At 42.7% G+C, this 72,089-nt stretch overlaps 3 protein-coding genes across 3 annotated transcripts in view; 2 read left to right on the top strand and 1 right to left on the bottom strand.

Annotated features, from left to right (window-relative positions):
- rars1 (arginyl-tRNA synthetase 1) overlaps nucleotides 1-58 on the bottom strand; it is a 31,016-nt gene extending 30,958 nt beyond the window's left edge. The window contains exon 1 of the mRNA XM_084074536.1: nucleotides 1-58. This exon is cut by the window's left edge and continues 92 nt beyond it. The gene's annotated coding sequence lies outside the window, so the exon portion shown is untranslated.
- A 13,018-nt stretch (nucleotides 59-13,076) lies between these two features.
- Nucleotides 13,077-23,562, top strand: LOC311057170 (extracellular calcium-sensing receptor-like; the record flags this gene model as incomplete). Its single annotated transcript, XM_084074121.1, has 5 exons — nucleotides 13,077-13,265; nucleotides 17,722-17,964; nucleotides 21,147-21,374; nucleotides 22,453-22,576; nucleotides 22,652-23,562. 5 exons carry the CDS (start codon nucleotides 13,077-13,079, stop codon nucleotides 23,560-23,562), a joined length of 1,695 nt encoding a protein of 564 aa, XP_083930247.1.
- Nucleotides 23,563-31,813: 8,251 nt separating this feature from the next.
- On the top strand, nucleotides 31,814-39,842 carry LOC311057169 (extracellular calcium-sensing receptor-like; the record flags this gene model as incomplete). Its single annotated transcript, XM_084074120.1, has 6 exons — nucleotides 31,814-32,001; nucleotides 32,259-32,433; nucleotides 35,090-35,332; nucleotides 37,428-37,655; nucleotides 38,733-38,856; nucleotides 38,932-39,842. The coding sequence occupies 6 exons, from the start codon at nucleotides 31,814-31,816 to the stop codon at nucleotides 39,840-39,842; spliced, it is 1,869 nt and encodes a 622-aa protein (XP_083930246.1).
- Nucleotides 39,843-72,089: the final 32,247 nt, after the last annotated feature.

Raw genomic sequence — 72,089 nt, 5'->3', positions numbered from 1 at the left:
ACTCTGTGTTGTTGTTCTGCTGCCTCTGAATGAAACGTGTGAGTGAGTGTGGAGTGGACTGACCGACGACCCGGAAGAGAATGGCGCACACCGGCTGGCTGCCAAACTTGCCAAATTTTGCGAGAGAAATAAGCAAAACGGGTCTATGAAAACAAGCCCAAAAGAAGCGACTATATAGGTTCAACGCGCTCATGTTTTAAACCTATGTATTGGTTTTATATATTAAATAAAATAACAGCAGATCTATAAGCTCCCTGTGGTGTATATATATACACATACAGGGAGTGTTGTAGATATATGTGTAGATTTGTAAATATCAGAGAGAGACAGGGAGAGAGAGGGGGGGGGGGGGGCACCTTTTTAATTTCAAGGACCACCATTTTGATATGCATATTAGATACTGTTTTGACAAATTGACTATTTTTACATTTGAACACAAATCTGGTAAGGGGGTCTCAAGCTATTTTCAAACGAATGTTGAAAATAAAAGTGACACATTTTGAATATTTTTTTGGAACATTTTAACAACACAACTCTGGTTCAGGGCTTGCAAAAAGCAATTTCAGATAGGGGTGTTAGGGACAAATACATATTGATCTGGGGGTCCATGACATGAAAATATTTGAGAAACACATGGTTTAAACAACATTAGGAAACAAGCCCAAATAAGCAACTACACTTTAGAAACAAGCCACTGTAGAAACAAGCCCAAAATTAGTAACCTGTAACTACATGTACCAATCTATATATATACAATTTGAATCCTGCGCCATGTCGGTTGTCTGTAACGTTGTATGTAGCCAGTGTGACGTCATATGACATCACGGTCGTGACATCACGATGAGACACGCCAGTGTGACGTAATCTCACGACAGCATGACATCACATCCTACCTAGAAATAAACTGCTAACTTCATCTCCTGCGATTTCAACTATCTTTTCACATTGTACACCACTGCACACTCCCCACAGGTCTGCCAAACCAGGTCTGAGTAATCACAAAGTGGGTTTTGGTCATTGGAGAGGTGATGCACGTCACCTCTTTCTGAAGTGGGTACTTTCAAAGCCTGCCGTGGATTTAGGAGAGCACAAAACTCTCTCTCACACTGTGAGGTGCCTGTAAGGTGGCACTGCAAAGTGAACGACGCGTCACGCTAGACGTTCGGGCCGCGTAGCGGCCCGAACTTCTAGTATTTTACAAGCAACAGAAAAAGAAGCCCACAGTCGCTTTAATAAGCAGACATGGCAACGCTGGCTGGCTACTGATGACGGAGCGGGCCGATACGTCACTTGAACGCGCGAGACACCGCTGTTCATTGGCTGTTGCCACGGAGGGGGTAGGTTAATTAATAATGCTAATAATAATAATAATAATAATAATAATAATAATAATAATTAGGCTATGATTATTATCATTATACACCATCATTTATCACTTCATATTTTGTATTAATAATCTAAAAATAGAAAGTAAACTAGTTACTAAAGCTGCCAAATAATTGAGTAAAAAGTACAATATTTGCATCTGAGATGTAATGCAGTAGAAGTATAAAGTAGTCTAAATACTTGAGTAAAACTGACTCATATATTAGATTTTCATATAGGCTCAGCTTTATTGTTATTATTATTATTATTATTAATTGATCATTAATGAATCAACCAATCAATTCATTCATTTTTATTCCATAATTTATAGAGACAATCTTTACTGAACGTTGTTAGGGCATTTAACTGTAAAAAAAAAAAAAAAAAAAAAAGATTTGCAAAAAGCCTCCTGGTGGTGCTAAGAAGCCCATATTAGTCCAGGGGCCAACACTGATATTTTCACAAATTGGTACCACCTGAGGTGGCCGTAAAGTTTTTGTATTTTTGTATTCCTACATGTCTCTAGTTTATATTTTGGTATGATACATCTTCCAATTCAGTAGCTTAATGGCAGTTATCACTACCTACCAGCTAATGTATCCGGTAGGAGACACAAAGTAGAATCTTTGTGTCTCCTACCGGAAATACACCCGGGCATCAAATTATTGCGACAAAAAACAAAATATATCCATGTATTCAAGGCTTCATGGGTTGTGCAATTGATAACTTCTCAGATTTTTGGTGTTTGCAAAAAGACTGCTTTCCATAAGCTTGTAAAAGTTGACCCTCCTTCGGTCTAGGGTGGTCATAGCTGAATGGGTAGAGAGTCCCCCTGGGAAACTTAAAGGAGGAGTTCACCCAAAAAAATATTATTTTCTGTCAATTGCAGACCCCATGAAGCCTTGAATACATGGATATATTTTGTTTTTTTGTCGGAATAATTTGATGCCCGGGTGTATTTCCGGTAGGAGACACAAAGATTCTACTTTGTGTCTCCTACCGGATACATTAGCCGGTTTAGAGTGATTACTGTCATTAAGCTACTGAATTAGAAGATGTATCATACCAAAATATAAACTAGAGACATGTAGGAATACAAAAATACCAAAAATGTACGGCCACCTTAGGTGGTACCAAAATCTGCCTTGGCCCCTGGACTATATGAAAAAGTTAGCAGCAGAGATTCTGAATTGGCATCCAGGGAGTGTGTGTACCAGGCACGTGCAGAGTGGGGGGGGGGGGGGGGGGGGGGGGGCCTGCCCTTTTGCCCCAAGGTGCCCTTTTTTTTAAAAAGTGTTGTTTTTCTTTTTTTTTGTATGGCCCTCTGCACGGCCCTGATGTGTGCACAGTTTCGTTGCGATCAAGCCAACAGTGCCGGAGATAGCTGATCACAGACAGAGGGGCGACGGACACATGCACGGACACACAGATGGACGGACTGGCGGAGATATAATAAATAAAAGAATAAATAAAAAATATCAACGGCTGCCTTGCTCCGCGATATTATTATAATCATTAGTATCCTTTATTATTTTGATATTAAATAAAGCCACACAACATTACAGTACGAACATTTTCAACCATTTTAATGGATTTAAAAACTATGAAGGGTGCACGTTGTGCGACCAACATGAAAGGTGGAGCATATAATGATCAGTATTGACCATAAGATCGCAGCAGCAGCTACAATGAAGATAACAGCGAGCCAAGCCGCGTCATCTTATGATATAGCCTAGCTGTGTGCAAAATACTATACAGAAAGAAACAACACTGCAAAGCTCATGACCCTGATGCTAGACAGGAAGGTGTGGAGGGCAACGATTCAGGATTCGCGACTCTCGAGTTGGTGTTGGCTAGTCCGCACTCTCGCATCGCATCATCATTTAAAGAGTGTCCAATGACAGAGAATGGTAGGGTGCGGGTTTGGTTCGGGTTTAGTATTGGAAACGTCGGAGCGCTGCGCTGTCGGAGGAATGCGCTGTCGGACTAACGTACTGCACCCGGAGCAAGGGTGGGCAAACTTTTTGGCAACAAGATCTACTTAGTCGTTATCCAAGACCAAGGCTGGTGAGATCAACCATCACTGGAGTGTGAAAACCACCACTGCTGATAATTAGTATAATGCAATCAAGAGTCTCTCTCGCACATGCACACCCACACACACACACACACACATACATACACATATATATATGTCACTGTTGTCATTGTTGCCTATCCCTCTGTATTACGGACAACAATAGACCTACACCAACATCCATGTGTCCTTGTTAATTAATTAATGTTAGCATGTTTTGAAACAATCTCTGGGGCCTTGGAAATTAATTAATTTCCAACATTGCACCTGTCGAGCGACTATTTCATCACCCCTGGGCCAGATGTCATCAGTGGTAAACACACACCTGCCTTTTCTTGCCCAGCTCACGTTTAATTTGTACCCACCTGGGTATAGTCTGGTGTTGCCAGACGATCAGAGATGTCCGCCTACCCGATACGTTTGGGCACTTCTGACTGCAAGGTAGTTGAAAGGACACCTGCGAGAACACAAAGCTACGCCCACTGCTTTAGACACCAATCATATCGCCGCCCCAATGTGAAGGACCACCCTAAAGACTTCGGATGGGTGCTGCATTGCAGCTTTACATTTTTGGACTCTCTAATTGTTTCCACCCAGTTTTAGCAATGAAAGCCGAGAGATTTCATCATTCTCTAGTTGAGTAAAAGACTCACTGGTAATTTTCCATTGTGCTGGAGCCGACAAAACAAACTGTTCCTCTTGGGCACCGTTTCCCAAACAGTGGGTCGGGACCCATGTTTGGGTCGTGGACCAATCTTTATGGGCCACAAGTAAATATCCCCTTTTTTGCTTCCTACATTAAATGTATATATGTATGTATGTATGTATGTATATATATATACAGTATATATATATATATATTTATATATAGACATATAACTTCTCTTTTGGGTCTCGAGCTAAAAGGTTTGGGAACCCCTGCTCTAAGGGACTCTAGGGATGACACCGACTGTTATTTTTCTACCACAAACACAATTGAAATGAGATAAACATGAATAAATATCAAAATCATGTATGCATAGGATGATATATAAAGGGTGCATTTCTCCTTTCCGACATGTCGCCTTTCCGACGTTGACTAACCCTATACCTAACCCTAACCCTAACCTTAACCGCACGCGGAAGCTACTAGTCGGAGTGGTGAGATGTCGGAATGGAAGGAGCACCCCATATATAAAACACATTACAAGGCTGGCGTCACAAATTTCCATCCACTTATTAGGAGGTTGGTCATGAGATAAGTAGTAAGTGGCACTACTTTGCTAGTCAGGTGAAACACATTATTAGACATCATTTGACACTCTTGTTTTCAGAGCACACTTCTTTCAATCAGGCTGTCTGGAAATACTATTCATGAACAACATTATAAGTTCCAGACATGCTTTAATTGTGTCAGCACTTACCAGTACAGCGTACTGGCCCACCTGAGCACATAAGTTCTACTTATAGAGTTAGGATGTCTAAATGCTGCCCACAGTCACCTTGTGCAGGGCAGCTAAAATATGTTTTCACAGACATTTTCAACATCTCTCTCACACAAGCCAGAGTACCTGTCTGTTGGAAGAGCGCCACCATCATACCATCAAACCCAGCCCAGCCTGCATGAACGATTATCGCCCTGTGGCCCTTACCCCAATCGTTATGAAATGCTTCCAGAGGCTTGTCATGGAACGCATAAAAGCAGGCCTCAATGCCGACCTGGATCCATTCCAATTTGCTACTGAGGATGCTATTTCCACCATGCTCCACTTCACTCTGTCGCATCTTGAAAGGACAAACATATGCCAGGATCCTATTCATGGACTTCAGCTCTGCTGCAAACTTTGCAACCTTTGCATGCGTATCAGCAAAGATAAACAGAGACTTGACCTCCAGTATCAACAAAATAGTGCCATTAAATAGCTCATTTCCTATTTTAGGCTTAAAGGCGATGGCTATTTCCCCCCCAAACTTCTTAAGGTGACTCTCCACCAAACAGACTACTTCAGACTACAACAGACTGGCAAAAGTTTGCATTTAGTTCAGCACAAACTGTCGGCCGATGCGCATATTGTCGCATGCAAGATCCTGCCAGTGTTGCCAGGTCTGCTTATTATAAGCGAATTTGGGCTTGTTTTCCTGTAAAGTCGCTTGTAAATATTCATAGCTGCGGGTTGCTTTAGTTCGGGCTTGTTTCTGAAGTGTAGTTGCTTATTTGGGCTTGCTTTCAAGATTGTTTTTGAAAATAGCTGATGTAAAAGGACCATAGACTGTAAAAAAGAATGGACAAAGCCACACCATTGGTTTCTACAGATCGTAAATGAAGCCGATTGTTCAGGAATTTCAAATCCGGCATCTTTCTATATCGCGTCATATCCTGCGCAATGCAACCAGACCAATATTGGTTGGGTAGCTTGTCAATCAAGAGCGGGGTCGGGGAATGAATGCCATTGCTTTTATCTCAACCCGACTCGACTACTGTAATGCACTTTATGTTGGCATTAGCCAAGCCTGCTTGTCACGACTACAGTTAGTCCAAAACACGGCGCTCGCCTCTTAACAGGGGCACGGAAATATCATCACATCTCCCCGATTCTTGCCTCCCTAGTCCCTACACTGGCTCCCTGTTCGTTACAGGATTCAGACTTTAATGTTTATCTTTAAGTCTTTAAATGAGCTGGCACCACTGTACATATCTGAACTTTTACCTCCCAATAACGCTACAAGGGTCTTGAGGTCTACTGACCAGTCACTCCTTAAGGTCCCAGCAACAAAGTTGAAAACACGGGGAAATAGATCATTTTCCTTCATAGCGCCCACACTGTGGAACGAGCTTCCACCCCATGTTAGAGCGTCTCTAACCCTGCCTGTGTTTAAATCACTTTCGAAAACTCACTTGTTCTCCTTGGCGTTTGAAAATTCAAATTGAGAAGCTGCTGATTCCTCCAGGCATTGTGTCAAATGCTGTCCTGTTTTTTTGTGTGTTCTCTTGTTTATTTTAGTATTTTTTACTGAGTGTACAGCACTTTGGTTCAACACTGTCGTTTTAAATGTGCTCTATAAATAAAGTGGATTGGGTTGGATTGGATTGGTTGTGTAGCTTGTCAATCAAATCATCCCGCCCCTCCTAGAGAATCCGACAGACCTTTTCTCCGACTATGTGGCATCCGCGTGCGGTTAGGGTTAGGGTGCGGGTTTGGTTCGGGTTTCGTATTGGAAACGTCGGAGCGCTGCGCTGTCGGAGGAATGCGCTGTCGGACTAACGTACTGCACCCCTCCTAGAGCATACCCTACTACTTTATCGTCAATTTTTAAATAAATTAGACCATAATGTACCTAAACGCATATCATGATTATTGAAAGAAGACTTTAAACTAGCGACTGGAAGCATAGTATTTATTATGTTTATTAACAGGGGTGCACATAACTGGTGCGCTGGTGCGCAGGTGCGCATGCGCACCCAAAATACATAATGCGCACCACATGAGATGACGCGAGGCGCTTTTGCGTACCAACAGCTGGGACAGGAATTTCCAAGCTTTTATTTTTTAGCAAAACTAAAAAATAAAAGCCTGGAGATCGAGGCTAGGAATTTACTTCCTGAAGCCACACTCACACACTCACGGTAAAGCACGCGTCGCCCCCATGTACAGCCATTAGGCGCAGGGGAAGGGGACGCATGCTGCACGTGCTTGTGTGATTGTTGCCTCGCATCGCCTCGCATCGCCTCGCTGCGTGCACGCAGCCAGCAGCGGCTGTTAGAGGCACTCGTCACCGATGATGAACCCACCATAACGGTGCAAAAATATGCCGTGAACGTCCAAATCTGGCGGATAAAAGCAGTGCAGGGGCTTCTCCTAACAGTGTGTGAGAAAAAAAACGGCGAAAATCGGCGGTCATTTTTTCGCGCGCAGCAACTCCCCCCCCCCCCCCCCCCCCCCCCCCTTGACAAAACTGTCCGGCGGGCGCCCCCGCCCCCCGTGGACAAAACGGGGGGGGGCGCATTTGGTGCGCACCAAGTCACATCTCCAGGTGCTCTTCTGAGTACTAGACCTAAAACGTTATGTGCACCCCTGTTTATCAAGGTAAGAAAATCAAGTCTAAAGTTCGTCAAAAACCCACCCACTTGCATTGAGATAAATTCTTTCTGACACCAGCAGGGGTAATACAGCGAAACCACAGGCCATTCATATGAACTGTCACTTGAACTCACTTCCTATATAGACTCAATGTACAACTCTCAAGCTGGCCCCTTGAATAGGAATCAAGTGGTGATACTGGTCGCTTCTTTTGGGCTTGTTTTCATAGACCTGGTCGCTTGTTTCACTCACAGAATCTGACAACATTGGAGCCAGCTCGGACTACAGCTCCGACCAAACCTGTGCCCCCCTCTCTCCCCCCTCTTCACTACCCCACGGCTATCGACGGCTCTGCCGGTCGGCCCAACGACCGAACCTGCTCGGTTGTTCATTGACGGTAATCTTCTAGTCCCGAAACAGTGCTATCTACAACAGGTTGTCGGGAGGTTGTCGGCAGGACACGCTTTCCAACGCCTTCCGCGGCTGAGTCGGGCCGATATCGGTGCGGTGGAGAGCTGCCTTTGTGGTAAAAGAGCCTCCACCCCACCATCCACTGTAGGAATGTGAAGCCGACTGACCGCATTATGTTGCTGTGCCTAATTTGCACATATTGATTGGCCCTGTGTATTGCTGCTTGCAGCTATATTTATTAGTATTACTATTGATGGAGCTGTTATTTTTCCTTATCACCCATATATATATATATCTATGCATGGCGAAACATCACATAAGTATTATATATAATACCAGACATTCATAAAAAGCGATAAAGAAAAAACAGACTCAGAACACAGGCAGCCATGGATGTAGTGAAATATCTTGTATTCAGACAGAGAGAGTAATGGAAGGTTACAGTATCACAGGTATTCACGCATCATCGGTCGTCGCCTCTCTCCCGCTAAACAGAGAAAGCACTGGACTTTAACAGCGTCCGGTAACATAAACATATGACATCATTGAAGATGCATCGAGCATCCAGCCGTCGGAGGTGTAATCCTGCCATTGGTGGATAGTGATGATTACGTCGTCGTCAGATGAGGATGATGATGGTAGATGATGAAGATGATGATGATGGTGTGACAGTTTATCTTTGAACAAACAGCGTCCACATGTCTCGAACAACACGTTGACCTCGGGTCTGACCGGTCACTGGTCAGTGGTGACTTCAGTGGCGCTGAAGGAATTGTTAGCGTAGGGAAGAACACCAAGATATAGTGTTCTCAAAACAACAGATAGTCACAGAACGCCTGTAGCAAGGTCAAACTAGCTACAGGCGTTCTGTGACTAATTATTATTAGTCTCCGCCAGGAGAGTATTGTTTTCACTTTCTAAATATGACACACCGATTGGTCAAGCCTCACGTGACACGTGACAATACGGTGAAATACTGTGATCTGATTGGCTAGTGACGCATAGCGGCCTATAAATACATGGCGTCACTTTGACAGTGTCTGCGCCACTGTCAAAGTGAGGTAAGACAGGAACCATCACGAAATGGCTGAGAAATGGTGGATACTGTAACAATTATAGGATACATAATTGGCAGATAGGACAGATAGGACACTTATATAGACAGGAGGGATATGACACTTACACAGACAGGACGGATAGGACACTTACAGTATACAGACAGGACGGATAGGACACTTACAGTATACAGACAGGACGGATAGGACACTTATACAGACAGGACGGATAGGACACTTATACAGACAGGACGGATAGAACACTTACACAGACAGGACGGATAGGACACTTACATAGACAGGACGGATAGGACACTTATACAGACAGGAGGGATAGGACACTTACACAGACAGGACGGATAGGACACTTACACAGACAGGACGGATAGGACACTTACATAGACAGGACGGATAGCGGCCTATAAATACATGTGTCACTTTGAAAGAGTCATAAGCCAGATTCCAATACCGAAAATCTCGGCCACTCGCTCACTCCCACTCGGTCACTCCGACTTCGAACCGGAAGTAGTCGCGGTCCAATTGTTCATGTGCGTCTTGGAGGAGGCGAGTGGAGTCGAGTGGAGGAGGCGAGGAGGCTCTCCACTTCCGCATTGAGCGAGTGTACATCAAGTGTATCCTCGACCACTCTCAACAGCTCCTCCGCGGCAGACTTCCGCATCACGTGTACACTTATTGTCTCCGCCAGGATACTTTGTTTTCACTTTCTAAATATGACACACCGATTGGTCAAGCCTCACGTGACACGTGACAATACGGTGAAATAGTGTGATCTGATTGGCTAGTGACGTATAGCGGCCTATAAATACATGGCGTCACTTTGAAAGGGTCTGTGCCCTTTCAAAGTGAGGAAAGACAGGAACCATCACGAAATGGCTGAGAAATGGTGGATACTGTAACAATTAGATAGGATACATAATTGGACAGATAGGACAGATAGGACACTTACATAGACAGGAGGGATATGACACTTACACAGACAGGACGGATAGGACACTTATACAGACAGGACGGATAGGACACTTATACAGACAGGACGGATAGGACACTTACATAGACAGGACGGACAGGACACTTACACAGACAGGACGGATAGGACACTTACACAGACAGGACGGATAGGACACTTACATAGACAGGACGGATAGGACACTTATACAGACAGGAGGGATAGGACACTTACACAGACAGGACGGATAGGACACTTACATAGACAGGACGGATAGGACACTCACACAGACAGGACGGATAGGACACTCACACAGACAGGACGGATAGGACACTTACATAGACAGGACGGATAGGACACTCACACAGACAGGACGGACAGGACACTTACACAGACAGGACGGATAGGACACTTACACAGACAGGACGGATAGGACACTTACATAGACAGGACGGATAGGACACTTACACAGACAGGACGGATAGGACACTTACACAGACAGGACGGATAGGACATAATAATTAGAACATAAGAAGTAGAACATTCACAGAAGTAGAACATTCCCAACATTCCCAACACAAGTCTGCTGGCGGAGACTTGTGCTCCGAGGAGCACTTTTTCTAGTTACTCTCCGCCAGGAGAGTATTGTTTTCACTTTCTAAATATGACACACCGATTGGTCAAGCCTCACGTGACACGTGACAATACGGTGAAATACTGTGATCTGATTGGCTAGTGACGCATAGCGGCCTATAAATACATGGCGTCACTTTGACAGTGTCTGTGCCACTGTCAAAGTGAGGTAAGACAGGAACCATCACAAAATGGCTGCATGGCTGATACATAATTGGCAGATAGGACAGATAGGACACTTATATAGACAGGAGGGATATGACACTTACACAGACAGGACGGATAGGACACTTATAGTGTACAGACAGGACGGATAGGACACTTATACAGACAGGACGGATAGGACACTTATACAGACAGGACGGATAGGACACTTATACAGACAGGACGGATAGAACACTTACACAGACAGGACGGATAGGACACTTACATAGACAGGAGGGATATGACACTTACACAGACAGGACGGATAGGACACTTACAGTATGCAGACAGGACGGATAGGACACTTACAGTATACAGACAGGACGGATAGAACACTTATACAGACAGGACGGATAGGACACTTACACAGACAGGAGGGATAGGACACTTACATAGACAGGACGGATAGGACACTTATACAGACAAGACGGATAGGACACTTATACAGACGGATAGGACACCTATACAGACAGGACGGATCGGACACTTATACAGACAGGATGGATAGGACAGTTAGAACATAAGAATTAGAACATTCCCAACATTCCCAACACAAGTCTGGTAAGAGTGAGGTAAGACAGGAACAATCACGAAATGGTTGAGACATGGCGGATACTGTAACAATTGGATAGGACACTTGCACAGACAGGACGGATAGGACACTTACACAGACAGGACGGATAGGACACTTACATAGACAGGACGGATAGGACACTTATACAGACAGGAGGGATAGGACACTTATACAGACAGGACGGATAGGACACTTACACAGACAGGACGGATAGGACACTTACATAGACAGGACGGATAGGACACTTATACAGACAGGAGGGATAGGACACTTATACAGACAGGACGGATAGGACACTTATACAGGTAGAACATTCCCAACATTCCCAACACAAGTCTTCTGGCGGAGAGTTGTGCTCCGAGGAGCACTTTTTCTAGTTATTATTATTATTATCATCATCATACTATAATTCTAGTAACCTCTGTAGTGGTGGTGAGTACGTGAGTGAAGATACCCGGTTCTCCTCACTGGCTGGACCAATTGCTCTGATTTTGCACACAGCCATTGACCATTACCATCTGAACGCAACTGTGAAGCCCGTTTTTCAATTTCATCAAATCTCAGCTTCTTATTAGCGTTTTTGTGTCAAACACTGTCGCCATGGTTACGGGGCTGCCCAGCTATGGGACGAACTGCCTCCCGGGTTGCCAGATCATGTGCGCATATCCCCCCACGGATGCGCTGCGCCGACCGGGTATGGTCTAGTCATACTATAATTCTAGTAACCTCTGTAGTAGTGGTGAGTACGTGAGTGAAGATACCCGGTTCTCCTCACTGGCTGGACCAATTGCTCTGATTTTTCACACAGCCATTGACCATTACCATCTGAACGCAACTGTGAAGCCTGTTTTTCAATTTCATCAAATCTCAGCTTCTTATTAGCGTTTTTGTGTCAAACACTGTCGCCATGGTTACGGGGCTGCCCAGCTATGGGACGAACTGCCTCCCGGGTTGCCAGATCATGTGCGCATATCCCCCCACGGATGCGCTGCGCCGACCGGGTATGGTCTAGTTATTATTATTATTATTATTATTATTGTTGTTGTTGTTAATAATCCATGCATGCATGCATGTGGTCGATGAGTAGCCCTGGTGAGATAGAGTCATTAACATATTACAGGACAAATACAACATTATTATGACTGGATTGCTAATGTATGTTAAGCCCTGCCTCTACTTCTGCCTCTGCCACAGAGGGTTGTTGTGAAAGATTACGTAGTGGCATACTGTATATTGACACAGGGGATGCCATAGCACTGTGTATAAAACGTAGCAACTGGACAAGGGAGTGGTCAGACAGAGGAGGAGAGTCATGAGGGCTTCTCTAGACATACTCCTGCTTTCATACATGTACTTGACCTTGATCATGTTCTCTTCATTCTCTGCTGTGTCTTCCTCACCTTCCTCTTCTTGTGAGTTACAGGCACGGTTTCATCTGAGCAGAATGTATAAGGCCGGAGAAATTGTTCTGGGTGGCATGTTTCCCATCTACTCCCAGCCTGTCTTCCCTGACTTGTCTTTCACCTCCAAGCCACAGCTCCACACTTGCAAAGGGTGAGTATCACAGATACAATAGCAAGCATGAGAACAGGGAGCTTGTTTTGATAGATCGTACCATAAGATTAGTTGATGTTGTGTATTTCTACAAAGAAGTCCTACAAAAAAAAAATGTCAACACAGTAATGATTTGCGTGTTAGTTTTCTCATTCAAGGGTGGTGGTGGTCCCAGACCATGGCTTTTGCCATTACTGAGATCAACAGAAACACCAACCTTCTACCCAATGTGACTCTGGGATATCGTCTCTATGATAGCTGTCCCCCGTTTGGAGGCGTCCCTGCAGTGATGGCATTGGTCAGTGGGAGAGAGAAGGTGTTTCAATTAGATGAGAGCTGTGCTGGGTCCCCTCCAGTGCTGGGAATTGTGAGTGCATCTGCCTCAAGTTCTATTCACATCTCTAGATTATTAGGTTTGTACAGAGTGCCCATGGTAAGTTATACTTGAATCCCCTTTACCATCAGCAATGTATATGTTTAATTTAAGCTATACATTCATAAATGAATGCCCTATCATATTTTCACCATTGTGATTCGCCCCTTTTGAGCTTGTAGATCATCTATTTACACAATGTGTTGTATGTTTATGTTTGAGATTCTTCACCATGTCCAAAAAAGGGAAGCCAGGCGGAAAGTGGTTAAGTCTGTCTGTGGGTTTAATACATATGTAACCAATGAGAAGCATTAACCAGAGCTTGTGACTATATATAACATTTAACACAGGTTATCCCCCCCCCCATTTCCTGAAATGGTTTCCACCGACACCGATATGCCTAATTTTGGTTATTTGACTATTTACAAATCAAAAATATGATAGGCAATGTATATAGTATTTGTACAGCTTGAAAAACATATTATTTTATGCAAAGCATGTGAGCAGAGTGGAGTGGGCAGGTTTTCAACAGGTCTTGTCTGTGTTTTTGATTATTAGGAGGACTAGGTGAATTGTTATTGTCACTGTGTGTTTGCAGGTTTTTTTCCTCCTTCTTTTTCCTCCATGCTCAGCGCTCCTCATATGCTCTGCTTATAGGGAACTGCAGACTCATTCCCAATTTTATAATGTCATCTTAAGACTCACCTCTTCAGACTCCACTTCACCCCCTAGCACTTCACTATCCCTGTACCGCTTCTCGCCAACTTCTCCCTCGATTGATGCCAGTGATTGATGGCTACGATACAGACATATCTTGGTCACTCGTTCTCATCATGTTCTGTTTCTTAGGTTGTTTTTTCTTGACCGCAAATGTTAAGAATGCAATACAGATTTAGATAGATTCTTTACCTTGTATCCTATAGTTTCAGTGTTCATAATGTTATTTAGATAGCTTATTGTTTAGACGCTAGGCTCATGGTTTACCTGGGATCCTAGTTTCTTGAGGCACTACACTGTCTCTCTGCATTCTATGTATGTGATCATTTACCTAGCTTATTGTAAGTCACTCTGGATAATAGTGTCTGCTAAATGCCTCAATTGTAAAGTGTAAGCGACATTTCTCACAACAATGTGGTATATTATCCCATTAAGAAATAAGACCTGAGGCCGTTTCTACAAACGTCTTCTAGACTAAATCCTAACACTATTCTGAAAATCTTATGTTTCTATGTCAGTGGTTCTCAAGCTTTTTCATGTCAAGGACCCCCAAAATGATATGTATTTGAATAGCCAAAGTATAAAATAATGTTTAAATTGGTTAAAATCTAAAGTGTCGCTGTGTCGCTTTGTATCTGTGTTGCTCGACACGTTCGTTGACGTCATCAAACGTGCGTCCATCGGAGCTACAGTTTGGTATCTTTGTATCTGGAAGTTGAACCCGACTCAACTTGAATTTGTAGCTTTGTATCTTTGTCGCTGGAGCTACAGCTACAAACGTCAGATGGAACTTTGTATCTTCAAGCTGGTTTCCATTGAAAATGAATGGTAGCATGTGTATCTTTTTAGCTGCCCGTGTGAATGCACCATTATATTGTAGAACAGATGCTGTGTGTCTTTGACAGGTCAGTATTTTGGCCACCTGCACCTGTCTAACTGAGAGGACCCAGTTCCCGTCTTTCTTCAGAACAATACCAGGTGATTCCTTCCAGGTGAACAGCTCTACAGACAACATGTTGACATCAAGTATAGTTCATGTTCCACACACTTAGCAAATACCTTCATCTAAATGTAATTAATATTACATATCACCATAGTAACATTATTAAGGGGCCAGAGCTCTGCTCTGGACACGTATTGTTATTGGCAGTATTCTTTCACTTCTTCTTCTGCCACTTTTCGCAGTTCTGGCTGAACCGTGCAGTCGCTTTTTACGAAACTCGGCCATATGGTAGATGGTCATGAGAAACGATCAAGAAATAATTCTCACAATCTTTCGTCCAAAGGTGGCGCTATAGCACTCAATTGAAAATGGCAACTTTGAACAGGTACAACTCATGCCCTGTTTGACCTACAGCCATGAAACTTGGACACACATATGCGTCTCCTCATGCTGAACAACTTTCACACTCTGACTTTTGACCTCTGACCTTTAGATCTCCCACCATTTTGAATTATATGAAAAACAGTCATTGGCTCCTAACTTCTGCATTTTTTCACTTATGGAAAATCCGTTGGAAATTTTTGTAGGCAGTGGTCCAAAGTTCAAGTGTTAAATGTTTCGTGCAGATTGCTCAAAAATCCCAGGAGGAGATAGATTTTAACTATTACAGTTTTATGAAAATTATTCATCTGTGCCTAAAACATACATGCAGACTCACATTTCTTTGAAACTTTGCAGAAATGTACAGGGTCATTCCAAATATCACTGAAACCAATCTTACTCCAATTGGCCAAAAGGGGGCGCTATAGCAATTTTTTGAAAAGGCAGACTTTAAACAGGCATAAGTCATGCCTCGTTTGGCCGAAAGTCGTGAAACTTGCTTACACATGTGCCTTGACTCATGAGGAACACATCTATCGCTTTGACCAGTAAGCTCCGCCCGTAGATTGTCCGCAATTTTGAGCAGTTTGAAAAACACTTAAACCCAAGATTTTTCAGCTATTTGCGTGAAACTGTATCATCTGTGTAATCTCCTTTTTCATAGTGCCTTGTCTGTTGGTCCAATGGCGTCTCCCTTAAATGAGTGCCTCACAATCTCAAGGTCGCCAGTTCAAGCCTCACTTGATGCAGACTTAATTTAAGTTGAATTGCAAACAACATGACTGTATCAATGAATACATGTGCAAATGGTAAAGATAACCTGAAATGCTTATTTGAGAGTACGATTTCTCAATGTATGACATACTTCATTCTGAAAATAGCCGATCTACAATCTCTAAACTTTTCAGATAGCAACGTGTTTCTGAGCTTGTAGATCGGCTGCTTTCACTGTTTTCGGTAGCGAGGAGACATACAATTTCTCTATTGGTAAATGGTTTGTGAACGAGTGATCTTAGTGTTGGCTTGGTTCATGACAGAAGGCAAGAGTTTATGATCTTCAACAGACAACATCAGCCTGGACAAAGCTATAGCACTATAGGTAGTGTTGCAGCCTATTAGCCTATCATGGGGCGGCATTAGCTGGGTGGTTAGTGAGCACGCCTAGGGAACCAGAGGCCCTGGTTGCCCCAGGTTCGATTCCAGGCCATCCCAGCATATGCGTCGATGAAATGAAATTTGTCCCTGAGCAAGACTCTTAACCCCTAATTGCTCACAGGTTCTCATTGGAAACAAGACCACAAGGACTTTCATGAACGACCTGTTAAAAGGAATTATCCTTATCCTAGTCCGAAGGTTGAGAGTTCGATTCCTGTTAATGGCAATAGGTTGAGATGTCCAATCTATCCATTCTGTTTCCATCTCTCTCTCTCTCTCATCAATCTATTCCGTTTCCATGTCTCTCTTCAATCTATTCCGTTTCCATGTCTCTCTCTCTCTCTCTCTCTCTCTCTCTCTCTCTCTCTCTCTCTCTCTCCAGTTTCCATCTCTCTCTCTCTCCAGTTTCCATGTCTGTCTGTCTCTCTCTCACTGGCCCCGTATTATCGCTGCTTGCAGCTATATTTATATTTCAAATTCTATATTCTATATTCGATATAGGATATATAGTGATATTGAATTTGTGCATGGCTATTTTACAATTTATTTTTATTGCACAAGCACATAATTCTCAATTATGTTCTTTATTTAAAGAATTACATCAGATGGTTTGAAGTAACTCAGTGCTTCTTTCACAACATACTTTTGTACTCGTACTCAAGTAATTATGTTGATGACTGCTTTTAATTCTACTTGCGTAATTATTATTATATTATAAGTAACACTATACCTTTAATCGAGCACAGTTTTTGACAACTCTACCTCTCTATATTTCGCCTCTATTTGCTTGTGAGCATTAGGCCTATTGATGGAGCTGAAAGTCTTTATTGACAGCATCATCATCACAGAATGATTTAGACCTTTGATTTGCTACGATGAATTGTCTAACCCAGGGGTCCGGGACCCCTTGGGGGTCCTCAGAGTTACTACAGGGGGGCCACAAAAATCATTGAGTGTTTTTGGCGAAGAGGTTGTCAATTTTACTTAGTATTGAGGGTTTAAGGGGTTAAAAGTCTGAAAATACACATGAACATGAATCCAACATATTAATAGAAATGTAAACAGACAAACAAAAAACATGAACACTGATGACAGTGCTGTCAAAGAATTCAATGAAGCTATCTATGACATCTATGAAAAAGTTTAATCTATATTTGAAGACCTCATAGGCCTACTGCTTAGGTTAGACGGACCCCATGTCCAACTAAGCATTAGGCCTAAGCACTTATCAGTCTGCACTCTTTATCAAATCAGGTGCGAGCTGTGCTCCAGATCATAATGCGGTTCAAATGGACCTGGGTAGGATTGCTGTTCGTTGACGATGACTTTAGCAGTGAACCTGCCCAGTCCTTCCAGTCTGAGCTGGCCCAGTCTGGTCTGGGTTGCCTGGCGTATGCCGAGGTTCTGCCATACGACCTGGCACGCAGTGACCCAGCTGTACTGAAGAGGATCGTCACTGTGATGAAGAGATCCACAGCTCGTGTGGTCATTGCGTTTGTATACGGGAAACATATGGTTACGCTCATGCAAGAGGTTGTGATTCATGTTCATTTAGGGATTCATAATAAATGTTTGACGTAAAAAATATATACATTTTGGTTGAAATGTAATAGCAAGCATTTGTTGCAATTATATATATATATATATATATATATATATATATATATATATATATATATATATATATATATATATATATAGTAAAACGTGACGAAAACTAAATTGAATTTTATTCAAAAGAGAAGTCAAAGTGAACACTGATACACACATACATATTACAGGTGGTAAAGCAGAATGTGACAGGTCTACAATGGATAGCCACTTGGCACTGGGCAACCTTACTTACCGCGCTCCAGTCTCCTCACTTCAGTCATTTCATGCCGTACATGCGAGGCACCCTGGGTTTTGCCATCCGTCGTGGCGAGATACCAGGTCTCCATGACTACATGTTAAAAATACACCCTGACAATGACCCTGACTACAGACATGAAAATAGCATGGTATGTACTGTACCTCTTCAGACTCCACCTTAGCCTGTAGCACTTGACCTAGCCGTGACTACCATGCAGTCTTATGCAAAGGTTTAAATGAGATAGCATGTTATTTAGACAGATGCCAGGTCCATTTGTTGACCTGACATCCTATAGTTTGTATAGTTTCAATGTACAGATTATTGTCTCCGCCAGGCCGAAAGGCATGGCGAGAGAGTATGTTTTACCCCCTGTCCGTCCGTCCGTCCGTCCGTCCGTGTGTGTGTGTGTCTGTGAACAGCTAATCTCTGGCACCGTTGGCTTGATCGTAGCGAAACTGTGCACACACACTCCCTGGATGCCAGAGCAGAACCTCTGCCCCAATTTTTTCACATGGGCCTATTATAGCGCCACCAGGAGGCCGATTTGTGCAAAACACATTTTTGGACAGTACTCCTACATATTTTGTCCAAAAATCCTGCAAATCGATACACAATATATCTATAGTCATTAGATAAAACAGGTCTTTCAGATTTTTCATATTCCATCCCGATTGGCTAAAATTGGCTTCCAAAGTTTGCAGGAGTACTCAGTTTTGAACAAAATGCCTCAAATCATAAACACAGCATGCAATTTCCGTGAAATTTTGCACGCACATTCCCATTAGGCCGAGGAAGAAATGCCACTTGAATATTTTAAAATCAGCCTCATGGTGGCGCTATAACAGCCCGATTCGTGTTTTTACCTATAACTGCACCGATCTGTGTAAAACTTTGTATGTGCACTCCCTAAAAGCCAAGGAAAAACCTTTGCCCTGCATTTTTCACATCTGCCCTTTATAGCGCCACCAGGAGGCCGACTTATGTAAAACACATTTTTGGATATTAAGCCTTCAGATTTTATCAATATTTCACGCAAATCGGTACACATGATCTCTATAGTCATGTGATTAAGACAAATCTGTTAGATGTTTCATATTCCATCCTGATTGGCTAAGATTGACATCTAAAGTTTGCAGGAGTGGCCTGTTTTGTACAAAATGCCGCAAATCATGAACGCAGCGTCCGATTGCGGTGAAACTTTGCACGCAAATTCGCACTACGTTGAGGAACAAATGTCACCCTTTTAACATTGCCCTATTATAGCGCCACCAGGAGGCCGAACACTTTTCTTTTATATATTACTCCTACAACTTTTGTCCAAACATCATGCAAATCGGTACACATTATCTCTGTAGTCAAGTGATCAAGTTGGTTCCGTCCTATTTTTCCCATTCCATCCTGATTGGCCAATACCGAACTGACCTGGCGGAGACCTGTGCTCCGTGGAGCACTTTTTCTAGTTTATTTTATCATATTACTTTGCTTAGACTGATGCTAGGTTCTTGGTTTACCCATGATCCTAGATTACTGAGGCACTGCACTGTGCATTTAATAATAATAATAATAATAATAATAATAATAAACTTTATATACATAGCACCGTTCATGTCATGAATGCTGCACTTTATAGAGCAAAAAATAACAATAAAAAATCTAAAAATGTATGATGTATGACCTTGTGTTTACCTGGCTTGCTGTACATCGCTCTGGAATAAGAGTGTCTGCTAAATGCGTACATTTTAATTTGTAAATTGTATTTCTATCTGCAATTTCATGTTTTTTCTTTGTTTTAGTTTTTTTTACCACTTACCCAGGGCGCTATAATAGGGCCCCTCTGTTTTGGCTAAATGTGTTTCTGCCTGTTTTGGCTAAATGTGTTTCTGCCGCGGAAGGCAGAAAAACGTGCGCTCCCCGTTCCGTTTTTCTCACTTGGATTCTCACATGTAGTGTAACATAAACATTGATCTTCTTCAGGTGAGGCAGTTTTGGGAGCACACATTTCAGTGTCAATTTGCACCCCTTCCATCAGAGTGGGTGGATGCTGGTGGACGGGTGTGTACTGGACAAGAGGACCTAAGAACAGTAGAAACTTCCATTTTGGATGAGTCTGACCTCAGAATCGTGTATAATGTGTACAAGGCTGTGTATGCCCTGGCCCATGCCCTCCATGACATGATGCAATGTGTGCCAGGAAGAGGGCCTTTCATTGGGCACAGCTGTGCCAGTTTGCAGACAATACAGCCATGGCAGGTGTGATATTAATTCACAGTTTAGTTTACCTGTTAATGTTTCTAGTTGGATTCAAATTTGGAATAATACGTAAATATGATATTGGTAACAAAAAAACTGGTATTATTAAATTTCATACAGTGATATATAGTAATACTAATTTCCTTATGGGGGGGGGGGGGGGGGGGGCAGGCAGACCAGGTTTTTCATGCTGAAAAAAACATAATACCCACTTTTTCTAATCGTCAGCAGTTATGCCCCCTCTGTTAATGTTATTTATGTTTATTAATTTATTTCACAAATCTTCAAAAAAAAGATCAGATCTACAAACTCACAGCATGTTGCATTTAGACAAGTTGTGAGCTTGTATTTTAAAGCAATATTCCTCAACTTACATTGCATTTTAGAATGGCTGAAAGGCGTAGTGAGGCCTCCGACCAGTGCCATTCCAGAGTAGGTATGCAACATACATTTTATAGAGAAATGTGTGTTACTTTACACTTTTTGTTGTCCATTTTTTTTTATGTGGAATGATCAGCCTATGTGTATATTGTATGCAGTAGTATCTTGTTCTTCATAATTTCCTCACCATTTCTAGCTTGTGTATTACCTGGAAAAGGTCAACTTCACCGCATCATTTGGTGATCATGTAACATTTGATGAGAATGGTGACGCTTTACCAATCTATGATGTTGTGAACTGGGCGTGGCTCCCTGACGGAAGCACAAAGGCTCAGAATGTTGGCGTGTTCAAGAAGTCAGCCTCGGCAGGTGAAGAACTCATCCTTGATGAAGACAGAATCTTCTGGAACTTTGAATCCAAAAAGGTCACTTTCACTTTCTACAGTAGCTAATGTTGAGCTAATGATGTTATTATCATTTATTATCTCCACTAGGCCGCCATATCTGGTGGTGGAGTGTTTTCAATGTTTCCAATTGGCCTCATGGTGGTGCTGTAACATGCCGCCTCATTTTGGCCTATAACTTTTTAACTCTACGCTGTACCATCAAAATGTATTTCCCCTAGATTCCATGGATCATACCGCACACCGCAAATCAGTACACCTTATTCCTGGAGTAATTTAATAAACATGTATCATTCAGATATTTCATATTACATGTCAATTTGCCTTCAACCTTTCTTCAGGATGGGCCTAGTTTACCAAAAATCATGAACGCAGCACACAATCTAACCAAATTTAAATGAGGGACCTCTAAACAACACATACTAAAAAGATTTGCTACAAATGTCACTGATTGTTCCAGAGAGATGGGAGGGGCCTATTTCTTACACACACAAAAAAAAAAGCCTTTTTAAATTAGATTTGCGCTTTATGGGGCCTATAGACGAATCCACAGAGCGCTCCCCTGGCACAATCAAAACTGCGGTGTCAGAATGCATGAGCATTCTGTGGATTTGATAGAGCACACCACCAAAATCATTTTCACTCTTGCCCATAGAGGCGCCAAAATTGCACCAGAGAAAGTGGCACCATATGTTGTGGAAGCGTTATTATGGATCACACCGCAGTTCTAGGCAAAACCTGCTGTGATTGGCCAGTAGTTGCTGTGATTCACAGTTCTTGTTTTAGCAACTATAGCTGAACCTAACTTTAACCTCAGTAAAACGATGCCTAAACTTAACCTTAACCCTAATTTCCGTAAGACTATGCCTAAACCTAACCCTAACCTCAATAAAACTATAACTGCCAGGGAGCCAATCAGACATTGGTGGGATTCATAATCACGTGTTGTGGAAATGCTATTCCCCACAACTTCCTCATGCCCTGATGGTCACAAACCATGACTTAAACAGACTTGGCTAGGCAACCTATGGACATAATGCTCCGAGTAGCACATTTTCTTTTAAAGTTTGAAATTAATCACGGTTGCTTTCTTCTGTAGCCTCCTCGTTCAGTGTGCAGTGAGAGTTGTTCCCCTGGAACCCGTCTGGCCAGAAAGAAAGGGGAACCTGTCTGCTGCTTTGACTGCATTGCTTGTTCTGAGGGAGAGATCAGCAATGAGACAGGTAGGTTTACATTATATAGCTATGTAGGTCATCTTTAGGACAATACTGTCCATTTAACCTCGCTCTCCTTGTTAGACTCTACAGAGTGCACCAGCTGTCCAGAGGACTTCTGGTCCAATCCCCAGCATGACCATTGTATCCATAAGAACATGGAGTTCCTCTCCTTCTATGAGGCCCTGGGTATCTCCTTGACAACCATGGCATTGCTAGGCACAGTTATGTGTGCTATTGTCCTGGGAATTTTCATCTATCATCGAGACACACCCATGGTACGCGCCAACAACTCAGAACTCAGCTTCCAGCTTTTATTGTCACTCAAACTATGTTTCATGTGTTCACTTCTGTTCATTGGCCGTCCCAGGCTGTGGACCTGTCAGCTGAGGCATGCAATATTTGGGATCAGCTTTGTGCTGTGTGTCTCCTGTATCCTGGTAAAGACTATGGTGGTGTTGGTCGTGTTCAAGGCCTCTAAGCCTGGGGCTGCAGACATGTTGAAGTTCTTTGGTGCTATGCAGCAGAGAGGAACAGTTCTGGTTCTTACTTTCATCCAGGCAATAATCTGCATAGCCTGGCTTGTGTCTGCCTCACCAACTCCTCATAAAAACACACAATACCGCAGTGATAAGATCATCTATGAATGTAATGTGGGATCGACAGTTGGTTTTGCAGTGTTACTAGGTTATATTGGTTTACTGGCACTCCTCAGCTTCCTCCTAGCGTTCATGGCAAGGAATCTCCCAGACAACTTCAATGAAGCCAAGTTAATCACTTTCAGCATGTTGATCTTCTGTGCCGTGTGGATAGCCTTCATCCCAGCATATATCAGCTCTCCAGGCAAATATGCAGATGTGGTGGAGGTATTTGCTATTTTAGCATCTAGTTTTGGTCTATTGTTGGCATTGTTTGGCCCAAAGTGTTATACCATTCTGCTGAGACCTGAGAGAAACACTAAGAAGTCCATCATGGGTCGAGGTTCCACCAAGTAGCAGCAGTATACTAACACCTATTCATTTAAAAAATTAATAAAACGTTTAATGTAATAAACACAGAATCAAACTTGCATGTGTGCGTACCTGCGTGCGCGCGCGTGTGTGTGTGTATGTGTGTGTGCCACTGTGCCAGTGTAAGTGTGTAACATGCAGTGTGTAATAGTGTGTAACATGCAGTGTGTAACAGTGTGTAACAAGAAAGCTTATCCTCATCGGGATTTGGAATGGACACAAAATGTCATCCAGACTGCATCTTCATCAGATGATAAGGCTTGTCTGCTACTTGTAGACAACCATACGGAGGGACCTGAATAATTATATTCAGCTCTAAATGTGTCAATTAAAAAAAAAATGATAGAAATAAGTTTGAATTTGCATCATTGTCTAAAAGCCCATTTATCATATACATAGAACATTTAACATGCATGTTTTTTTCTTTTCTTCACAATCTTTGGTTTTGCATGGAGTGAGAACTTTTGGAGGACAGATTGATTGATTGATTGATTGATGTACTTTATTTAGTAAGACATGAGAATAACAGTACATGGAAGTACAAATTCACAATACAAGGTCCACTAAACTGGAAGACTCATTAAGCACAGAGCTTAATTCGTTAAGCTCTGAGCGGCTACACCGCTCAGAAACAAATGGCTAATCTAAATTTAGAAGAAAGGAAAAAAAGATAGATAGACAGTATTCAGTATTTTCCAACTCTTACTATAGCCACGCACCGCACAGTTATGTCCTGACCCTGACATCACACAAATCGGTACACAGTATCTCTATAGTCATTAAACAAAACAGGTCTTTCAGATTTTTCATATTCCATGCTGATTGGCTAAGATTTGCTTCCAAAGTTTGCATAAATGCTCCATTTTGAACAAAATGCCTCAATTCATGAACACAGCGTGTGATTTCTGTGAAACTTTGCACGCACATTCCCACTAGGCCGAGGAAGAAATGCCACTTTAGGCGGCTGAATATGAAAAAAAAGCACCTTACCCCAAAAAAAATTGAACAAAAGGTTTTTCAACTGTTTTTTGTTGTATGTGGTGTCCTGAATAACATACTAAAAGTTTACCAAAGTTTGCCCACTGGAAAGGTGTTATTTTCATGATGGCGTCCAAGATGCCCCAAAAATCATTAAAACAGCCTAACTCCTTCATTATTTATCCTAGACAAGTACGTTTTGTGTCTAACCCCATGTTCTGGGGGCCTGGGAATCCATTGGACGTGTCCAAATTGCAGAGATACAATTAGATCATTGTGAAATCCAATATTTTGTTTGTGACCATATTAAAACCCTCTGAAATGGTCACCCGTTTCAACTTAACTAATTATATAATAAATGTTCAACTACTTATATTTCTTTTTTTACTGGAACAAGGCTTCAAGATATCCTCAAAACACAACAAAACTAGTAGTCACAATTTGCAGTAATTCAGAAGGTGGTGGCAGAGAATATTGTCAGTTGATAGATACTATTGTTTTTAATATTGCAAGGTTTTGGATAGCTCTGTGGATCAAATTTAGCCCAAACTAAATTCATCTTTGATATACACCCCAACCCCAAAAAAATTCTTTCATTATGAACCAATATCTCTGCACCCCTCCCCTTACTCACCCCACAGGAACTTCATAACTCCTCCCCTACATACACAAGAATATTTATTTTACTCGTGGACGCGCAGTGTCATCTTGTAGACACAAGATTTTGAAAAATCATTAAATAATAATAATGTTTATTGTCCCCAAGGGGAAAATTGTCTTCACAAGGTCTGTTCACAACAAAAACAACATAACAACATGACAACAAAAACAACATATCACAAGACAAAGACATGAGGTCCCCACTGTACACAGAAAACCCTCCTATGGACGGGGCAGTTGGTTTAATGCCGCGATGGCTGAGGGGACAAAACTCCTGCTAAAACGAACCTTTTTCCACTTTAGGGTTCTGTATCTCCGACCAGATGGCATGAGGTCAAAGTAGCGATACAGGGGATGATCAGTGTCATAAATAGATGTTCATAGAACTTTTTAACACATTAGGCCTCCACGTGGTGGTGCATGACTGTGTGTCAGGCAGACAAGGGTGTCTATAATGTCGGACTGGCTCACAGGAGAGTCGGTGGTGGCTGACCATTAATATTCCCAGGGGCCCCTGTGACTTATCATTATGGCTCAGAGCGTTCTCTCCCCTCTCCAGAACAGCTCCAGAACAAAAAATTGGTGTATGCCGAAAGCAATGCTTGTTTGTTGGCCCCTTATGGGCGTGGAGGTCGGTTAGATTGGGATTCTATGGGGAGACTGGAGCCAAGGGCGTCATGGGCTGTCCCCTATACGTACCTTCTTGCTCTTAAAATTATCCAGAAAAAAATATCAGGGTTCAAGCTTATTGCCAGCAGTACCAATCACAAAATAAGGACATGGGAAAATAATTTTGCACTAAAACCTCACACAACTACTAGTCTCAGGTTTGTGACAAGCAAATCTGAACCTTATCCACGCCACACTCCTCCACCACCCCTGCCTAGACACCCAGTAGAAGACACTATATTCATGTTGTTATAGCTCTGTGATGACTTGTACACCCTCTCTTTGCCCATAAGGGGCCATTTCTCTCCACTGTATACCCACTGAGGAGTCCATCTTCCCCATAGACCAGACAAGTGGCCATTTTTTTCCTACTGAGTGTAGTGTTCTGAGCTTGTACTATTTTCACAATGTTTGCCTCTTTCCTACCTAATATTTGAGATAATATTGAGTCTTAAGAGTATTTAAATTGTAACTTTATAAATGTGCAGATACCCTGTATACACTTATACTGTATGTTGGTTTGTTTACTGTTGAATGAGAAAACAATGTTGCACATAAAGCTAACCATCTGGGGACCCCCAAAATCATTTGGGGGACCCCCAGTTTGGGAACGGGACACCTTTACAAACAAAATTGGTGAAGGCATTTCTCTGTAAGGAATTTCTTCCAAGAGTTGTGTAATATTCCCAGTCTATCACTTGGCAGCCATGTTTTTACAAATGTCACAGTACCACCCAGTAATAATTAATTTATTTCTTATTGGTATCCAAATACATTTTTAAAGTTTCAACAGAATGTGAATTACATGTATAGGTGATTAATTCACCAATCCTGGTCATTATGGCGTGTAGAAAAGGGAGAAATGTCCAATTACATTGTTAAATATGCTTATAACCAATTGCTTTAATATATAATTGTACTTATAATCACTTGCCTATAATTTATATATGCTAATTGGATTCCTAGATAAATAAAACATGGGGTTAGGCACCAAAATGACTTGTGTAGGGCAAATACTGAAGGAGTAATGGTCTTAAGGAACTGGTGGCGGCCATCTTGGAAATTTGACATTTCTAATGATCAGATTTCGGTAAACTTTTGATATGTTATTAAGTGCACCTGATACTACAATAAACCATTGAGAAACCTTTTGTTCAAATTATTTTTGGGTCAAACCATATTTTCAGCCGCCTACTTGAACATTTTCAAGTGGCAGTTTTTACCTACAACTTTGTATGCACACTCTCTTAAGGCCAAGGAAAAACCTTTTTCCCTGCATTTTTCACTTTTATAGCGAAACCAGACCTAAATAAAATATATTTTTTTATATTACTACGTAAGACTAAATTCAAATTTCATGCAAATTGGTACACATGATCTATATAGTCATGTGATCAAGACGTTCTGTTTAATTTTCGATATTCCATCCTGTTATGGCCTGGCACTAGGCCACAACAAATAAAGGGGAAACGAGAGAGAGTTTTAACAAAGAAATAGTGATTTAATTTGCATACATAATACTGATAACAAAAATACAAACAATGCAAATAATGCAAACATAAGTGAAACACAAATGCTCTCTGTTGGGCCATGCTCTGGTGTGGCCCAGGTGGAAGAAGAGAAAGAATTGTGGAAGGGCAGGTGTTTATACTCTGTGGGAGACAGTGGCCAGGTGTCTCCCCTTCCCCTGATTACCCCCGACTCCAACCTCCAATCAGCACTGCAACAGAGAACAGTTAATACTGAATAGACCTGGCAAAGCCCCCAGGAGGCCGTCACACATCCTGATTGGCTAAGATTGACATCTAAAGTTTGCAGGAGTGGCCCGTTTTGAGCAAAATGCAGCAAATCATGAACGCAGCGTCCGAATGCGGTGAAACTCTGCACACACATTTGCACTATGTTGAGGAACTAGCGGTGTGCCGATATATCGTCCCACGATATATCGCGATACGTTTTTGTGACGATATGTATCGTTTTGGGAAAAAAAAATATCGTTTTGATTTTTTTCATCATTATAATCAGGCATGCAAACAGCCCCGAGGTGAAAAGGGTGACAACATGTTGTTGTTTTTTCGGGTCAGGTGTCACACTATTGCCCTATTTGGATTGAAAACGGCTATTATAGCTGAAAAGCTACAAGTTTGCATGTCTGAATAATGCAAAAACAGAATTATTTGTTTGCATTTACTTTTTTCCTCCCCCATATATTTTAATAATAAAAAAAGTGCGTATCGTATCGATATCGTATCGAAGTCGTGAGCCAAATATCGTATCGTATCGTTTGGTGAAATTAGTGTATCGGCACACCCCTATGAGGAACAAATGCCAGCCTTTTAACATTGCCTTATTATAGCGCCAAAAGGAGGCGGATTTTTGTAAAACCATTTATATTTGAGTGGTGCCAACCACTCCTACACCTGTGTGTATGTCCGTCCGTCCGTCCGTCCGTACGTTTGAGCACAGCCTCAACACAAAGATGCAACCAGTTACACTTATTCAACACAAACGTGCAACAAATGCGCCACTTAAAGACATGCACGCACACACACAAACACGCACGCACGCACGCACGCACGCACACACACACACACACACACACACACACACACATGCGTAACATGCGGACCTGTGAGGCACACACACGATAACCTGACTCTGCCAGATGGGGGCGGTAAGCTGTGAAACAAATGTGTGAAACAAGCTTTTTGGATCTGGCAGCGTCAGGTTACACACACGAGCCAGCACTGCACACGTGCGAGCCAGCAACGAAGAGTATACCTAGCGCTAAGGTAAAAGTGCATTCTTAAACAGATGAGACAAATAGGAAAATCAAATGAGCAAGAGCTAAAACAAAATAAGTGTATTGAATAAACAAGATCCAATTTAAAGGTTAAGACCACTTTGGTAGAGGTTTGGGTTGTGTTGTTACCTTGCCATGATCTAACTCCAAAGGTGGGCAAGAAATAAAAAATAATTGCTCCATTGATTAGAAATTGATAATTCAAAATATGCTCCTCATTGACTTACACTGTACGGTAAAACAGCTCTCAAAGTCACTCTTTTAGCACATAAATGAACCCAAACATAGCTGATTCAGACAATATAGAACATCACCAAACCCAGTACTGTTTGTTTTTTTAATAAAAATGTCAACTTCCTGTTGATTTTACTATTTGAAGATCTGGATCCGGATCCGCCGATCCAGTCCGGGTTTTCTACTTAAATGGCAAAATCAACAGGAAGTTGACATTTTTATTAAAAAAAAAAAAACAGTACTGGGTTTGGTAATGTTCTATATTGTCTGAATCAACTTTGTTTGCGTTCGTTTTTGTACTAAAAGAGTGACTTTGAGAGCAGTTTTACTCTACAATGTAAGTCAATGAGGAGCATATTTTGAATTATCAATTTCTAATCAATGGAACAATTATTTTGTATTTCTTGCCCACCTTTGGAGTTACATCATGGCAAGGTAACTACACAACCCAAACCTCTACCAAAGTGGTCTTGCCCTTTAAAACAACAAAACAAGAGCTCGTACAACTAGTTAACAACAAGTAGGTAAGGCAAAGAGGAAGGGTAGTGTTTCCTGAAGAGGTGGGTGTTTCCTGAAAGCTGTGACCGTGTAGATCGGCCAGAAGGACCACTGAGCGACGAGGCAGGGGTGTAAGCCTCGACCATAGCCTGGAGGTGAGAAGGAGCTGTTCCTTTCACTGCCCTGTATATAGGCTAGTACCAGGGTTTTAAACTGAATGCGAGCTGCTACGGGGAGCCAGTGTAGAGAACGGAGAAGGATAGTTGTGTGGGAGAACTTGGGGAGGTTGAACACCAGACGAGCCGCAGCTTTCTGAACAAGCTCCAGAGGTCTGATGGCAGACGCCGGGGCACCAGCAAGGAGGGAGTTGCAGTAGTCCAGGCGGGAGATGACAAGAGCCTGGATGAGCACCTGGGCTGACTTCTCCGTGAGGAAGGGGCGAATCCTCCTGATGTTGTAGAGGAGGAATCTGCAGGACCGTGTTACTGACCCGATGTTTGCCGAAAACGACAGGTCGTCCAGGATCACACCTAGATTCCTCGCAGTCCGAGTTGACGTCACCACAGCATTATCAATGGTGATGGCCATTTCTCTGTGCGGACAGCCCTTTCCCGGGAGGAACATCAGCTCGATCTTGTCCAGGTTGAGCTTCACACTCAACCTGTGAGCTTCACACACGCACACGCACACGCACACGCACACGCACACACATGCACATGCACATGCACACACACACACACACACACACACACACACGCACACGCACGTAACATGCAGACCTGCAAGGCGCACTGTGCGCACACACAAGCCAGCACTGCACACGTGTGCGCGCGCACACACACACACACACACAGGCATGCACGCACGCACGCACGCACTCACGCACGCACGCACGCACGCACACACACACATAACATGCAGACCTGTGAGGTGCACCGTTGCTCCGATCTGCACCAAACTTGCCACCAACACTGGTCAGAGGTCTGCATCACAATAGTCACACCTGGGACCACGTGTGTCATCGCTCCACCCCCTCTGTGTTCCTATTGGCTGGGCTTTAAACAGCCATAACTCCAGTTCCCAGCATCGAAAACCTACAAAACCTCCTAGGTGCACTTACACGGCCAATAAGGACATGCTGAAATTGCTTAAGCCCCGCCCCCTATGTGTTCCTATCGGCTGGGCTTTAAACAGCCTTAACTCCAGTTCCCAGCATCGAAAACCTTCAAAACTTCCAAGGGGCACTTAGACGGCCAAAAGGGACAGGCTGAAATGTATTAAGCCACGCCCCCTTTGTGTTACTATTGGGTAGGCTTTAAACAGCCATAACTCCAGTTCCCAGCATCGAAAACCTACGAAACTTGCTAGTTGCACTAAGCCAGCCAATAGGGACGGGCTATAATTGTTTAAGCCCTGTCCCCTCTGTGTTCCTATTGGCTGGGCTTTAAATAGCCATAACTATTAGGTGCACTAAGGTGGCCAGTAGGGACATGCTGTAATTATTAAGTCCCACCCCCTTTCTTTTCCTATTGGCTGGGCTCCCAGCATCGCAACCTGCTAGGTGCACTTAGACGACCAGTAGGGACATGCTGTAATTGTTAAGTCCCACCCCCTTTCTGTTCCTATTGGCTGGGCATTAAACAGCCATAACTCCAGTTCCCAGCATGCAAAACGTCCGAAACTTGCTAGGTGCACTTAGACGGCCGATATGGACAGGCTGTAATTGCCTAAGCCCCGCCTCCTCTGTGTTCCTGTTGAACAGCTTTGATATACGGACAGGGATTTAACATTGTTCCTCTACTTCATATAGGCACTATATGAAGTACAGGCAAAGGCACCACTCTCTTCACATTGGGTGTGCTTTTTATATTACTCCTACAAATATTGTCCAAACATCACGTAAATCGGTACACCTTATCTCTATAGTTACGTGAACAAGATGGACAATTTCTCTAAATCTGTACGATTTTACATATTCCATCCTGATTGGCAAATTCCAAACATTGCTGGCCCGCAATAACCTACCGGACCTAGCGGAGACTTTTTTTTGCAATGGCAGATTCGTCTGGAACCAGGCTTGCGCAGACTTATGCTCCGAGGAGCACTTTTTCTAGTTATATTAATACCCCTGGTGAGATAGTGTCATTAACATATTACACGGAAAAAAACAACAGTATTTTCATATGACTAATGCTAATGTATGTTAAGCCCTGCCTCTGCCACAGAGGGTTGTTGTGAAAGATTACGTAGTGGCATATTTTGACACAGGGGATGCCATAGCACTGTGTATAAAACGTAGCAACTGTGGACAAGGGAGTGGTCAGACAGAGGAGGAGAGTCATGAGGGCTTCTCTAGACATACTCCTGCTTTCATACATGTACTTGACCTTGATAATGTTCTCTTCGTTCTCTGCTGTGTCCTCCTCACCTTCCTCTTCTTGTGAGTTACAGGCACGGTTTAATCTCAGCAGAATGTATAAGGCCGGAGACATTGTTCTGGGTGGCATGTTTCCCATCTACTACCAGCCTGTCTTCCCTGACTTGTCTTTCACCTCCAAGCCACAGCTCCACACTTGCAAAGGGTGAGTATCACAGATATAATAGCAATCATGAGAACAGGAAGCTTGTTTTGATAGATCGTACCATAAGATTAGTTGATGTTGTGTATTTCTTCAAAGAAGTCCTACAAAAAAAAATGTCAACACAGTAATGATTTGCGTGTTAGTTTTGTCATTCAAGGGTGGTGGTGGTCCCAGACCATGGCTTTTGCCATTACTGAGATCAACAGAAACAGCAACCTTCTACCCAATGTGACTCTGGGATATCGTCTCTATGATAGCTGTGTCCCGTTTGGAGGCGTCCCTGCAGTGATGGCATTGGTCAGTGGGAGAGAGAAGGTGTTTCAATTAGATGAGAGCTGTGCTGGGTCCCCTCCAGTGCTGGGAATTGTGGGTGCAGCCACCTCAAGTTCTATTCACATCTCTAGATTTTTAGGTTTGTACAGAGTGCCCATGGTAAGTTATACTTGAATCCCCTTTACCATCACCAATGTATATGTTTAATTTAAGCTATACATTCATAAATGAACGCCCTATCATATTTTCACCATTGTGATTCGCCCCTTTTGAGCTTGTAGATCATCTATTTACACAATGTGTTGTATGTTTATGTTTGAGATTCTTCACCATGTCCAAAAAAGGGAAGCCAGGCGGAAAGTGGTTAAGTCTCTCTGTGGGTTTAATACATATGTAACTAATGAGAAGCATTAACCAGAGCTTGTGACTATATATGTAACATTTAACACAGGTTATCCCCCCCCCATTTCCTGAAATGGTTTCCACCGACACCGATATGCCTAATTTTGTTTTTTTGACTATTTACAAATCAAAAATATGATAGGCAATGTATATAGTATTTTTACAGCTTGAAAAACATATTATTTTATGCAAAGCATGTGAGCAGAGTAGAGTGGGCAGGGTTTCAACAGGTCTTGTCTGTGTTTTTGATTATTAGGAGGACTAGGTGAATTGTTATTGTCACTGTGTGTTTGCAGGTTTTTTTCATCCTTCTTTTTCCTCCATGCTCAGCGCTCCTCATATGCTATGCTTATAGGGAACTGCAGACTCATTCCCAATTTTATATTGTCATCTTAAGACTCACCTCTTCAGACTCCACTTCACCCCCTAGCACTTCACTATCCCTGTACCGCTTCTCGCCAACTTCTCCCTCGATTGATGCCAGTGATTGATGGCTACGATACAGACATATCTTGGTCACTCGTTCTCATCATGTTCTGTTTCTTAGGTTGTTTTTTCTTGACCACAAATGTTAAGAATGCAATACAGATTTAGATAGATTCTTTACCTTGTATCCTATAGTTTCAGTGTTCATAATGTTATTTAGATAGCTTATTGTTTAGACAGATGCTAGGCTCATGGTTTACCTGGGATCCTAGTTTCTTGAGGCACTACACTGTCTCTCTGCATTCTATGTATGTGATCATTTACCTAGCTTATTGTAAGTCACTCTGGATAATAGTGTATGCTAAATGCCTCAATTGTAAAGTGTAAGGGACATTTCTCACAACAATGTGGTATATTATCCCATTAAGACCTGAGGCCGTTTCTACAAACGTCTTCTAAATCCTAACAGTATTCTGAAAATCGTGTTTCTACGTCAGTGGTTCTGAATAGCCAAAGTATAAAATAATGTTTAAATTGGTTAAAATCTAAAGTGTCGCTGTGTCGCTTTGTATCTGTGTTGCTCGACGCGATCGTTGACGTCCTCAAACGTGCGTCCATCGGAGCTACAGTTTGGTATCTTTGTATCTGGAGGTTGAACCCGGCTCAACTTGAATTTGTATTTTGCTTTATATCTTTGTCGCTAGTGCTACAGCTACAAATGTCGGATGTATCTTTGTATCTTCATGTTGCTGGTTTCCATTGAAAATGAATGGTAGCATGTGTATCTTTTTAGCTGCCCGTGTGAATGCACCATTATATTGTAGAACAGATGCTGTGTGTCTTTGACAGGTCAGTATTATGGCCACCTGCACCTGTCTGACTGAGAGGACCCAGTTCCCGTCTTTCTTCAGAACAATACCAAGTGATTCCTTCCAGGTGAACAGCTCTACAGACAACATATGTTGACATCAAGTGTAGTTCATGCTCCACACACTTAGCAAATACCTTAATAAGTGTAATCAATATAGAATCAATGTTTCATTGATACTCCCACACTGCAGATATTTGTGTATTTATATTTCAAATTCTATATTCTATATTCGATATAGGATATATAGTGATATTGAATTTGTGCATGGCTATTTTACTTTTTTTTTTATTGCACAAGCACATAATTCTCAATTATGTTCTTTATTTAAAGAATTACATCAGATGGTTTGAAGTAACTCAGTGCTTCTTTCACAACATACTTTTGTACTCGTACTCAAGTAATTATTTTGATGACTGCTTTTAATTCTACTTGCGTAATTATTATTTTAAAGTAACACTACCTTTACTCGAGCACAGTTTTTTACAACTCTACCTCTCTATATTTCGCCTCTATTTGCTTGTGAGCATTAGGCCTATTGATGGAGCTGAAAGTCTTTATTGACAGCATCATCATTACAGAATGATTTAGACCTTTGATTTGCTACGATGAATTGTCTAACCCAGGGGTCTTCAACAGGGGGTCCGGGACCCCTTGGGGGTCCTCAGAGTTACTACAGGGGGGCCACAAAAATCATTGAGTGATTTTTCTTTCTTTTTTTACATTAACCACTTGAACCCTAGAATCCCTATTCTGAGGGGAACATTAGCCGAAAATAGCAGATCTACAAGCTTGAGGGCCTGAGGTTGTAGATCTGCTATTTTTGGCGAAGAGGTTGTCAATTTTACTTAGTATTGAGGGGTTAAGGGGTTAAAAGTCTGAAAATACACATGAACATGAATCCAACATATTAATAGAAATGTAAACAGACAAACAAAAAACATGAACACTGATGACAGTGCTGTCAAAGAATTCAATGAAGCTATCTATGACATCTATGAAAAAGTTTAATCTCTATTTGAAGACCCCATAGGCCTACTGCTTAGGTTAGACGGACCCCATGTCTAACCTGAGCAGTAGGCCTAAGCACTTATCAGTCTGCACTCTTTATCAAATCAGGTGCAAGCTGTGCTCCAGATCATAAGGCGGTTCAAATGGACCTGGGTAGGATTGCTGTTCGTTGACGATGACTTTAGCAGTGAACCTGCCCAGTCCTTCCAGTCTGAGCTGGCCCAGTCTGGTCTGGGTTGCCTGGCGTATGCCGAGGTTCTGCCATACGACCTGGGACGCAGTGACCCAGCTGTACTGAGGAGGATCGTCACTGTGATGAAGAGATCCACAGCTTGTGTGGTCATTGCGTTTGTATACGGGAGCCATATGGTTACGCTCATGCAAGAGGTTGTGATTCATGTTCATTTAGGGATTCATAATAAATGCTTGACTATATATATATATATATATATATATATATGTATATATATATATACAATATATATATATATATATATATATATATATATATATATATATATATATATATATATATATATATATATATATATATATATATATATTAAAACGTGACGAAAACTAAATTGAATTTTATTCAAAAGAGAAGTCAAAATGAACACTGATACACACATACATATTACAGGTGGTAAAGCAGAATGTGACAGGTCTGCAATGGATAGCCACTTGGCACTGGGCAACCTTACTTACCATGCTCCAGTCTCCTCACTTCAGTCACTTGATGCCGTACGTGCGAGGCACCCTGGGTTTTGCCATCCGTCGTGGAGAGATACCAGGTCTCCATGACTACATGTTAAAAATATACCCTGATAATGACCCTGACTACAGACATGAAAATAGCATGGTATGTATTATACCTCTTCAGACTCCACCTTAGCCTGTAGCACTTGACCTAGCCGTGACTACCATGCAGTCCTGTGCAAAGGTTTAAAAGTAATTTAGATAGCATGTTATTTAGACAGATGCCAAGTCCATTTGTTGACTTGACATCCTATAGTTTGTATAGTTTCAATGTACAGATTATTTATTTTATTATATTATACTGCTTAGACTGATGCTAGGTTCTTGGTTTACCCATGATCCTAGATTACTGAGGCACTGCACTGTGCATTTAATAATAATGATAATAATAATAATAAACTTTATATACATAGCACCGTTCATGTCATGAATGCTGCACTTTATAGAGCAAAAAATAACAATACAAAATCTTAAATAAAGCAGAAGTGCTTTACAATTTGATGTATGACCTTGTGTTTACCTTGCTTGCTGTAAATCGCTCTGGAATAAGAGTGTCTGCTATATGCGTACATTTTAATTTGTAAATTGTATTTCTATCTGAAATGTCATGTTTTTTCTTTGTTTTAGTTTTTTCTTTACCACTTACCCAGGGCGCTATAATAGGGCCCCTCTGTTTTGGCTAAATGTGTTTCTGCCTGTTTTGGCTAAATGTGTTTCTGCCGCGGAAGGCCGCGGAGAAAAACGTGCGCTCCCCGTTCCGTTTTTCTCACTTGGATTCTCACATGTAGTGTAACATAAACATTGATCTTCAGTCTTGATGGTGTTTCTTCAGGTGAGGCAGTTTTGGGAGCACACATTTCAGTGTCAATTTGCACCCCTTCCATCAGAGTGGGTGGATGCTGGTGGACGGGTGTGTACTGGACAAGAGGACCTAAGAACAGTAGAAACTTCTGTTTTGGATGAGTCTGACCTCAGAATCGTGTATAATGTGTACAAGGCTGTGTATGTCCTGGCCCATGCCCTCCATGACATGATGCAATGTGTGCCAGGAAGAGGGCCTTTCATTGGGCACAGCTGTGCCAGTTTGCAGACAATACAGCCATGGCAGGTGTGATATTAATTCACAGTTTAGTTTACCTGTTAATGCTTCTAGTTGGATTCAAATTTGGAATAATACGTACATATGATATTGGTAACAAAAAAACTGGTATTATTAAATTTCATACAGTGATATATAGTAATACTAATTTCCTTATTGGGGTACATAATACCCATGTGGTACTGTATCTTAAATATACAACACCCACTTTTTCTAATCGTCAGCATTTAAGCCCCCTCTGTTAATGTTATTTATGTTTATTAATGTATTAATTTATTTCACAAATCTTCAAAAAAGATCAGATCTACAAACTCACAGCATGTTGCATTTAGACAAGTTGTGAGCTTGTATTTTAAAGCAATATTCCTTAAGAGGTCGCAACTTACATTGCATTTTAGAATGGCTGAAAGGCGCAGTGAGGCCTCCGACCAGTGCCATTCCAGAGTAGGAATGCAACATGCATTTTATAGAGAAATGTGTGTTACTTACACTTTTTGTTGTCCATTTTTTTTTATGTGGAATGATCAGCCTATGTGTATATTGTATGCAGTAGTATCTTGTTCTTCATAATTTCCTCACCATTTCTAGCTTGTGTATTACCTGGAAAAGGTCAACTTCACCACATCATTTGGTGATCATGTAACATTTGATGAGAATGGTGATGCTTTACCAATCTTTGATGTCGTGAACTGGGCGTGGCTCCCTGACGGAAGCACAAAGGCTCAAAATGTAGGCGTGTTCAAGAAGTCAGCCTCGGCAGGTGAAGAACTCATCCTTGATGAAGACAGAATCTTCTGGAACTTTGAATCCAAAAAGGTCGCTTTCACTTTCTACAGTTGCTAATGTTGAGCTAATGATGTTAATATCATTTATTATCTCCACTAGGCCGCCATATCAAGAGGTGTAGTGTTTTCAATTTTTCCAATTGGCCTCATGGTGGCGCTGTAACATGCCGCCTCATTTTGGCCTATAACTTTTTCATGTATTTCCCCTAGATTCCATGGATCATATTGCACCTCCCCATATAGGCTAAACTAGATTTTCCGACATTTAGCTTTTTCTACAAAACACACAAATCAGTACACCTTCCTGGAGTAATTTAATAAACATGTATCATTCAGATATTTCATATTACATGTCAATTTGCCTTCAACATTTCTTCAGGATGGGCCTAGTTTACCAAAAATCATGAACGCAGCACACAATCTACCCCAAATTTAAATGAGGGGCCTCTAAACAACACATACTAAAAAGATTTGCTACAAATGTCACTGATTGTTCCAGAGAGATGGGAGGGGCCTATTTCTTACAGAAAAAAATAAATGCCTTTTTAAATTGGATTTGCGTTTTATGGGGCCTCTATAGACGAATCCACAGAGCGCTCCCCTGACGCATTCTGTGGATTTGTTTATAGAGCACACCACCAAAATCATTTTCACTCTTGCCCATAGAGGCGCCAAAATTGCACCAGTGAAAGTGGCACCATATGTTGTGGAAGCGTTATTTTGGATCACACCGCAGTTCTAGGCAAAACCTGCTGTGATTGGCAAGTAGTTGCTGTGATTCACAATTCTCGTTTTAGCAACTATAGCTGAACCTAACTTTAACCTCAGTAAAACGATGCCTAAACTTAACCTTAACCCTAACTTCCGTGAGACTATGCCTAAACCTAACCCTAACCTCAATAAAACTATAACTGCCAGGGAGCCAATCAGACATTGGTGGGACATAATCACGTGTTGTGGAAATGCTATTCCCCACAGCTTCCTCATGCCCTGATGGTCACAAACCATGACTTAAACAGACTTGGCTAGGCACCTGGTGGACATAATGCTCCGAGCAGCACATTTTTTTTCTAAGTCTGATATTGATCACGGTTGCTTTCTTCTGTAGCCTCCTCGTTCAGTGTGCAGTGAGAGTTGTTCCCCTGGAACCCGTCTGGCCAGAAGGAAAGGGGAACCTGTTTGCTGCTTTGACTGCATTGCTTGTTCTGAGGGAGAGATCAGCAATGAGACGGGTAGGTTTACATTATATAGCTATGTAGGTCATCTTTAGGACAATACTGTCCATTTAACCTCGCTCTCCTTGTTAGACTCTACAGAGTGCACCAGCTGTCCAGAGGACTTCTGGTCCAATCCCCAGCATGACCATTGTATCCATAAGAACATGGAGTTCCTCTCCTTCTATGAGGCCCTGGGTATCTCCTTGACAACCATGGCATTGCTAGGCACAGTTATGTGTGCCATTGTCCTGGGAATTTTCATCTATCATCGAGACACACCCATGGTACGCGCCAACAACTCAGAACTCAGCTTCCAGCTTTTATTGTCACTCAAACTATGTTTCATGTGTTCACTTCTGTTCATTGGCCGTCCCAGGCTGTGGACCTGTCAGCTGAGGCATGCAATATTTGGGATCAGCTTTGTGCTGTGTGTCTCCTGTATCCTGGTAAAGACTATGGTGGTGTTAGTCGTGTTCAAGGCCTCTAAGCCTGGGGCTGCAGACATGTTGAAGTTTTTTGGTGCTATGCAGCAGAGAGGAACAGTTCTGGTTCTTACTTTCATCCAGGCAATAATCTGCATAGCCTGGCTTGTGTCTGCCTCACCAACTCCTCATAAAAACACACAATACCGCAGTGATAAGATCATCTATGAATGTAATGTGGGATCAACAGTTGGTTTTGCAGTGTTACTAGGTTATATTGGTTTACTGGCACTCCTCAGCTTCCTCCTAGCGTTCATGGCAAGGAATCTCCCAGACAACTTCAATGAAGCCAAGTTAATCACTTTCAGCATGTTGATCTTCTGTGCCGTGTGGATAGCCTTCATCCCAGCATATATCAGCTCTCCAGGCAAATATGCAGATGTGGTGGAGGTATTTGCTATTTTAGCATCTAGTTTTGGTCTATTGTTGGCATTGTTTGGCCCAAAGTGTTATACCATCCTGCTGAGACCTGAGAGAAACACTAAGAAGTCCATCATGGGTCGAGGCTCCACAAAGTAGCAGCAGTATACAACACCTATTCATAAAAACAAAACAAAAAAACATAATATTTTAATTTAATAAACACAGAATCAAAATTTCACGTGTGTGTGTGTGTGTGTGTGTGTGTGTGTGTGTGTGTGTGTGTGTGTGTGTGTGTGTGTGTGTGTGTGTGTGTGTGTGTGTGTGTGTGTGTGTGTGTGCATGCCTGCATCTGTGCATGTGTGTGCCAGTATAACATCCCGTGTGTAACATGCAGTCTATAACCGTGTGTAACCGTGTTTAACATGCAGTTTGTTACAGTATGTAACAAGAAAGCTCATCTTCATCGGGATTTGGAATGGATACAAATTTCATCAGATGATAAGACTTGTCTGCTACTTGTAGACAAACTGCTGAGGGACATGAATAGTAAATGTGTCAATTAAAAAAAAAAGAAAAATAAGTTTGAATTTGCATCATTGTCTATAAGCCCATATATCAACATCAAAACATTTAACTTACATCGTTTTTACTTTTCTTCACAATCTTCCTTTGGTTTTGTGTGGAGTGAGAACAGGACAGGAACATTCTTGTTTGGTCGCGGGCAGATAGATCACACACTGGTGGCTAAATTGGGGAGAAAAAGGGGGTACAAAACTATTATCTAAATTTAGAAGAAAAAGAAAGATAGATCAAACACTGTCTATCGAGCCACTCTTTCATTATTCCAACTAATATGTCCTGACCCTGACATCACACAAATCGGAACACAATTATATTCACAATTTCTATCTATTTTGGGACCGTTCATTATTTTATGCTGCCAATGGCCTTCATCCGAGCAAGCTAAGATGCCAAATGCTTGCTAATAATTTACATCACTACCGGGCACTACCAAAACATTGACTGCTTACTACTACAGCTGGCCCGTCTGACCCCACTTCCACATCGGCCACTTCCACTTCCGGTCTCCTCCAAACTAGTTCATACAGCCACTACATCGCCCCCTTGTGGTCGGGCGGGTTATCTCCCTCTATTGGGCATGGACCCTTGACTTTTGATTCAAATATTATAGATCTAGTCACTGACTATGAAGCCTACCCAACTCTCATTCCAACTATAATAGGAAGTATTGTTCGAACAGGAATGGCCTAAATGTACACAATCTTCATCCTGTTAAGACTGTGTTACACAGAACAAACAACTTTAATCAGTTTAAAATTGGTTTTCTAAATATAAGGTCACTACATTTAAAATCCTCCTTAATTTATGATTATATAGTCAACCATAACCTGGACATGATGAGACTCTGTGAAACTTGGCGTGCAGCTAATGATGATGCACAGCTCCATCCATCACCACATTTTGTGTTTTCCCAAGTAACCCGCACCACTAAAAGGGGTGGGGGTGTAGCACTGATCCATAATTCAAAGTACCCACTAAATCAAAAATTCAATGTTTGTTTTTCATCCTTTGAGCTATACTCAGCCAGAATGCTCTGCCTTTCTACATATCCATCCTATACCACCCCCCCTTGTGCTTACACCCTTTTTCTGGAAGAACTCTCCCAGTTCCTGTCAGATCTAGCTACTTGTGTCGACCATCTGATCATTATAGGCGATTTTAACATTCACTTTAATGACACATCCAATTCACTCAATAACGTTTTTACGTCTCTTATCGAAACCCTGGATTTGACCCAAATCATTACAGAACCTACACACCGCAATGGCAATACCATTGTCCTGGCTCGTGGCATCTCGATCCAGGATGTATCAGTGTCTCCATCTGCTCCATCAGTATCCGACCACTGCTTCATTGAGCTTAAGGCCCTGATCCCCTTACATTCCATTAACCACTGCCCTTCCAAAAGCCGCTGCATCAACAATACAGCTAACATGGCCATCAACCCCTTTAATAACTACACTGGATCTCTCGACAGCTTCACCAATGGCTTTAACGATGTCCTACTTGGTGTAATAGACTCCATCACACCCTTTAAAACCAGAATGCGCACATATAATTATCACACCATGGTTCAATGACAACACTAGGGCCCTCAAGCAAACATGTCAAAACATTGAGCAAAAATGGCGCAAAACCAAGCTTGAGGTCTTCCGTATGGTATGGGATGAGTCCTTACAGCTTACACAATTACAAACAAGCTGTCAAACAGGCAAAACATGCATACTACTCCACATTAATAGCCAATAATAAGAACAACCCCAAATTCCTATTCGACACAATCACCAACCTTACCAAAATAACCCACAAGCCAACAGTCAGAAGTCTAGGAGTATTTTTTGATCCATCCTTATCCTTCATACACCATATTAAAAGCATCACAAAAAACCCTGGTCCATGCATTCATCACCTCAAGAATAGACTACTGTAATGCCCTCTTCTCCGGTTTACCATCAACAGCAACAAATGGCCTTAGACTAATCCAAAATGCAGCAGCTAGAGTACTAACTAGAAAAAGAAAATTTGATCACATCACACCAACACTCATAGCACTACACTGGCTGCCGATACAGGCCAGAGCCAACTACAAGGTGCTACTCCTGACCTATAAAGCCTTAAATGCACTTGCTCCATCATACATGTCCAGTTTAATAGAACCCTATACATTCCTGGACGACCACTACGCTCCCAGTATGCTGGTCTCCCCACAGTCACAAACTATAATACAATAACAGTTGGGGGCAGAGCATTCACACATCGTGCCCCCTATCTCTGGAATGCTCTCCCTCCAGCTGTTAGAGATGCCGACTCCTTGGACATTTTTAAATCAAGGCTAAAAACCCATTTTCCCCCTTGCATTATGGGTCCCCCTAGTTTTATTCATTGCTATGACCACCTCTTCTTGTCCTGTGTTTTTTAACATTGTTCAAATTTTCCTTTGTTTTTTGCTGATCTGTATTTCTTTTCAGCTGTGATCACCTGCATGGTAATTGTTTGACCAGCCAATTATTATAATTGCGTGCAGGCAAATTTTACTATGTTTCTTTGCCACTGTGTTTTTGTTGTATGATGTTTTTGCTGTATGCCTTGTTGTGAACAACAACAACAACAACAACAACAACAACAACAACAATTATTGTTATTGTCAATTATTATCACTATTATTTTAATTATTGTTGTTGTTGCTGTTGATGATGTTGTTGTTGTTGTTGTTGTTGTTGTTGTTGTTGTTGTTGTTGTTGTTGTTGTTGTTGTTGTTGGTGGTGTTGTTGTTAATAATCCATGCATGCAGGTTGATGAGTAGCCCTGGTGAGATAGTGTCATTAACATATTACAGGACAAATACAACATTATTTTCATATGACTGGATTGCTAATGTATGTTAAGCCCTGCCTCTACTTCTGCCTCTGCCAAAGAGGGTTGTTGTGAAAGATTACGTAGTGGCATATTTTGACACAGGGGATGCCATAGCACTGTGTATAAAACGTAGCCACTGGACAAGGGAGTGGTCAGACAGAGGAGGAGAGTCATGAGGGCTTCTCTAGACAAACTCCTGCTTTCATACATGTACTTGACCTTGATAATGTTCTCTTCATTCTCGGCTGTGTCTTCCTCACCTTCCTCTTCTTGTGAGTTACAGGCACGGTTTAATCTCAGCAGAATGTATAAGGCTGGAGACATTGTTCTGGGTGGCATGTTTCCGATCTACTTCGAGCCTGTCTTGTTTCCTGACTTGTCTTTCATCTCCAAGCCACAGCTCCACACTTGCAAAAGGTGAGTATCACAAGTAGGCCTGTTACAATTTTTACATAACTGTCTAATAGCAATTATTTGAAGATAATCGCAATTATTTTTGCATAATCGTTTCCATGTAGAAACATTTTCACACATTTCCGAATATTAAAAAAAGGAGAAAAACAACGCTTCACGGTTGTAAGCTTGTAGATCAGCTATTTCTGCTATTTTTACATGTATAAAATTATTAAATATGTCAATAATTTCTTTGTATATTTAAGTTATTTGTCATAATGTGCCCTGTGGAGTTTTTTTTATTTAGAAGCCTAAATTGCAAAGACAAAAATTTATTCGTATGTTCCAATGTTCAATGCCAAACGCACAATGAAATTGTTAATTGCAATTATTTGACAATTAATCGTCAACTTAAATATGAAATCGTGACAGCCCTAATCACAAATACAATAGCAAGCATGAGAACAGGGAGCTTGTTTTGATAGATCGTACCATAAGATTAGTTGATGTTGTGTATTTCTACTAAGATAAAACATGTTCAATACAGTAATGATTTGCGTGTTAGCTTTCTCATTCAAGGGTGGTGGTGGGCCCAGACCATGGCTTTTGCCATTACTGAGATCAACAGAAACAACAACCTTCTTCTACCCAATGTGACTCTGGGATATCGTCTCTATGATAGCTGTGTCCCGTTAAGAGGCTTCCCTGCAGCGATGGCATTGGTCAGTGGAAGAGAGAAGGTGTTTCAATTAGATGACAGCTGTGCTGGGTCCCCTCCAGTGCTGGGAATTGTGAGTGCATCTGCCTCAAGTTCTATTCACATCTCTAGATTATTAGGTTTGTACAGAGTGCCCATGGTAAGTTATACTTGAATCCCCTTTTACCATCAAGTCTGTCTGTGTTTACCACACATATATCCTGGTCACTCTTTCTCATGTTTTGTTTCTTAGGTTGTTTTTTCTTGACCACAAATGTTAAGAATGCAATATAGATTTAGATTGATTGTTTACCTGGTATCCTATAGTTTCAGTGTTCATAATGTTATTTAGATAGCTTATTGTTCAGACTGATGGTAGGTACATGGTTTACCTGGGATCCTAGTTTCTTGAGACACTACACTGTCTCTCTGCATTCTATGTACAGTATGTGATCATTTACCTGGCTTATTGTAAGTCACTCTGGGTAATAGCCGGGTATGCTAAATGCCGCAAAAGTGGACATTTCTCAAAACAATGCGGTATATTATCCCATTAAGACCTGAGGCCGTTTCTACAAAATATTTTGTTCCAGGGACCCCCAGAAGCAAAGATTTGAGTTAAAAATGTTCACTTTAAACAATTTATATATATTCAAAGATCTACAAGCTCACAGCGCGGCACAAAGTGACGTGCTGTGAGCTTGTATATCTGCTATTTTTGAACAGCCAAAGTATAAAATAATGTTTAAAGTGGTTAAAATCTAAAGTGACACAGATGCTTTCCCGGTCTTAATGGGTTTTTACTGTAGAACAGATGCTGTGTGTCTTTTGTAGGTCAGTATTATGGCCCCCTACACCTGTCTGACTGAGAGGACCCAGTTCCCGTCTTTCTTTAGAACAATGCCAAGTGATTCCTTCCAGGTAAACAGCTCTACAGACAATATATATATATATATATATATATATATATGTATATATGTATATATGTATATATATATATATATATATATATATATATATATATATATATATATATATATATATATATATATATATATATATATATATATATATATATATATATATAACACAATTATATACATACATACATATATATATATATATATATATATATATATATATATATATATATATATATTATTAAATGCACATAAATGCACATCCTGTTTGATGAATTCTCCCACACTGCAGATATTTGTGTATTGTTTTAATTTGAATTATATATTCTATCACAAATATAGGATATAGTGATATTGAATTTGTGTATGGCTATTTTATGTATTGTTTATTTCTATTGCACAATCACATATCATTTTCAATTATGTTCTTTATTTAAACAATACATCAGATGATTGTTTGAAGTAACTCAGTGCTTCTTTTCACTACATACTGTAACGTTTCGCGCACCGTGCTGGAGTTGAATCCCAGCTCGGCAGACCGGCAGTTAACAAGCAACGCCAAGAGAGCTTTTGGCTCAAAAAACGTTGAAGACCTCTGGCCTAACCTAAGCAGTATATGCACTTATCAGTCATTTCTGCATTCTTTATCAAATCAGGTGCGAGCTGTGCTTCAGATCATAAAGCGGTTCAAATGGACCTGGGTAGGATTGCTGTTCATTGACGATGACTTTAGCAGCGAACTTGCCCAGTCCTTCCAGTCTGAGCTGGCCAGGTCTGGTCTGGGTTGCCTGGCGTATGCCAAGGTTCTGCCATACGACCTGGGACGCATTGACCCAGCTGAACTGAGGAGGATCGTCACTGTGATGAAGAGATCCACAGCTTGTGTGGTCATTGCGTTTGTATATTCGCACCATATGGTTATGCTCATGGAAGAGGTTGGTGTCATGATTCATGTTCATTTAGGGATTCATAATTAAAGAATATATAGAATGTGGTTGGAATGTAATTTCAAGCATTTGTTTTTTATTGCAAAGTAATTGATTTAATCAATGTAAATGGACAGCAATAATAATAATAATAATTGATAAATCATATTTTAAAATATTATTATTATTTATTTTTTTGTAGGGGCACGGTGGCGCAGGGGGGTTTGCTATCAAAATGAACACTGATACACACACATACATTTTACAGGTGGTAAAGCAGAATGCGACAGGTCTACAATGGATAGCCACTTGGCACTGGGCAAACTTAATTACCGTGCTCCAGTCTCCTCACTTCATGCCGTACCTGCGAGGCACCCTGGGTTTTGCCATCCGTCGTGGAGAGATACCAGGTCTCCATGACTACATGTTAAAAATACACCCTGACAAAAACCCTGACTACAGACATGAAAATAGCATGGTATGTACTCTTTAGACTCCACCTTAGCCCGTAGCACTTGACCTAGCCTTGACTACCATGCAGTCTTATACAAAGGTTTAAAAGCAATTTAGTTTCAATGTACAGACTATTTATTTTATTATATTATACTATACTGTTTAGAGTCTAAACTTTAGACTGATGCTACTGTAGTTTCTTGGTTTACCTATGATCCCAGATTACTGAGGCACTACACTGTGCATTTGTGTTTACCTTGCTTGCTGTAAATCACTCTGGATTAAGAGTATATGCTAAATGCTTAAATTGTAATTTGTAAATTGTATTTAAACTGTAATTTCAAACTGATGTTTTTTCTTTGTTTTAGTTTTTTTCACCAGTGCCAGACTTATTTCTGGCTGTGTTTGCCCAGTGCCAGAGATTTTTAGATTTTTCTTACTTTTTCAAGTAGTCACAGAATATTTATCTCCTGTATGATCGATCCCCTGATGGATGCTAATCACTGAGGGCTTCACAAATGTCAACAAGGTCATCCCGACCTCATTGACATTAATTGTCTGCCTTTGAAAATAACATGTCTGGGCCAAAAATACATTGTAAAGAAAAAAGTACACAGGAGCCGAGATACAGCCTTTATAACTAATACGTTAACCAAGAAGTGAATGGAGCAGCAAATCTTCGGATCATGATATCTTGGGTTCTGAACGTTTTTCCCCAAACCAGTTTTTCTTTCAAAAACACGTCAAACACGTCATTGGCACGTTGCGCCATTGCGGTAGAACACGTCAAACACGTCAATGGCACTATATGAGTTAAGCCCTATAGTTAAATGGTGTCCCCCCAGGGCACTATAATAGTGACCCTATGTTTTGGCTCGACACTAAATGTGTTTGCTGAAAATAGCAGATCTACAACCTCACAATGAGACGCGGCACGTTATGAGCTCACTATTTTTGGTAAAAGTTTCGGCCTCCCGCGGCAGAAAAACAGGTCTTTCCCGTTCCGTTTTTCTCACTTGTACTGGATTCTCACATGTACTGTAACATAAACATTGATCTTCAGTCTTGATGGTGTTTCTTCAGGTGAGGCAGTTTTGGGAGCACACATTTCAGTGCAAATTTGCACCCCTTCCATCAGAGTGGTTGGATGCTGGTGGACGGGTGTGTACTGGACAAGAGGACCTAAGAACAGTAGAAACTTCCATTTTGGATGTGTCTGACCTCAGAATCGTGTATAATGTGTACAAGGCTGTGTATGCCCTGGCCCATGCCCTCCATGACATGTTGCAATGTGTGCCAGGAAGAGGGCCTTTCATTGGGCACAGCTGTGCCATGTTGCAGACAATACAGCCATGGCAGGTGTGATATTAATTCACAGTTCACCTGTTAATGTCTGTAGTTGGATTCAAATTTAGAATAACAATGAATAAGTAAATATGACATTGGTATCAAAAGAACAGGTATTATTACATGCAGGCAGACCAGGTTTTTCGTGCTAAAAAAACAGCATTTTTATCGTTGATTAGTCACCTTTACAACGAGGTACAGCTTGTAAGGATCGGGCATTAGTGGAATGAGCAACACAATTAAACGTGTGGGTAGCACCCCCAAAATATTTGCCAAAACACTTTGCCAATACTCTTCTGTTGGTAATCACTCTCGATTTGAGCAACCTGCCAGCACACACTAGCTGAGAGGTGTGTGCCAGTCAGAGGTGTGTGACTGACACCTGCATGAGTATATATATATATATATATAAATATATATATATATACTGTACATACATACATACATACGTATACGCACGCACGCACGCACGCACGCGCACACACACACACACACACACACACACACACACACACACACACACACACACACACACACACACACACACACACAGTAGGTATGCATTATACATTTATTCTTTTTTTATGTGGAATGATCATACTACAGTATGTGTATATTGTATGCAGTAGTATCTTGTTCTTCATAATTTCCTCACCATTTCTAGCTTGTGTATTACCTGGAAAAGGTCAACTTCACCACATCATTTGGTGATCATGTAACATTTGATGAGAATGGTGATGCTTTACCAATCTATGATGTCGTGAACTGGGCGTGGCTCCCTGACGGAAGCACAAAGGCTCAGAATGTTGGCGTGTTCAAGAAGTCAGCCTCCGCAGGTGAAGAACTCATTCTTGAGGAAGACAGAATCTTCTGGAACTTTGAATCCAAACAGGTCACTTTCACTTTCTACAATAGCTAATGTTGAGTTAATGATGTGAATATCATTTATTATTTCCACTGGGCCGCCAGATCTGAAGGTCTAGTGTTTTCAATGTTTCCAATTGGCCTCATGGTGGCGCTGTAACATGCCGCTTCATTTTGGCCTATAACGTTTTAACTGTACGTTGTACAACCAAAATGTCCCCTAGATTCCATGGATCATATCGCACCTCCCCATATAGGCTATACTAGATATTCCAACATTTTGCATTTTCTTCAATACGCACACACAAATCGGTACACCTTATACCTGGAGTAATTTAATAAACATGTATCATTCAGATGTTTCATATTACATGCCAAATTGCTATGATTGCCTTCAACATTTCTTCATGGTGGATCTATTTTACAAAAAAAATCAAGAACGCAGCACCCGATCTACCCCAAATTTTAATGAGGGGCCTCCAAATGAACACAGCTAATAGAGATTTGCTACAAATGTCACTGATTGATCGAGAAAGATGGGAGAGGCCTATTTCTTACACCAAAAAATAATAAATGCCGTTTTTAATTGGATTAGCATTTCTCTATAGAGCACACCTATTTTAACCATAGGCGGCGCCACAATTCACCAGAGAAAGTGGCACCATATGTTGTGGAAATGCTATTCCCCACAGCTTCCTCATCCCCTGATGGTCGCAAACCATGACTTAAACAGCCTTGGCTAGGCAACCTAGCCTGGTGGAGATAAGTGTGAGGAACACACTTTTTCCCTAGGTTTAGACTGAAATGCACTGTTGCTTTCCTCTATAGCCTCCTCGTTCAGTGTGCAGTGAGAGTTGTTCCCCTGGAACCCGTCTGGCCAGAAGGAAAGGGGAACCTGTCTGCTGCTTTGACTGCATTGCTTGTTCTGAGGGAGAGATCAGCAATGAGACAGGTAGGTTTACATTATGTAGCTATAGTAGGTTATCTTTAGGACGATACTGTCCATTTAACCTCGCCCTCCTTGTTAGACTCTACAGAGTGCACCAGTTGTCCAGAGGACTTCTGGTCCAATCCCCAGCATGACCATTGTATCCATAAGAGCAAGGAGTTCCTCTCCTTCCATGAGGCCCTGGGTATCTCATTGACAACCATCACATTGCTAGGCACACTTATGTGTGCCATTGTCCTGGGAATTTTCATCTATTATCGAGATACACCCATGGTACGCGCCAACAACTCAGAACTAAGCTTCCAACTTTTATTGTCACTCAAACTATGTTTCATGTGTTCACTTCTGTTCATTGGCCGTCCCAGGCCCTGGACCTGTCAGCTGAGGCATGCAATATTTGGGATCAGCTTTGTGCTGTGTCTCTCGTGTATCCTGGTAAAGACTATGGTGGTGTTGGTCGTGTTCAAGGCCTCCAAGCCTGGGTCTGGAGACATCCTGAAGTTCTTTGGTGCTATGCAGCAGAGAGGAACAGTTCTGGTTCTTACTTGCATCCAAGCAATAATCTGCATAGCCTGGCTTGTGTCTGCCTCACCAACTCCTCATAAAAACACACAATACCTCAGTGATAAGATCATCTATGAATGTAATGTGGGATCAACAGTTGGTTTTGCAGTGTTACTAGGTTATATTGGTTTACTGGCACTCCTCAGTTTCCTCCTAGCATTCATGGCAAGGAATCTCCCAGACAACTTCAATGAAGCCAAGTTAATCACTTTCAGCATGTTGATCTTCTGTGCCGTGTGGATAGCCTTCATCCCAGCATATATCAGCTCTCCAGGCAAATATGCAGATGTAGTGGAGGTATTTGCTATTTTAGCATCTAGTTTTGGTCTATTGTTGGCATTGTTTGGCCCAAAGTGTTATACCATCCTGCTGAGACCTGAGAGAAACACTAAGAAGTCCATCATGGGTCGAGGTTCCACCAAGTAGCAGCTGTATACTAATACCTATTCATTAAAAAAATATATTAAAACGTTTAATGTAATAAACACAGAATCAAACTTGCATGTGTGCGTACCTGCGTGCGCGCGTGTGTGTGTATATGTGTGCCACTGTGCCAGTGTAACATCCTGTGTGTAACATGCAGTGTGTAACAGTGTGTAACATGCAGTGTGTAACAGTGTGTAACATGCAGTGTGTAACAGTGTGTAACAAGAAAGCTTATCCTCATCGGGATTTGGAATGGACACAAAATGTCATCCAGACTGCATCTTCATCAGATGATAAGGCTTGTCTGCTACTTGTAGACAACCATACGGAGGGACCTGAATAATTATATTCAGGTCTAAATGTGTCAATTAAAAAAAAATATGATAGAAATAAGTTTGAATTTGCATCATTGTCTAAAAGCCCATTTATCTATATATATATATATATACATAGAACATTTAACATGCATGTTTTTTTCTTTTCTTCACAATCTTTGGTTTTGCATGGAGTGAGAACTTTTGGAGGACAGATTGATTGATTGATTGATCGATGTACTTTATTTAGTAAGACATGAGAATAACAGTACATGGATGTACAAATTCACAATTTTAAGGTCCACTAAACTGGAAGACTCATTAAGCACAGAGCTTAATTTGTTAAACTCAGTTTCTGAGCGGCTACACCGCTCAGAAACAAATGGCTAATCTAAATTTAGAAGAAAGGAAAAAAAGATAGATAGACAGTATTCAGTATTTTCCTACTCTTACTATAGCCACGCACCGCACAGTTATGTCCTGACCCTGACATCACACAAATCGGTACACAGTATCTCTATAGTCATTAAACAAAACAGGTCTTTCAGATTTTTCATATTCCATCCTGATTGGCTAAGATTGCCTTCCAAAGTTTGCATAAATGCTCCGTTTTGAACAAAATGCCTCAAATCATGAACACAGCGTCACAGTGTGATTTCTGTGAAACTTTGCACGCACATTCCCACTAGGCCGAGGAAGAAATGTCACTTTAAGTGGCAGTTTTTACCTATAACTTTGTATGCACACTCTCTTAACACATTCCCTGCCAGAGTTTATTCATAAGGTACTCACCCACTGCCAGCGTTTTTGAGTTTTATAGCCTTTTGAACCGTTCACAAAAAAATTATATCCATTAAAATCCGCGATCGGATGGTGTTTATAAACAGCAACGACGGACGTACGAGCCCTCATAATGTTTACACTTTTCTTTCTTTTTCTTCTTCTGTGGTATCAGCGGCTAAAAGAGGCTGCAAACGTCATATCCGTTTGGCTGTGACGTGGCTGTGACGTTTCCCCACCGGCCATCTTAGATTAGCTTAGCCTCCGATCGGCTATCAGATCGTTTTTAAACACAAAGAGGATAACCGTTCGTCGATCAAAGAAAAGAAAATACAACCGGAGCTTACCATTCGTTTTTTAAACCGTGTGAAAACCATGATCTTTAGCCAAAACCAGGGAAAAACTGTTTTTTCCCTTTTTTTTCAAGATAAAAAACGAACCGGAAACGGTTGTCGGAAATTTTCTCATAGGATGGATCGGAAGCGTCATGGGGAAAAAAAAAAATCAAGGATGGTACCAAAACATTTTTTTTTCGTTATCAAACCACATAAAAAGACGATCCCGAGATATCTCGGTATCCGCAGGTAACGGGTGGATTTAATGTCCCGAGATATCTCGGGATTGGCAGTATATGTGTTAAGGCCAAGGAAAAACCTTTTTCCCTGCATTTTTCACATCTGCCTTTTATAGCAAAACCAGACCTAGGTAAAATAAATATTTTTTTATTACTACGTAAGACTAAACCCAAATTTCATCTAAATTGGTACACATGATCTCTATAGTCATGTGATCAAGACGCTCTGTTTAATTTTCTATATTCCATCCTGTTATGGCCTGGCACTAGGCCACAACAAATAAAGGGGAAACGAGAGAGAGTTTTAACAAAGAAATAGTGATTTAATTTGCATACATAATACTGATAACAAAAATACAAACAATGCAAATAATGCAAACATAAGTGAAACACAAATGCTCTCTGTTGGGCCATGCTCTGGTGTGGCCCAGGTGGAAGAAGAGAAAGAATTGTGGAAGGGCAGGTGTTTTATACTCTGTGGGAGACAGTGGCCAGGTGTCTCCCCTTCCCCTGATTACCCCCGACTCCAACCTCCAATCAGCACTGCAACAGAGAACAGTTAATACTGAATAGACCTGGCAAAGGCCCCAGGAGGCCGTCACACATCCTGATTGGCTAAGATTGACATCTAAAGTTTGCAGGAGTGGCCCGTTTTGAACAAAATGCAGCAAATCATGAACGCAGCGTCCGAATGCGGTGAAACTCTGCACACACATTTGCACTATGTTGAGGAACAAATGCCACCCTTTTAACATTGCCTTATTATAGCGCCAAAAGGAGGCGGATTTTTGGTGCCAAACACTCCTACACCTGTGTGTATGTCCGTCCGTATGTTTGAGCACAGCCTCAACACAAAGATGCAACCAGTTACACTGATTCAACACAAACGTGCAACAAATGCGCCACTTAAAGACATGCACGCACACACACACACACACACACACACACACACACACACACACACACACACACACACACACACACACACACACACACACACACACACACACACACACACACACACACGTAACATGTGGACCTGTGAGGCACACACACGATAACCTGACTCTGCCAGATGGGGCGGTAAGCTGTGAAACAAATGTGTGAAACAAGCTTTTTGGATCTGGCAGCGTCAGGTTACACACACAAGCCAGCACTGCACACGTGCGACCCAATAACTAAGAGTATACCTAGCGCTAAGGTAAAAGTGCATTCTTAAACAGATGAGACAAATAGGAAAATCAAATGAGCAAGAGCTAAAACAAAATGGGAGGCATGCGTAAATCCGACAGACCTTTTCTCCGATGTGGCATCCGCGTGCGGTTAGGGTTAGGGTCGGAGGAATGCGCTGTCGGACTAACGTACTGCACCCAAACAAAATAAGTGTATTGAATAAACAAGATCCAATAAAACAACAAAACAAGAGCTCGTACAACTAGTTAACAACAAGTAGGTAAGGCAAAGAGGAAGGGTAGTGTTTCCTGAAGAGGTGGGTGTTTCCTGAAAGCTGTGACCGTGTAGATCGGCCAGAAGGACCACTGAGCGATGAGGCAGGGGTGTAAGCCTCGACCATAGCCTGGAGGTGAGAAGGAGCTGTTCCTTTCACTGCCCTATATAGTCTAGCACCAGGGTTTTAAACTGAATGCGAGGTGCTACGGGGAGCCAATGTAGAGAACGGAGAAGGATAGTTGTGTGGGAGAACTTGGGGCGGTTGAACACCAGACGAGCCACAGCTTTCTGAACAAGCTCCAGAGGTCTGATGGCAGACGCCGGGGCACCAGCAAGGCGGGAGTTGCAATAGTCCAGGCGGGAGATGACAAGAGCCTGGATGAGCACCTGGGCTGCCTTCTCCATGAGGAAGGGGCGAATCCTCCTGATGTTGTAGAGGAGGAATCTGCAGGACCGTGTTACTGACCCGATGTTTGCCGAGAACGACAGTTGGTCGTCCAGGGTCACACCTAGATTCCGCGCAGTCCGAGTTGATGTCACCACAGCATTATCAATGGTGATGGCCATTTCTCTGTGCGGACAGCCCTTTCCCGGGAGGAACATCAGCTCGATCTTGTCCAGGTTGAGCTTCACACGCAACCTGTGAGCTTCACACACGCACACGCACACGCACACGCACACGCACACGCACACGCACATGCACACGCACATGCACACGCACATGCACACGCACATGCACATGCACATGCACATGCACATGCACATGCACATGCACATGCACACACGCACGTAACATGCAGACCTGCAAGGCGCACTGTGTGCACACACAAGCCAGCACTGCACACGTGTGAGCCAGCACTGCACACGTGTGCGCGCACACACACACGCACGCACGCACGCACGCACGCACGCACACATAACATGCAGACCTGCGAGGTGCACCGTTGTCATCGCTCCACCCCCTCTGTGTTCCTATTGGCTGGGCTTTAAACAGCCATAACTCCAGTTCCCAGCATCGAAAACCTACGAAACCTCCTAGGTGCACTTACACGGCCAATAAGGACATGCTGAAATTGCTTAAGCCCCGCCCCCTCTGTGTTCCTATTGGCTGGGCTTTAAACAGCCATAACTCCAGTTCCCAGCATCGAAAACCTTCAAAACTTCCAAGGGGCACTTAGACGGCCAAAAGGGACAGGCTGAAATGTATTAAGCCACGCCCCCTCTGTGTTACTATTGGGTAGGCTTTAAACAGCCATAACTCCAGTTCCCAGCATCGAAAACCTACGAAACTTGATAGTTGCACTAAGCCAGCCAATAGGGACGGGCTGTAATTGTTTAAGCCCTGTCCCCTCTGTGTTCCTATTGGCTGGGCTTTAAATAGCCATAACTCCAGTTCCCAGCATCGAAAACCTACAAAACTTGCTAGGTGCACTAAGGTGGCCAGTAGGGACATGCTGTAATTATTAAGTCCCACCCCCTTTCTGTTCCTATTGGCTGGGCATTAAACAGCCATAACTCCAGTTCCCAGCATGCAAAACGTCCGAAACTTGCTAGGTGCACTTAGACGGCCGATAGGGACAGGCTGTAATTGCCTAAGCCCCGCCTCCTCTGTGTTCCTGTTGAGCAGCTTTGATATACAGACAGGGATTTAACATTGTTCCTCTACTTCATATAGGCACTATATGAAGTACAGGCAAAGGCACCACTCTCTTCACATTGGGTGTGCTTTTTATATTACTCCTACAAATATTGTCCAAACATCACGTAAATCGGTACACCTTATCTCTATAGTTACGTGAACAAGACGGACGATTTCTGTAAATCTGTACGATTTTACATATTCCATCCTGATTGGCAAATTCCAAACATTGCTGGCCCGCAATAACCTAGCGGAGACTTTTTTTTGCAATGGCAGATTCGTCTGGAACCAGGCTAGCGGAGACTTATGCTCAGAGGAGCACTTTTTCTAGTTATAATAATAATAGTAATAATAATTAATATTATTAGGCGTAATAATAATAGTAATAATAATTATTAATATTATTATTACACATAATAATTTTAATAATAATAATGTTGTTGTTGTTATTGTTGTTGTTAATAATCCATGCATGCATGTGGATGATTTGTTGCCAGAGTACCCCTGGTGAGATAGTGTCATTAACATATTACAGGGAAAAAAACAACATTATTTTCATATGACTAATGCTAATGTATGTTAAGCCCTGCCTCTACTTCTGCCTCTGCCACAGAGGGTTGTTGTGAAAGATTACGTAGTGGCATATTTTTACACAGGGGATGCCATAGCACTGTGTATAAAACGTAACAACTGGACAAGGGAGTGGTCAGACAGAGGAGGAGAGTCATGAGGGCTTCTCTAGACATACTCCTGCTTTCATACATGTACTTGACCTTGATAATGTTCTCTTCGTTCTCTGCTGTGTCCTCCTCACCTTCCTCTTCTTGTGAGTTACAGGCACGGTTTAATCTCAGCAGAATGTATAAGGCCGGAGACATCGTTCTGGGTGGCATGTTTCCCATCTACTACCAGCCTGTCTTCCCTGACTTGTCTTTCACCTCCAAGCCACAGCTCCACACTTGCAAAGGGTGAGTATCACATATACAATAGCAAGCATGAGAACAGGGAGCTTGTTTTGACAGATCGTACCATAAGATTAGTTGATGTTGTGCATTTCTACAAAGATAAAACATGTTCAATAAAGTAATAATTTGCGTGTTAGCTTTCTCATTCAAGGGTGGTGGTGGTCCCAGACCATGGCTTTTGCCATTACTGAGATCAACAGAAACACCAACCTTCTACCCAATGTGACTCTGGGATATCGACTCTATGATGGCTGTGTCCCGTTTGGAGGCGTCCCTGCAGCGATGGCATTGGTCAGTGGGAGAGAAAAGGTGTTTCAATTAGATGAGAGCTGTGCTGGGTCCCCTCCAGTGCTGGGAATTGTGAGTGCATCTGCCTCAAGTTCTATTCACATCTCTAGATTTTTAGGTTTGTACAGAGTGCCCATGGTAAGTTTATACTTGAATCCCACTTTAACATCACCAATGTATATGTTTTTCTTTTTTTTTACCATGTCCAAAAAAGGGAAGCCAGGTTGAAAGTGGTTAAGTCTGTCTGTGGGTTTTATACATATTTAACCAATGAGAAGTATTAACAAGAGCTTGTGACTGTATAACTAGGACTAGGTGAATTGTTATTGTTACTGTGTGTTTACAGGTTTTTTTCCCCCCTTCTTTTTCCTCCCTGCTCTACGCTGCTCACATGCTCTGCTTATAGGCAGACTCATTCAATGCAATTTCATGCAATTTTCTGCAGTAATCTGAAGACTAAAAGTATAAAATAATGGTTACAGTTGCAAAGATTTTAGTATTTTCTTTCCGCTTTAAACAATGTATTTTCAAAGATTTGCACACATTTTCACGATTTTTCTAAAATAGCAGATATACAAGCTCGCAGCGTGGTTGCTTTTGCATAGCCAAAGTATAAAATAATGGTTAAAGTGGTTAAGATATAAAGTGACATATGCTCACAAGATTATAGAACAGATGCTGTGTGTCTTTTATAGGTCAGTATTATGGCCACCTGCACCTGTCTGAATGAGAGGACCCAGTTCCCGTCTTTCTTCAGAATATTGCCAAGTGATTCCTTCCAGGTGAACAGCTCACAATATGTTGACATCAAGTAGTTCATGTTCCACACACTTAGCAAATACCTTCATCTATTAAGTGTAATCAATATTACATAATTTTTACCATAGTAACTGTTTGAATAAATTGTACTTGCAAGCTTGTTCCATTTATGTATATATATATATATATGCTTGTGACTGCATTAGGCCTACTGCTGGATCTTTATTAACAGCATCAAAAGAGAATGATTTAGACCAGTGGTTTTCAACCTTTTTCATGCCAAGGACCCCTAAATTGATATACATTTGGCCGCGGACCCCCATTTGAAAATGTTTCGTGCCAGGGACCCCCCAGAAGCAAAGACATCAGTTAATTTTCGCTTTAAAAAATATAAATGATCAAAGATATGCACAGTTTTTCAAGGTTTTTCAAAAATAGCAGATCTACAAGCTCATAGCGCGGCACTCGGTGCCGCGCTTTGAGCTTGTATCTGCTATTTTTGAATAGCCTAAGCTAAGTGGTTAAAAATGATTGTGATGCTATGAACTAATTTTGCTGGGGACCCCCTGGTACTCTCTCAAGGACCACTGGTGGTCCCCGGACCACTGGTTGAAAACCACTGATTTAGACCTTTGATTTGCTACGATGAATAGTCTAACCCAAGGGTCTTCAAAAGGGGGTCCGGGACCCCTTCCTCAGAAGGGCTCCTCAGAGTTACTACAGGGGGGCCGACGTGTGATAGGAACTTTTTTCTTTCTTTTTTTACATTGACCCCTTGGACCCTAGCATCCCTATTCTGAGGGGAACATTCGCCAAAAAATAGCAGATCTACAAGCTCACAACGCCTTAGGTTGTAGATCTGCTATTTTTGGCGAAGAGGTTTGGATTACAGGGTAAAATAGAGCAGATCAAGTACAGAGCCAATAGAGCACCGAAGTCCTGACTTCACTGCCAGAAGAGGGCGCTCTTCAGCTGGTTTGTGGCTTTACTTTTTGTGTTGATATCCTCATTGGAGAATCTTAGATCGCCTCATATAAGAACTGTGTTACAAAGATAAACACACCACCCTGGCATTTTACTCATATGGATATGAAGCATCGACTGAAGGTGTAAATGTACACATTTACCCAAAGAGTACCACAATATAAACACTAGAAACGAGTCAAACAACCCAAAGACTCCATTTCCCATGAATGTGGCTGCTGTAGGGACAGTGGCCCTCATTTATCAACGCGGTGCAGCCCAAATAATGGGCGTACGGCGAGATCACCGCACCTTTCGGCATTTATCAATATATCCTGACGAGGGCTTTATCCTACGGTACGCTGAAATCTCACGTCTGGTCGGGACCAGTTGTTGACGTTGGCTGCACCCGTTTATTCCATCCTAAACCTGCGGAGCAGCATTGTTTGACTGTCTGAGAGGCATCTGGACACATAATCCACTCATAAATGTATATCTACACTAATAAATAATCCCTGTGAAAATATAACATTTTATAAAGTAATTTAAACAAACTTGCTTTAACAGTCATTAAGATAAGATTGTAGATCTGGCTGCATTGAAAATAGCAGATCTACAAGCTCACAAGCCAGCGACGCGTTGCCAGCTTGTAGATCTGCTATTTTCAAAATATATGAGCGCTTCTGCGAGAGCACTCTTTTGTGAGAGCTGCTGTTATATTTTCATGGCCACCGGGAGATCAGACATTTAACCCATGGTCCAACACACACCAGCTTTCATTCATTAATGTTCTCTCCAGGCTATCTCTCATTAATGCGGAGTGGGCCCGCCCGACGGTCCGAGTCTCACTGGGAAATGGGAATAGCCTACATGATGGCTTTATTTTAGTGTAACTCGAACGCGCACTGCTCGGTATGGGTTAAATAAATCAATATACAAACGTATTCCATTCATGGCGATGTGATTGGTATCATAATAGTCATGTCGTGCGTGTGTGGCGAGCGAGGGAAACTCTTTCTTATTGGCTTTTCATGATGTCTTCTTTGGTCGTATTCTGGTTCTTCAATCTTCATGTCGTAAAATCGGGGCGTTTTGAGAATATTTAAGGGCGTGTTATTTAAATGACGCTCGGTTTCAGCCGTGACATTTATGAAGGCTGGGACCAAATGTACGCTCGGATCAGCTGTGTATGCGTTGATAAATGTGACTTCGACGTTGGTGTACGGCCGAATATATGGAAAAATATACGCCGGTTTATACACTGCGTTGATAAATGAGGGCCAGTGATTTCAGACTCAGAAGAAGTAGTTCTTAAGACTTTTAAGGCAGAATCAATTCCATTTTTGCCAGAAACAGGCTAGGTATCAAATATGAATGAATATCATAAACTATGCAGAGCCAACTCCCTGACAGAAACGCCAGGGTGGTGTGTTTATGTTTGGAACACAGTTCTTATATGACGTGATTTAAGTAATATTTGTAGTATTGAGGGTTTAAGAAGTTAAAAGTCTGAAAATACACATTAACATGAATCCAACAACAAAAAAGATGAACACTGATGACAGTGGTGTCAAAGAATTCTATGAAGCTATCTATGAAATCTATGAAAAAGTTTAATCTGCGGCACAATGTTATACAATATGTAGTGGGGGTCCCTGCTTCTCTCTTTTGACCCCTGGTCTAACCTAAGCAGTATATGCACTTATCAGTCATTTCTGTGTTCTTTATCAAATCAGGTGCGAGCTGTGCTCCAGATCATAAAGCGGTTCAAATGGACCTGGGTAGGATTGCTGTTCGTTGACGATGACTTTAGCAGCGAACCTGCCCAGACCTTCCAGTCTGAGCTGGCCCAGTCTGGTCTGGGTTGCGTGGCGTATGCCGAGGTTCTGCCATTGGAACTGGGACGCAGTGACCCAGCTGTACTGAGGAGGATCGTCACTGTGATGAAGAGATCCACAGCTCGTGTGGTCATTGCGTTTGTATACGGGGCCCATATGGTTACGTTCATGGAAGAGGTTGGTGTCATGATTATTGTTCATTTAGGGATTCATAATTACATTTTGACTTGAAGAATACTTCAAATTCAGTTGAAATGTAATTGCAAGCATTTGTTTTTAATTGCAAAGTATTTGAATTACTTTCTTATGTTCATCAATGTAAATGGACAGCAATAAAGATTAAAAAAAATATATTATATATATTATATATATATATCAATGGTAAATGGTGCAAACTTAGTTGACTAAATTAACTGCAGTTTTAGTCAACTAAAATCTTCAGATGACTAAAATCTGACTAAAACTATATTGAATTTTCTAATTGAACTTTTCTTCAAAGTTTGCTGTCAAAATTAACACACACACACACACACACGCACGCACGCACACAAACACACACATCCATTTTACAGGTGGTAAAGCAGAATGTGACAGGTCTGCAATGGATAGCCACTTGGCACTGGGCAACCATAATTAACGTGCTCCAGTCTCATCACTTCAGTCACTTCATGCCGTACATGCGAGGCACCCTGGGTTTAACCATCCGTCGTGGAGAGATACCAGGTCTCCATGACTACATGTTAAAAATACACCCTGACAATGACCCTGACTACAGACATGAAAATAGCATGGTATGTATTATACCTCTTCAAACTCCATCTTAGCCCGTAGCACTTGACCTAGGCTTGACTACCATGCAGTTTTATGCAAAGGTTTAAATGAGATAGCATGTTATTTAGACAGATGCCAAGTCCATTTGTTGACCTGACATCCTATAGTTTGTATAGTTTCAATGTACAGATTATTTATTGTATTATATTATACTGTTTAGACTGATGCTAGGTTCTTGGTTTTGATTGATTCATTGATTGATGTACTTTATTTAGTAAGACATGAGAATAACAGTACATGGAAGTACAAATTCACAATACAAGGTCTACTAAACTGGGAGACTCATTAAGCACTGAGCTTGTTTAAGATGAGATCCCCATGCACACAAATCATGATGATCCTAGATCATCAGGTAATAACCTTGTGTTTACCTTGCCTGCTGTAAATCACAATTTCAAACTGATGTTTTGTATTTGTTTGCGGCAGAAAAACGGGTGATCCCTGTTTCTTTTTTCTCACTTGTACTGGATTCTCACATGTACAGTAACATAAACATTGATCTTCAGTCTTGATGGTGTTTCTTCAGGTGAGGCAGTTTTGGGAGCACACATTTCAGTGCAAATTTGCACCCCTTCCATCAGAGTGGGTGGATGCTGGTGGACGGGTGTGTACTGGAGAAGAGGACCTAAGAACGGTAGAAGCTTCCATTTTGGATGTCTCTGACCTCAGAATCGTGTATAATGTGTACAAGGCTGTGTATGCCCTGGCCCATGCCCTCCATGACATGATGCAATGTGTGCCAGGAAGAGGGCCTTTCATTGGGCACAGCTGTGCCAGTTTGCAGACAATACAGCCATGGCAGGTGTGATATTAATTCACAGTTTACCTGTTAATGTTTCTAGTTGGAATAACAATGAATAAGTAAATATGACATTGGTATAAAAAAAACAGGTATTATTACATGCAGGCAGACTATTTCTTTCATGCTGAAAAAAACATAATGCCCACATTTTCTAATGGTCAGATTGTATGCCCCTCTAAATGACCAGAACGTTATTTATGTATTCATTTGTTTGCTTTCTTTTTTTTATTCATTCATTCATTTCTTTCACAAATGTTCAAAAAAGCGAAAAGATCATATCTACAAGCTCACAACACGTTGCATTATAACAAGTTGTGAGCTTGTATTTCAGCTATTTTGCAATGGATTAAAGTGTGCCTTGATATTTTCACTTGGCCATTGGTATGCCTTGTGGGCACAACACGTTTGAAACCCTCTGGTGCAGTTAATACAACAACAGATTAATTATTTTATTGGTCAGTCTGTTTTTAACACATTGACCGGAATCAAACTGGGTTCAATTAAAAGGATCCCTGGTTAATAAGCCTTGGAATACACTACAAATGCCCTCTCCTACTAAGATATAACGTACAAAACTGAATGAAACATTTTAGTTATTTAAAGAATAGTTCATCTTTTTGCCGTTTGGGGGTAAAGGAAGAAAAGTGTGTAAAGCCTGCTGCAGTGGTCTAGCCTTGTATATCTCTATGGGATGTACAATATGCTAAGTGCTAAAAGAGCATATAAATATATATATATATATATATATATATATATATATATATATATATATATATATATATATATATATATATATATATATATATGTACAGATGTGCCACTTCAAAACTTCACATGTCCTGCCATCGCCAAGACAGTAAATTTTCAGGGGATTCCCAGGGCAATAAGAGGGACAAAGAAGGGCATTTAAAATGCTGAATTATTTTGATGATCACTGCTTTTATGATGCTAATTAATTTGAGCAACTGGTCAAATCACCTTTCGCCTCATAATGAGTCTGACACCTTATTCAACACACATTCTTTTGTTCTCATGTATATGGATGTCTGTTGAAGGGAAAAACGGGGGTGTGTAGTGACAACTTCTTTTCAGGGGCAAAACAGTGCATTTTAAGGGCAGAAAAGTTTTGAAGTGGCACATCTGTATATATATATATATATATATATATATATATATATATATATATATATATATATATATATATACGTGTGCACACACACACACACACACACACACACACACACACACACACACACACACATGCGCGCACACACACAGACACGCACATTGCAGCCATTTCCGGAGTAGGTATGCAATAGACATTTACACTTTTTGTTGTCCATTCTTTTATGTGGAAAGATCAGACCATGTGTATATTGTATGCAGTAGTATCTTGTTCTTCATAATTTTATTCATCACCATTTCTAGCTTGTGTATTACCTGGAAAAGGTCAACTTCACCACATCATTTGGTGATCATGTAACATTTGATGAGAGTGGTGATGCTTTACCAATCTATGATGTCATAAACTGGGCGTGGCTTCCTGACGGAAGCACAAAGGCTCAGAATGTAGGCGTGTTCAAGAAGTCAGCCTACGCAGGTGAAGAACTCATCCTTGATGATGACAGAATCTTCTGGAACTTTGAATCCAAAAAGGTCACTCTCACTTTCTACAATAGCTAATGTTGAGCTAATGATGTGAATATCATTTATTATTTCCACTAGGCTGCCAGATCTGGAAGTGGAGACTATGTGTTTTCCATCTTTTCAATTGGCCTCATGGTGGCGCATAATTTTGGCCTTTAACTTTTTAACTGTACGTTGTACAATAAAAATGTATTTCCCCTAGATTTCTTTGATCATATAGGCTAAACTCGATTTTTCAACATTTTGCATTATCTTCAGTACCTGTACCCACACAAATCGGTACACCTTATTGCTGGAGTTATTTCATCAGTGTTGTGCCTGAACGCGTTCAATGAACGATCGTTCATGAACTAGTTCATGTTTTGGGGCGAACGTGAACTGAACGTACTGTATTTCCGCTAGATTAACGTTATTGTAAACGCGCTCATTCCGGTGTTTGTGAACCGCGCTCTCTCACAAATGCAAAATATAAGGTGCTTACCCGCTTGCCCCAAATGTTAATTAGGTGTCCGGAGTATTTGTGCAACGTACTGTATTAGTCCCAGTTTTTCAATAAAGAAGTGTTTTAATCCCTGTGGTCGAACGCCATTTTCCCCCCTTGTTTATTTCCTCTTTACATTGAGTGTAATTCCGGCTTTCACCGGATAGGCCCCATCACTACCGCTCATTGGGAACTTCCGACAGAATCGGCCACAGACGGGATTAAAACACTTCTGAATTGAAAAATATAGACTAATACTAATACTAATTGCACAAATAAGCTGGACACCAAGTTAACATTTTGGGCATGCGGGTAAGCACCTTATATTTTGCATTTGTATATGTTTGGAGTTATACAGGCTTTACTGGTGAAATTCCATGGCAAACTTGGCGGGTGATCGCTAAGCCTCTTGTATATATAAAAATGTTAAATCGATAAAATACATCTACGATAGTCTTGATCTAAGGCTAACGGCGAAGATGAATCTGACACATAGTTTCAGTGTTAAAACGGATAAATGAATTGCTGTCTGTGGTTCTATATGGGCTGTGACAATATTTTTTGAGAAATAATAGCTTGCAGTAACGTATTGAATAAAAAAGAAAGAACTATAAACTAGTTCATTTTTGGAACCATGAACTTTTGTTCTACCCCAAATTGGAATGAGGGGCCTCCAAATGAACACAGCTAAAGGAGATTTGCTACAAATGTCTGGATACACATCGGGAATGATTGATCCAGAAAGATGGGAGAAGCCTATTTCTCTCACCAAAAAATAAATGCCTTTTTAAATTGGATCGCCATTTTAAGGTGCCTCTAAGGAGCACACCTCGAAAAACATTTTCATTTTTGCCCATAGGGGGCAGCCACAATTGCACCAGAGAAAGTGGCACCATATGTTGTGGAAATGCTATTCCCTACAGCTTTCTCATGCCCTGATGGTCGCAAACCATGACTTAAACAGACTTGGCTAGGCAACCTATCTGGTGGAGATATGTGCTCCGAGGAGCACACTTTTTTTCCTAGGTTTAGACTGAAATTGATCACTGTTGCTTTCCTCTGTAGCCTCCTCGTTCAGTGTGCAGTGAGAGTTGTTCCCCTGGAACCCGTCTGGCTAGAAGGAAAGGGGAACCTGTCTGCTGCTTTGACTGCATTGCTTGTTCTGAGGGAGAGATAAGCAATGAGACAGGTAGGTTTACATTATGTAGTAGGTTATCTTTAGGACGATACTGTCCATTTAACCTCGCCCTCCTTGTTAGACTCTACAGAGTGCACCAGCTGTCCAGAGGACTTCTGGTCCAATCCCCAGCATGACCATTGTATCCATAAGAGCGTGGAGTTCCTCTCCTTCCATGAGGCCCTGGGTATCTCCTTGACAACCATCGCATTGCTAGGCACACTTATGTCTGCCATAGTCCTGGGAATTTTCATCTATCATCGAGACACACCCATGGTACGCGCCAACAACTCAGAACTCAGCTTCCAACTTTTATTATCACTCAAACTATGTTTCATGTGTTCACTTCTGTTCATTGGCCGTCCCAGGCCCTGGACCTGTCAGCTGAGGCATGCAATATTTGGGATCAGCTTCGTGCTGTGTGTCTCGTGTATCCTGGTAAAGACTATGGTGGTCTTAGTCGTGTTCAAGGCCTCTAAGCCTGGGGCTGCAGACATGCTGAAGTTCTTTGGTGCTATGCAGCAGAGAGGAACAGTTCTGGTTCTTACTTTCATCCAGGCAATAATCTGCATAGCCTGGCTTGAGTCTGCCTCACCGACTCCTCATAAAAACACACAATACCGCAGTGATAAGATCATCTATGAATGTAATGTGGGATCAACAGTTGGTTTTGCAGTGTTACTAGGTTATATTGGTTTACTGGCACTCCTCAGTTTCCTCCTAGCATTCATGGCAAGGAATCTCCCAGACAACTTCAATGAAGCCAAGTTAATCACTTTCAGCATGTTGATCTTCTGTGCCGTGTGGATAGCCTTCATCCCAGCATATATCAGCTCTCCAGGCAAATATGCAGATGTGGTGGAGGTATTTGCTATTTTAGCATCTAGTTTTGGTCTATTGTTGGCATTGTTTGGCCCAAAGTGTTATACCATCCTGCTGAGACCAGAGCGAAACACTAAGAAGTCCATCATGGGTCGAGGCTCCACCAAGTAGCAGCTGTATACTAATACCTATTCATAAAAAATAAAAATAAAACATAATATTGTAATAAACAGAATCAAACATGCATGTGTGTGTGTGTGTGTGTGTGTGTGTGTGTGTGTGTGTGTGTGTGTGTGTGTGTGTGTGTGTGTGTGTGTGTGTGTGTGTGTGTGTGTGAATATATTGAAGTCAATGGAGTGACATTCCATAAATAGACTATCATGGGGATGTCTGCCTTGCAGCCACAGGTATTGACACCTGGGTCTGGTGCTCTTGAACATAGGGATATGAGAACCAAGACAGTGAGTGGTTCCTGAGCCGAGTTATAGGAGACGGAAGTCCCCCAAAATATAATGCTCCATATACTTAAAGAGATGTTTCACTTTAAAACACTTCTGGGGTAATTTTCACGTCTACTCCAACTTGTGTTAGCTTGATTCAATATTTAGATATTTGATATTAATTTGATTGTAGGTGCAGGTGTTCATGGTGACACACACACGCACGCACGCACGCACGCACGCACGCACGCGCGCACACACACACACACACACACACACACACACACACACACACACACTTCATTCATTCATTAGAAGGACATTAGAAGCAGGCTGTGTTTTCAATGAGTCTAACGCAGTTAACGTGAAGTTGGAAGGTGAATGGCCTCATATAGGAGGGGGGCGTGTCTGATCAAATTAATATCAAATATCTAAATAAAATATATAGGAAGGCTCTCTGCAATGCCAGAGCCACCTATTATTCTTCTCTAATAGAGGAAAACAAAAACAACCATAGGTTCCTTTTTGACACTCTAGCCAAATTGACAAAAAGTCATGACTCTACTGATCCGCGTATTCCTATATCCCTTAACAGCAATGATTTCATGAATTTTTTCAATGGTAAAATCAATACTATCCGAGATAGTATTGATAACGGAAGGTTACATCCGATGTAACCCAGGTTCTCTGAGTGGAGAGACTGGCTCTCCACTACATATTATTCAATATGTACGGGAACTGACCCCAGGGGGGCAGTGCTCGTGGATACTCTTTAAGACACATCACTCATGGTGGCCCTGCCCTGATCTGTGATCAGTGGGCTATTTAAGTCCCACCCAGGCAGAGCCACTTCGATTAACTTTGATTGACACGAATTTCGGAGCGGCTCATTCGTGGAGAGCCAGTCTCTCCACTCAGAGAACCTGGGTTACATCGGATGTAACCTTCCGTTCTCTATCGTGGTCGAGACTGGCTCTCCACTACATATTATTCAATATGTACGGGAACACTCTAAGACACACCGCGAGGAAATAAGCAGACCTAGCTGCCCCCGCGGCAGCCCGAAGCAGTTTAAGCCCGAAGTATCAGAGCCCAAGGCGTGCTCCAAAATCCTGCCATCCAACGAAGTATGTAATACTCGTGGCCTAGGCGCAAGATGCTACCTAGGCCCAGCTGGCGTCAGGCCAATCAACTGATTAGCCACCCAGCTAGCCCGCAAGACGCAGGGCTAGCTTCCCATGCACGACATCACTCCGAGCCCGGGCCCGTCCTGCAGGAGCCGGGGTCTCGGAGGCACGGTGAATATGACCTGCTCTACTGCCTGGAGCCCAGCACTCACTCCGTGGATGGGGTGCTGGCTGCCCCGTTCATGCAGTAGAACCTGGTGAATGTGGGGGGCGCCGACCAAGAGGCCGCCGTACAGATCTCGGACAAAGGGGCACCTCGCCAGAGCCGATGAGGTAGCAAGGCCCTGTGTCGAGTGTGCCCGTACTCCCGTCGTTGGACTGGCTTGCTTGCCTGTCTGTACGCCTCTTGGATTGTTTCCACCAGAGCCTAGCCTTAGAGAGTGGTTCCCCAAGGCGGCTATGCCTATAACAGACAACGCTGGTCTGTTGCACACACATTGTTAAGCATTTAATGTTATGTTTAACAACTGCACATGTATTCACTGATACAGTCACCTGTGGGCCTGTGTCCACCGACAGTAAGTCCTCAGGGCCCTGACCGGGCATAAAAAAGACTGCCCGCCCGGCCCTGCTTCACCGCTTCCCTGCTCTTCGGAGGTTTGAAGGGGTGCAGCTCAAAGACTGACCAGCTCAGAGGACTGACCGGCTCGGGACTCTGACCCGACCTTAGGGTGGAATGCAGGGTTGGGCTGCAACCACTGCGTCACCGCACTGACGGAGCTATATACCCGACCGCGGTAGCTGCCGCCAGCACCACGCCCGTATGGTGCATGACTGTAAATGACAAGGAATGCACTGGCCGCATGTTCAGGAGAGCAGTGCACAAGGTGTGCCGTGGCTGCCGTCAGCCCCAAAGGCCATAGGCGCAGCCTCCCGGTCAACCTGGCTGTCGGGGTGGCCCGTCCCCCTGGAGCAAGGGCCGGCCTCTAACCCATGCAGAGGATCCTCGATTGTGAGCGATGACGCCTGCAAACTCTCTGGTCGAGGCCCAAAGTGCTGCCGGAGCCTGGCCACATTGTTGTGGCACTGCTCCTCTGAGCAAGCCCGCACCAGCCGGTCATCCAATTCCGGATGCGGAGGCTCTCCCGACACCAAAGTCCCAGGACTGTGTCCCAGCACCTTGTAACACGCGGGGGGCTACTCCTGCTCTCCTTCAGGATTTTGTTTGTTTTACCTATAAACGAGCCACGGCAGCGACCCCAAGGGGGGCGACACAACGCCCACTCTCCGAACTGCGTACTGCAGTTGGAGAAGTAGGCTGCCAACACTCGTAGTCTTCTCATAAACAAAAAACATCCCTACAGACCTGTCCAAACCAGGCAGGGCAGGTAAAGAGGGGGAGCCATAGCCTGAGCTTGGCTCTCACCGCTCTGCCGCCCTCGGACGTTAGTCTGTTGGGCTGGAGTAGAGACGGCCACACACCATATATGTTGTACTCCGCTCGTCCCTGACAGTATGGATGCACTCCGCTGGAATCATCAGACCCGGTTCTCCAGCAAACTACGCCACAGTGCGTGTAAACCGACCCAGTCGGCGATACGCTGTATAGTGTGCAATGACTGATTCAGGGGACCCCTGGCAGACCCAGCACGTCCTGTCCTGTGTCGCTGAGACCAGATCCACAGACAGAACTCCGCCACGGACGCGTAAACCGACCCAATCGGTGATACGCCGCATAGCGGGCTATAATGGCCGCCCAGGTTGTGTTCGACAGACCACCAGACCGCCCGCCAAGTGTTTCCACTGGCGGAACTCCGCCCTGAACGCGTGAACCGGCCTAGCCGATAATACGTTGTATAGCGGACTATAATGGTCGCACAGGTTGTGTTTGACAGACCACCAGACCGCCCGCCAAGTGTTTCCACTGACGGGACTCTGCCACAGACGCGTAAACCGACACAATCGGTGACACGCTGTATAGCAGGCTATAATGACTGTCCACACCCGTGGTGGAGAAAGTACTCTATTACTTAGGCAAGCTGCTCACCGCCCTGCCGGAGCATTCCTGCCGTCACCTCCCGTGCACCTCCACGAGCCTCCTTAGCTCGTTGTAGCCGGGCACTGGCCTCTTGGCCCAACCTGGCCGATGGCTCCCACTTCATCGGACAGCTCGGTCCTCCTGCCACAGCTTGGACTAGGACCGCCACCGATGGCGCCTCACTGACCGGAGAGCAGCCATACCCTGCCTGTTCCTCAAACAGCCTGGGGAGCCTGCAAGCCGGTTGCTGCAGCTCCTCCATACAGGTAAGGGCTATTCTGGTCACGCAAGTGCCGTGTAAGCAGGGCGCTGATACAGTGACGGAATAGCCTCTGTGTTGGCTAGCTGCATCCGGATAGCCATCGTTCTGTGCATTCTCGGGATGAGCAAGGAGCTTACTCCGCGGCCTCACACCGATGACCGGATTCCACCACGCAGAATTACACCTAGGTGTGTAGACGGCCCCGCCGTTCAACACCCCATATATGGTGCGCTCCACTCGCCCCTGACAGCACGGATGCACTCTGCTGGTATCACCAAACCCGGTTCTCCAGCAAACCACGCCACAGCCGCGTAAACCGACCCAGTCGGCTATACGCTGTATAGTGTGCAATGGCTGATTCAGGGGACCCCTGGCAGACCCAGCACGTTCTGTCCTGCGTCACTGAGACCAGATCCACAGACAGATCTCCGCCACGGACGCGTGAACCGACCCAATCGGTGATACGCCGTATAGCGGACTACAATGGTCGCACAGGTTGTGTTCGACAGACCACCAGACCGCCCGCCAAGTGTTTCCACTGACGGAACTTCGCCACGAACGTGTGAACCGGCCTAGCCGATAATACGTTGTATAGCGGGCTCTAATGGCTGCTTTATGTGTGTTCTAACAGACCACCAGCACGCCCCACCCAGTGTTTCCACTGACGGGACTCCGCCACGGACGCGTAAACCGACACAATCGGTGATACGCCGTAAAGCAGGCTATAGTGACTGTCCACACCAGTGGTCACAGCTTGGACTAGGACCGCCACCGATGGTGCCTCACCGACCGGAGAGCAGCCATACCCTGCCTGTTCCTCAGACAGCCTGGGGAGCTTGCGAGCCAGTTGCCGCAGCTCCTCAATAAAGGTCAGGGCTTTTATGGTCACGCAAGCGCCGTGTACGCGGGCGCTGATACAGTGACGGAACAGCCTCTGCGTTGGCTAGCTGCATCCAGATAGCCATGGCTCTGTGCATCCTCGGGATGAGCGAAGAGCTAACTCCGTGGCTTCACACCGATGACGGATTCCACCACGCAGAATTACACCTAGGTGTGTAGACGGCCCCGCCGTGCAACACACCATATATGGTGCGCTCCGCTCGCCCCTGACAGCACGGATGCACTCTGCTGGTATCACCAACCCCGGTTCTCCAGCAAACTACGTCACAGCGCGTGTAAACTGACCCAGTCGGCTATACGCTGTGTAGTGTGCAATGACTGATTCAGGGGGCCCCTGGCAGACCCAGCACGTTCTGTCTTGTGTCACTGAGACCAGATCCACAGACAGAACTCCGCCACGGACGCGTAAACCGACCTGGTCGGTGATACGCCGCATAGCGGACTATAATGGCCGCCCAGGTTGTGGTCGACAGACCACCAGGCCGCCCGCCAGTGTTTCCACTGACGGAACTTCGCCATGAACGCGTGAACCGGCCTAGCCGGTAATACGTTGTATAGCGGGCTCTAATGGCTGCTGTATGTGTGTTCTCACAGACCACCAGCACGCCCCCCCCAGTGACGGGACGCGTAAACCGACCCAATCGGTGATACGCCGTAAAGCGGGCTATAATGGCCGCGGGTATAACACTGCGTTTGTGTTCAACTGACTACCAGCGCGCCCCGCCTATTGTCTCCACTGACGGGACTCCGCCATGGACGCGTAAACCGACCCAATCGGTGATACGCCGTATAGCGGGCTATAATGGCCGCCCAGTTTGTGTTCGACAGACCAGCACGTCCTGTCTGTGTCACTGGCAGATCGACAGACAGAACTACACCACGGTCGCGTGAACTGACCCCGTCAGCGATACGCCGTATAGTGCTTTATTACACCTGAACGCAGGAGCTGCCGAACCTGGCAGCAATACGCTCGTATGGTGCGGCTCTGCCACCCTGGGACGTTCAGTCTGTTGGGTTGGAGTGGAAACGGCTTGCCTCTACACAACAGGCACCTGGCTGGAGCATTGTAGCCACTGTTATAGTGGCCACGGGAGGTGACATAGGCAACTGGTCGCCCCCAACTGCACTCTTACGCCGTTTGGCCGGATGCAACTGCCCTAGGGCAGTGTTCATGGGTTGGAGAGAAAACGACCGAGCCCTGGCCTCCCTCACTCTAGCCGGCAGGATAAAGCAATTCATGCACGCAGAGGGGTCCATACTGCCCGTGCGTGCGTGCTCCATCCCCAAGCAGAGCATACATTTATCATGGCCGTCCTCCAAGGGCATTCTT

Source organism: Gymnoscopelus microlampas, assembly GCF_963454915.1.
Source record: "Gymnoscopelus microlampas genome assembly, chromosome: 12".
NCBI lineage: Eukaryota > Metazoa > Chordata > Actinopteri > Myctophiformes > Myctophidae > Gymnoscopelus > Gymnoscopelus microlampas.
The sequence above is the reverse complement of the archived record's forward strand: the minus strand, read 5'-3'. Positions and strand labels throughout refer to the sequence as shown.